This window comes from Miscanthus floridulus, chromosome 3 (assembly GCF_019320115.1).
Source record: "Miscanthus floridulus cultivar M001 chromosome 3, ASM1932011v1, whole genome shotgun sequence".
Classification (NCBI taxonomy): Eukaryota; Viridiplantae; Streptophyta; class Magnoliopsida; order Poales; family Poaceae; genus Miscanthus; species Miscanthus floridulus.
The window spans coordinates 151,818,490-151,872,105 of record NC_089582.1 but is presented as its reverse complement, the minus strand read 5'-3'; the positions used below and the strand labels follow the sequence as shown (position 1 = coordinate 151,872,105).

General features: G+C 46.2%; 6 protein-coding genes and 1 pseudogene across 12 annotated transcripts; 4 read left to right on the top strand and 3 right to left on the bottom strand.

Annotated features, from left to right (window-relative positions):
* Nucleotides 1–10,424: 10,424 nt before the first annotated feature.
* Nucleotides 10,425–14,187, bottom strand: LOC136547586 (rhodanese-like/PpiC domain-containing protein 12, chloroplastic). Of its 3 annotated transcripts, none has more exons than XM_066539549.1 (8): nt 13,852–14,187; nt 13,234–13,356; nt 12,984–13,075; nt 12,131–12,231; nt 11,935–12,045; nt 11,127–11,235; nt 10,801–10,882; nt 10,425–10,728 (listed from the first exon to the last, which is right to left on the bottom strand). In XM_066539549.1, exons 1-8 carry the CDS (start codon nt 14,099–14,101, stop codon nt 10,676–10,678), a joined length of 921 nt encoding a protein of 306 aa, XP_066395646.1. In that variant the 5' UTR covers nt 14,102–14,187; the 3' UTR covers nt 10,425–10,675. The 3 variants fall into 3 exon arrangements, with proteins under 3 accessions (XP_066395646.1, XP_066395648.1, XP_066395649.1); XM_066539551.1 differs by having other exon boundaries at nt 10,832–10,882; XM_066539552.1 differs by lacking the exon at nt 10,801–10,882.
* A 172-nt stretch (nt 14,188–14,359) lies between these two features.
* LOC136542853 (SNF1-related protein kinase regulatory subunit beta-1-like) lies at nt 14,360–23,031 on the top strand (annotated as a pseudogene).
* Nucleotides 23,032–26,312: 3,281 nt separating this feature from the next.
* On the top strand, nt 26,313–27,949 carry LOC136542855 (calmodulin-1). The gene is made up of 2 exons (XM_066535493.1): nt 26,313–26,489; nt 27,372–27,949. The coding sequence occupies exons 1-2, from the start codon at nt 26,414–26,416 to the stop codon at nt 27,743–27,745; spliced, it is 450 nt and encodes a 149-aa protein (XP_066391590.1). The 5' UTR covers nt 26,313–26,413; the 3' UTR covers nt 27,746–27,949.
* A 192-nt stretch (nt 27,950–28,141) lies between these two features.
* LOC136542854 (uncharacterized) lies at nt 28,142–30,663 on the top strand. The gene is made up of 4 exons (XM_066535491.1): nt 28,142–28,682; nt 28,868–28,966; nt 29,730–29,961; nt 30,088–30,663. Exons 1-4 carry the CDS (start codon nt 28,425–28,427, stop codon nt 30,420–30,422), a joined length of 924 nt encoding a protein of 307 aa, XP_066391588.1. The 5' UTR covers nt 28,142–28,424; the 3' UTR covers nt 30,423–30,663.
* Nucleotides 30,664–31,246: 583 nt separating this feature from the next.
* Nucleotides 31,247–36,271, top strand: LOC136542852 (uncharacterized). The gene is made up of 6 exons (XM_066535490.1): nt 31,247–31,437; nt 31,521–31,613; nt 31,794–31,892; nt 32,330–32,371; nt 35,610–35,841; nt 35,963–36,271. The coding sequence occupies exons 1-6, from the start codon at nt 31,321–31,323 to the stop codon at nt 36,112–36,114; spliced, it is 735 nt and encodes a 244-aa protein (XP_066391587.1). The 5' UTR covers nt 31,247–31,320; the 3' UTR covers nt 36,115–36,271.
* Nucleotides 36,272–36,409: 138 nt separating this feature from the next.
* On the bottom strand, nt 36,410–41,254 carry LOC136542850 (CBL-interacting protein kinase 31-like). Of its 5 annotated transcripts, none has more exons than XM_066535486.1 (16): nt 40,932–41,254; nt 40,723–40,858; nt 39,619–39,879; nt 39,406–39,468; nt 39,196–39,267; nt 38,871–38,978; nt 38,690–38,770; nt 38,478–38,531; nt 38,266–38,391; nt 38,050–38,139; nt 37,742–37,864; nt 37,533–37,643; nt 37,270–37,383; nt 37,022–37,078; nt 36,862–36,936; nt 36,410–36,793 (listed from the first exon to the last, which is right to left on the bottom strand). In XM_066535486.1, the coding sequence occupies exons 3-16, from the start codon at nt 39,805–39,807 to the stop codon at nt 36,710–36,712; spliced, it is 1,347 nt and encodes a 448-aa protein (XP_066391583.1). In that variant the 5' UTR covers nt 39,808–39,879; nt 40,723–40,858; nt 40,932–41,254; the 3' UTR covers nt 36,410–36,709. The 5 variants fall into 5 exon arrangements, with proteins under 5 accessions (XP_066391583.1, XP_066391584.1, XP_066391582.1 ...); XM_066535487.1 differs by having other exon boundaries at nt 41,028–41,254; XM_066535485.1 differs by having other exon boundaries at nt 40,723–41,254.
* A 7,327-nt stretch (nt 41,255–48,581) lies between these two features.
* Nucleotides 48,582–52,790, bottom strand: LOC136547585 (alpha-L-arabinofuranosidase 1-like). The gene is made up of 12 exons (XM_066539548.1): nt 52,584–52,790; nt 51,794–51,848; nt 51,463–51,681; nt 51,285–51,311; nt 50,933–51,077; nt 50,289–50,407; nt 50,136–50,207; nt 49,945–50,048; nt 49,734–49,787; nt 49,292–49,493; nt 49,046–49,189; nt 48,582–48,922 (listed from the first exon to the last, which is right to left on the bottom strand). The coding sequence occupies exons 3-12, from the start codon at nt 51,619–51,621 to the stop codon at nt 48,803–48,805; spliced, it is 1,146 nt and encodes a 381-aa protein (XP_066395645.1). The 5' UTR covers nt 51,622–51,681; nt 51,794–51,848; nt 52,584–52,790; the 3' UTR covers nt 48,582–48,802.
* Between the last annotated feature and the right edge of the window lie 826 nt (nt 52,791–53,616).

Here is a 53,616-nt window from a genome sequence, read left to right as displayed (position 1 = left end):
ACAACAACAACAACAACAAAGCCTTTAAGTCCCAAACAAGTTGGGGTAGGCTAGAGTTGAAATCCAGCAGAAGCCATCAAGGTTCTAGCATGTGAATAGCTATTTTCTAAGCACTCCTATCTAAGGCTAAGTCTTTGGGTATGTTCCATCATTTCAAGTCTCCTTTTATTGCCTCTACCCAAGTCAACTTCGGTCTTCCTCTGCCTCTCTTCATGTTACTATCCTGGCTTAGAATTCCACTATGTATCGGTGCCTCTGGAGGTCTCCGTTGGACATGTCCAAACCATCTCAACTGGTGTTGGACAAGCTTTTCTTTAATTGGTGCTACCCCTAATCTATCACGTATATCATTGTTCCGAACTCGATCCCTTCTTGTATGACCGTAAATCCAACGCAACATACGCATTTCCGCGACACTTATCTGTTGAATATGTCGTCTTTTCGTAGGCCAACATTCTGCACCATACAACATAGCAGGTCTAATCGTCATCCTATAAAACTTGCATTTTAGCTTCTGTGGTACCCTTTTGTCACATAGGACACCAGATGCTTAGTGCCACTTCATCCACCCTGCTTTGATTCTATGGCTAACATCTTCATCAATATCCCTATCTCTCTGTAGCATTGATCCTAAATATCGAAGGGTATCGTTCCTAGGCACTACTTGACCTTCCAAACTAATATCTTCCTCCTCTCGAGTAGTAATGCTGAAGTCACATCTCATATACTCAGTTTTAGTTCTACTGAGTCTAAAACCTTTGGACTCTAAAGTCTCCCGCCATAACTCTAGTTTCTGATTCACTCTTATCCGGCTTTTATCAACTAGACTACATCGTCCATGAAAAGCATACACTAAGGGATGTCCCCTTGTATGTCCCTTGTGACCTCATCCATCACTAAGGCAAACAGATAAGGGCTCAAAGCTAACCCTTGATGTAGTCCTATCCTAATTGGGAAGTCATCTGTGTCTCCATCACTTGTTCGAACACTAGTCACAACATTGTTGTACATGTCCTTAATGAGCCCAACGTACTTCGTTGGGACTTTATGTTTGTCCAATGCCCACCACATAACATTCTTTGGTATTTTATCATAAGCCTTCTCCAAGTCAATAAATACCATGTGTAGGTCCTGCTTCTTCAAGTTTCATTGATAGGGTCAAGAATCTGACACTGCTTCAGAACCACAAGAGCATACTAGGAATCAAATCAAATCGTAAAGAAATAGACGAATCCCATCTCAGGCGTCAAATCGAAGGAGAGGCGTGCATCATTGTCCCTCTTCTGCGTGTAGATGCAGGAGAGTTCGACATTGGATATAGGTATGGAGGTACCCCCATTGACTTGCCCTTCTCCACCTCCACGAGGCCTCCCTGTGCATGGAGCATGACCTACATTTGCGCTCCTCCATATCGGCCGCCTTCGCCTAAAGGGTGCTCCGCCGCAGTGGCCTAGATGACTCGGGTCTGTGGTTGACCCTACACTTCTTCTTCGTCGCCGTCGCCTCAGCGGGCGTCGTGGGCTCAATCTCCTTAGCGGCAGCGGCAGCAGGGATGGCCAGCACGACATCATCGGGGCTTGAGTTTAGGGATGGATCGTTCTCGTCCCCGTTGCCGTCCCCGTGTGTCGCTTCTTGGGGCGCCTCCTAGATATTTTGGCATGTTTAAAAGAACACACCATTTCATGTTTAGGATTCCAAATGACCTCTTGATCAATTTCTCAAACTCGAATGCACATGTTCCTTCAATCCCACTAGATTACGACCATGTTGCCATTTGAAAACCTGGTACCCTTGTATGGTATAGTACATGATACCCTTGTGTATTTGGATATCTAGAATAAACAAGACATACTTCCCTATAGTTTATATTTCCAAATTATAATACATTACACAAAAATTACATGAAAAAATAAACTAGAACATAATTGATACCTACCTTTAGGACTTAGGAGGGTGTGGGAGTTATTCCTTGTATCTAAGTAGAGTATCTAGTAAGACACGACTGTCAAGCATAGATCTGAGCTAACCAGTGACAACAAATGTGAACTGTATATCAAAGTCACAAACCACCATTATATTTTATGAAGCAAAACCATGATGACCATGTATTTAGGTTGTTCACTTAATGGAATATATGTGTGCCATCGATTGCACTGATGCAATCTTTGAAATGAGGCCAAAACCTAGCTTCTTGTACCTTAGGATGTATTGTACCAAAATGTGGATCTTTAGGCTTAACAATTTCGAAAACCAAGCCCATGACAGAATCAAATACCTCTTTAAATTTCCTACTGACAGTTTCTAATAAGTGACTCAATTTGTTCTTTAGTTGCCTAAATAGTTGCGGTGCGCCACATACCCACAAGAACATTGTTAAGGCTTCCTTGGTACATGTAGACATTCCTCTACTTGATTTCAGTCCATAATATTGTACCAAGGTGTATGAAGGTCTAGGAAAAGTGATCTTCTAATTCTAAACATGTTATAGCATTCAACTAAATTTTGTAGTTGGATCTCAACCCACTGGTTTCAGCCATAGAAATTTAAGGTTTCTTCCTACCATCGGATCCCATGCACTCCAAAATGATATATACCACCATGAAATCATCATCTTTTGTTCCAATATCATTGATCTATCTAGAAGCACTAGATGTACTCATAATATCTGTCACACAAAACAAATCCATGAATTAGATATTTTTTTCACATACAACACTTGGCAAACTATAAATAGCATGGTACTTGGCAAATTCAATAGTATGGTCTTACACAAAAACTTGGAAAATTAAATAGCCTAGTCTAACATAAGAACTTGGAAAATAAAATAGCAGCGTCCCACATAGGAACTTGGAAAATAAAATAGCATTATCTCTCTCATGTACTAAAGTATTACTTAAAAACACTAATTATTTTCAATGTCTTTTTGTGCCCTCCTCAACCAATAGAACCTTTCATTTGGCATCTTTGAACATCTCACGATACTTCTCTCTCATTAGAACATGTCACGATCTAGTTCAATGTTCGATTGTTCTACTATTCGATTCCTAGACAATCTAAAAACAATTGAGTAGTTTGAGTGAGATTCTTGATTATCTTCACCCAAAATCTAATTTTAAGCGGTTCCAAGCACCTTTGTCTGTAACTTGCCCAAGCTGATGGTCACCAAGCGGTGGAAATGTTTTCCATCGTATTCAGGATGTCAACTGCATCAATAATAGACTAAGATATGTTGAGATACAGTTCTCTAAGACTCTCCCCTCCCTATGGTTTCACTAGATGGTACAAGACATCTTGGATACCAACATGTTCTACGTCATAAGTTGATTTTAGAGAAAGTTCAGCACCACCGGTGGTTACTATGTATAACTACTTGTAGTGGGAAAATGCAGCTAATGCTTTCTACTCTCTAGAGCTTTGAAATATCTCGAGCTGTGGATAGCAAAATTAGCAAAATCACACATGCCTTTATCCATTGATGTGACAAAGCAAAATAAATTTTGCCCTTCTAGCAATAATGGACAGGTATGATACAACTTTCTCCATATTTTTTACCCCTTTTGCAAATTTCATCATCAGCATGTGAAGGAATTGGCTCAAATTCCAAGGCTAACTAGGATAACGAGAGCTCAAGTGCAGGAATATAGGATTGAGCCCACGACTGGGGGCATTTCTATATATATACTGATCTTTTCAAGTTATGTTGGCCGATGTACATTAGTACCAAATATTTGTTAAGTCTAAAATTGTGAGATCCATGTACAAAAAGCAAAAAAAACTTAATTCATGCAATGTAAACACTAAATGACTTGAACACCGTCTGTTAAATGTGCATAGCATAGGTCATGCTTTGGTGATTAATTGTTTATTTCCAAACATGTTTTGATGATTAATTGTTCATTTTCCAACCTATTTGTCTAACATGTGCGTTAGGTTAGCGTTTCCTAGGACGCTTTTAGTCATCTGTTTGGCTAGTTACAATGGGCACGGGCTCCACAAAGGTTGGTATACTCTATGGTTGGTGTGAAAGGCCCTAGTTTGATTTTGATAATTGAGTGACAACCTAGATGAACTAATATTTGTTTATGTTAAGATACATAAGTGATTAGTCCACAAGTACGCTAGTGTGGGTAACTTGAGCCATGGTGGAAGTGGTTTGAATTTGTTGCAAAGCTCAACTAGTTGTGATGAAGGAGCTCATTGCATATGAGACATGGCATGATGTCATGTGGCTAGGTAGAGAAGATCAAGAGACACGACTTTGCTACATTGGACCGAGTTGCAAGTGTGAAGGGCAAGTCAAAAGGCTTTAGAGCAATAGACCGCGTGGCAGTAAAGCTTGAGCAAGGACTTGGCACTGATGGACTGAAGCAACGATCAAGAGCAAGCAAAGTTGTGACCGATGAACCAATAAGGCCACATGATGACATGCATCGGATCATGTGGGTATGGTCTGACGGGCATAGGACTAAGAGCATAAGACCATAAGATCAACGACTAGTTTCTAACCCTAGCGCACGTGAGAGCATCGGACTAGGGGCATAGGACCATCTGGTGGGGGTGCATAGGACTATAAGCTATGTTGTATAGTTGTAACATATAATCCTATGCTGACGGTTGGACCATTCTCTGAGGGTCTGGTGCTATAGTTGTAACATATAATCCTATGCTAACGGTCGGACCATTCTCTGAGGGTTCGGTGCTCACACAGCGGGTCCAGTAAGGAGTGAAACATCCTAAATGGCTAGAGAGGGTGAATAGCCTATAAAAATTTTCTACAAACACACTAGAGCAAGTGGTTAGTAACCAAAATGGTGAAATACAATTTTGCTCTAGCTCTACAAGGATTGCAAGCCACCTATCCAACAATTCTAGTTGTTATGAATACTAGGCACAAACAATGGCTATGTCACTACTCACTAAGAGCTCTCAATAAGTCTACACTAAAGAGCTCCACTAGGTGATACTAAACTAGCAAGCAAGGCAAGCTCTCAAAACTAATTACACTAAAGAGCTTGACAACTAGTTTGCAAGGAATGTAAAAGAGTATGGTGATTATACTGCCGCATCGAGGAATGAACCAATCACAAGATGCAGACAATCCAATCACCGAAAGAAATCCAATCACACAAGAGACATAAGATTTTTCTCCTGAGGTTCACGTGCTTGTCGGCACGCTAGTCCCCATTGTGTGGACCAACACTTGATGGTTCAGCAGCTAAGAGGTGTTACACGAACCTTGTCCACACAATTGGACACTACAAGAACCTACCCACAAGTAAGGTAGCTCAATGACACGAGCAATTTACTAGAGTTGCCTTTGGCGCTCTGTTGGGGAAGGCACAAGACCCTCACAAGCAACCGATCGAGGCCGGAGACAATCACCAACTTCGCTCAATGATCCTTCAATCATTGGGTGAAAGGTCCTAATGGCTAGAGGGAGGGTGAATAGCCTATTAAAAATTTCTACAACAACACTAAGGCAAGTGATTAGTAAAAAGATGGCAAAGCAAATTTTACGCTAGCACTACACTTGTGTTGTAAGCCACCTACCCAATTCTAAAATCTATGATCTCTAGTATATCACAACAAGGCTAAGTTACTAATTTACACCTAGGTGAGAAAACTAGCAAGAGAACTACAACTAAGAGCTACACTAACTAGTTTCAATTACCACAAGCTCTACACAAGTAAAGGCACAATGTAATACAAGAGAGTGGTAGAGAGGTATACCACCATGGCAAGTGATCAATCAATGAATACCAATAAATACTAAGGAGACAATCAAGACACAATGATTTTTCCTCCGATGTTCACTTGCTTGCCGGCAGGCTAGTCCCCATTGTGGCAATTCACTTACTTGGAGATTTACGCGCTAATTAGCATCACACGCCAAACCTACAACTGGGTGACGCACAACCAACACAAGATGAGGATCACACAAGCCACGAGCAATCCACTAGAGTACCTTTTGGCTCTCCGCCGATGAAAGGTCAAGAATCCCTCACAATCACCACGACCAGAGCCGAAGATAAGCACCTTCCTCCGCTCTACGATCCTCGCTGCTCTAAGCCATCTAGGTGGCGGCAATTATCAAGAGTAACAAGCGAATCCCGCAGCAAAACACGGACACCAAGTGCCTCTAGATGCAATCACTCAAGCAATGCACTTGGATTCACTTCCAATCTCACAAAGATGATGAATTAATGATGGAGATGAGTAGGAGGGCTTTGGCTAAGCTCACAAGGTTGCTATATCAATGCAAATGGCCAAGAGAGTGAGCTTGAGCTGGCCATGGGACTTAAATAGAGAGCCCCCACGAATAGAGCCACTGGGCTCCTCACTGCAGCTTCCTTAGGGTGACCAAACACACAGGTTGGGTCGATCGGACGTAGGACCCTAGCATCCGGTCCATGGATATGCGCCACGTGTTCCTTCCTTTGATTCTCCATCGCATGATCCCAAGGTCCGATTCGCCTGCGCCAGCTCTCAAGTGACGACCGGACGCACAGGAGACAAGATCAGTCGCGCTGGTGCTAGTCCTGCTCACGCGTGCCCGTGCCATCACCCAACGACCAGACACGCTGATGGAATGACTAGACGCTCCATCATCGTGGAGTCTAGTCACTTCCAAAGAACATCTAGAGCCACAAAAACACGATCAAACGCGTTCGCTCGACCTCGATCGGAGGCACACTAGAGTCCGGTCCTCCTTTGCTTCTCACAAATGCTTGCATCAGCGTATGTCATAGCCTAACCAGACGCATGCCCTATGCGTTCGGTCACTTTCACTATTTAGCGTCCGGTCAAAGGACCGAGGGCGGCCTTCACTGCGCACCACTGACCGGACGCAGCTGCTGAGTCTGGTCGCTGCTAGAACAACGTCCGATCACCTCGAGACAGTCCCTTCTCAACTCCAACTTTGCCACCCTTGATAATATGTGCTAACCACCAAGTGTATCACCTTGTGCATGTGTGTTAGCATATTTTCACAAAAAATTTCAAGGGTGTTAACACTCACTAGAATCTAAATGCATATGCAATGAGTTAGAGCATCTAGTGGCACTTTGATAACTGTATTTTGATATGAGTTTCACCCCTCTTAATAGTATGACTATCGATCCTAAATGTGATCACACTTGCTAAGTGTCTCGATCACCAAACCAAAAAGCTCCTATCAAGTTTCACCTTTGCCTTGAGCTTTTTGTTTTTCTCTTTCTTCTTTTCTAAGACGAGCACTTGATCATCACCATGGTCACACCATCATCATGATCTTCACCACTTGCTCCATTATTTGGAATGTGCTACCTATCTCATGATCACTTTGATAAACTAGGTTAGCACTTAGGGGTTCATCAATTCACCAAAACCAAACTAGAGCTTTCACCGGGCCATCTAGGTGTCGGCAAACACCAAGAGTAACAAGCTCACAACCAGCCCAAATCACCCAACTAGTGCCATAAGATGATGCAACTCAATGCAATGCACTAGAGGCTCTCCAATCTCACTTAAGATGATGAAATCAAGTGAACAAGTGAGTGGAGTGTGTTGCTCAGCTTTCAAAGGGTGTGCACAAGTGTATGAGGTGCCAAGAGAGTGGCTAAGGCTGGCCACACCCTCTATTTATAGCCACACAAGCAAATAGAGCCGTTGTACCCCTTGGAGCTATCTGCGCGAGGGCACCGGACACGGCGGTGGCACACCACCCCTAGGGTGGCGGTGCCCCAACAGTCACTTCCCAACTTGGTCACCAGACATGGTATGGCGGTGGCACCACCATAGTCTATAGGGGTGGCGATGACCATCCCAGCCAAGTCACTGAAACCGGTCCTCTAGAAAAATAGGGCGGTGCACCGCCATCACCATGGCGGTGACCTCCCTCGATGTGCCCGTCTCTGGAGGAAAACGGCAGTGGCATTGGACACCCAATGGCGGTGACCAGGCGGTGCACCACCGCACCCGAGGCGGTGTACACCAGCATGTCCTGTGACCACCCCAAACCAGCCGCTCTAGGCCCTTCTCTACCGAGCCCAGGTGGGCACCGCCCTAGGGGTGGTGGTGCCACCTAGGCACCTCCACTAGCTCACCGAGTTGCAAACTTTTGCGCGATTTGATCCACATCAACTCAAGCTACTCCCCACAAGCGATGCTAATTCTCAAAGTGTTTTCTCAAAACATATTAGAGTCAAGTTAGCATTTCTCAAAACATTTTTCATAAATATTTCCACTTGCTCTTCGATGTGCACTAGGCCTAAATACAATGCATGAAGTCCAACACCTAGTGGCACTAGATGACCGAATTGTCTAGTTAAGAACCCCTCTTATTAGTACGGTCATCTACCCTAAATGTGATCACACTCTCTATATTGTCTTGATCACTAAAACGCTGGCTATGGTTTACCACCGAACGCTGGCTGTGTCCGGTCGAGGAAAACCAGGTTTTGACCCTTACTGTACTCGACCGGACGCTGAGGTTCCAGCGTCCGGTCAGTTTTAACCGGAGCATCCGGTCAGCGTCATAGCCGTTGAAATCTGACGAACAACATTTGAAGCTGGTGACACGTGGCGTCCATCGGGTGACCGGACGCTGAGGGCCAGCGTCTGGTCAGAGCGCATTTTGCCCAGTAAAGGGGTATAACGACTCTATTTGATTGGGGCTCTATTTATAGCCCCATGGCCGGCTCAAGGGAGCTCTCTTGCACATTTTCATTGACATAGCAACCTTGTGAGCCTAGCCAAAATACTCCCATTCATCTACATCATTGATTCATTATCGTAGTGAGATTGAGAGTGATCCAAGTGCATTGCTTGAGTGATTGCATCTAGAGGCACTTAGTGATCGTGTTTCGCTGCGGATTTTGCTTGTTACTCTTGGTGGTTGCCGCCACCTAGACGGCTTGGAGCAGCGAGGATCGTCGAGCGAAGGTGGTGATTGTCTCCGGCTCCGATCGTGGTGATTGTGAGGGGTTCTTGACCTTTCCCCGGCGGAGCGCTAAAAGGTACTCTAGTGGATTGCTCGTGGCTTGTGTGATCCTCATCTTGTGTTGGTTGTGCGGCACCCTATTGAGGGTTTGGCGTGTGAAGCCAATTAGCGCGTGAACCTCCAAGTGAGTGAATCGCCACAACGAGGACTAGCTTGCCGGCAAGCAAGTGAACCTCGGTAAAATCATTGTGTTCATCATTGATTCCGAGGTGATTGGTCATCATTGTTATTCATCTTCGTGATTAATTGGTTCATTCATCTACACGGCGGTATAACCCTCTTGATCACTCTCTTTACTTTACCGCAAACTAGTTGACAAGCTCTTTAGTGTAGCTAGTTGTGAGAGCTTGCATGCTTGGTTGGTGTGGCTCTTTAGTTAGCCTTTGAGAGCACACTAACATAGGGTAGTGTCATTGCTCTTGTGTGAATTGACACTATCTAAACTAGAATTGTGGTAGGTGGCTTGCATTTTGAGTAGGCTAGCGCAACACTCGCTTCGCCTCATAATTGTCTAACCATTTGGTTAAGTGTTGTTGTAGAAATTTTTATTAGGCTATTCACCCCCCCTCTAGCCATTAGGACCTTTCAGAGGGGTGTTATGCTCGCCCCATGATAGGCGCGAAGAGTAACTCTAGTAGAGTTAGGTGTGAAGAGCGCCAAGTGGTCCGACTAGATCGAAGTGCTAGAGCTCTTGGGTGAGCACTCCCTTTGGTGGAGATAGTGAGCTTGTGGGCTCACCACTAGCAAGAGAATCGGCGGTAACCTTGGGCTTGCCTTAACGGGGATTAAGTGGTTGGCAAACCACCGAATTTCGGGATAAAAATCACTGTGTCATCATCTTCCCGTTGGTTTGTAATTCCCTAACACAAGCTTGTTTACTTGTTCATATATTGTGCCGGTGTGGTTGCTCTTGTGCTAGCTATCTTGTGTAGCTAAGTAGTCGAGCTCTCTAGTTTAGCTTGTGTAGCATTGCTAGTGAGTAGTGCTAGTGTGCTAGTGTTGCTTAGGCTTTGTGCGCTTTGCTTACTAGTATGTGTAGAAACTCCCCGTGTACTTGTTGACTAGTTGCATAGGTTTTGACCTTGCTAACTAGAATTGTGTAGGTGAGCTCCCACTAGTTCGGCACTTTAGTTACTTAGTTAGGATCTTTGTAAGGTGATAGTGAATATAGATAGAGGGGTATAGTTTTGGTTAGACCGATTAATTTATTTTTTATATTTGTTTCGGTTAACCAGCACAATTAGTTCTAAAAAGAACTATTCATCCCCTCTAGTCCGTCGTCTCGACCTGACATGGTGCTCAAGCCAGCCTTGACCCCTGTCGTTGTGAAGTCATTCGCCTATGCCCAACAAAGGGAGCGAGGGAGAGAGTACTTCAATTTGCAGTCCTCGGTGACAACTGACAAGTTAAGAACATCCAGAATCTCAGAATGTCACAACAGAAATTTCCTGATGAAACGGTTCATTCAATAAAGCAAATTCTCATGTATCTTTTTTTTTATACAAAAATAGCTGTATACATTTCCTCCGTAGGGATCCCAAAACTTCTGATACACAGTATGAGAAAGAAAATTGAGCTCTGAATTCAGGCATTGATCAACGACCGAACTATTGCCTATGATATATGAGAAGTTCCCAGCCATGGTTAACGGTCACAATGAGGATCCTCTAATACGTTGGGATGGAGGAGTCGGCTTTAACCGCATAGGCATGAATTCCACCTGCGACATTGTAAACTTTTTTGAAACCCTGCAAAATGATGGAAAATGAGGATTGAAAAGCACAATATTATTCACATATCGAATAAAAGAGTACGAGCACCCTTTTGCAGGAGTGTGAGTATACCAATTACCTGTGACTGCAACCATTTAGCCACCTGCATCGAGCGCATGCCATGGTGGCACTGAGAAAAAAAAAACAGATGACAAAGGGTCATTAAGTGGCATTATGCACCGCTGCTAATATAATCAATTTACCATCTCAACTTTCTTGAAAGTAGAAAGTACCAATTTTTTTTTCTTTCGAAGTTTAAAGAGGTGCAGTACTTGTGCTTCAAGCATGGAAATCTATATACTCCTATTCACTAGGTCATTACCATTAACTCAACACGAGAATACTGTCAGCAAGTTTCATGGAAAAGAATTTACCAGAACATAAGTGTCCTTTTGAGGATTAAACTCGTCTGTCATAACTGGTCCCCAGGTCCCAAATTGGCGGAGCGGTAGAACTTTGAAGCCTGGAAGTGAAGCTTTCACCCTGCCATGCAGGTAGTAGAAATTTAACATCAATCCAGTAGAAAATAATTAAATAAATAAAAGAATGAAACTGAACCTCATCACAATATCATTCCTGAAAATGCAAGAGAACTAAAAGTAATATACTAGCTGAATGAAATAATTGTATGTCCCGATTCGTGTGCTACAAGTATGTGAGGCACACTCTAAAATTTGTGCAGTTAGGATCTTCCAACTTCCAAGTATGAGGGGGTTGGTCCATATGAGATAAAGCTGCAATTAATGCTTACTTGTTTTAACAGCTTTAGCCTGATGACTTACAGATTTACTTTTGGAAACCACATAAAGTTACTGCAATTATTTAATAATTTAACATTTATGATCCAGTTCATTATTTGTGAGATCACGACAATGTATGGACATTACTCTCGATTCTCAAATGAGGACAAGTCCCAACTTTATCCATTCTGGTTAACACATAACCTACACCTTACAAAAAACCAATGTCATTGCAAAAGTTACTGATCTTTTTACCAGAACGCAATATCAGCAAAGTATTTGCATCCTCATTCATAAATGCAGATCTTACATTCTAAGGACAAAAGGCCACACATGTCTCACACACGAAGTTGGGGGCACTTGTCATGAATGCCATGTTAGTTTGATTATTGTGTGGAGACAAAATAAAAGGGAAAGAAAGTATAATGGTGAAATATCTTACACTTCATCAGGCTCCCGAACATCAATCAATTGAGCCTCTTCGAGAAAACTAGGGTCTTGCATTTTTGTGTGAAGCTCTTCTGGGTCAATGTCTTGCAGTACGCATTGATCCCTGGCATTTAGTAAGGAAGGTATCAGTTTCTGTTCATGCACACCTAATTACCAACACATAGTATTTCAATGTTAGTACCATGTACCTCTCAGCAAGAACTTGCAATAGATGCCATCCAAATTTTGTCTTACATCGTACAACTTTGTTCAAAGGAGCACTAAATGCTGCCTCCTCAAATTCTGGTACCTGCCCAATGCAAGTTTGAAAGTTCAAACTACAACTAGACAAACAGTACGAAAGTATATAAATGGATGAAAACCTAGACAGATAATTCAGTGGCTTTAGGTGCATATGCAGGTGACAGCCTTCAGTAAGCAGATAGTACAAATGTCTCCAACAAGAAGAAATAATTTGCGGTGAGGCTCTGAAAATTATGTGATAATTATGAGAGGTGACAGCCTTCAGTAAGCAGATAGTACAAATGTCTCCAACAAGAAGAAATAATTTGCGGTGAGACTCTGAAAATTATGTGATAATTATGAGAACCAATCCTACTACCTCGCATACCAGGGTTTCCACAATTGAAGAACAAAAAGCGTTGGGCGTACTGATCAAATTATTGAACCAGTGCTGGATATCACTTTTCCCCCCGGGGCAAGTTGCCTTAAATTTCTAATGCTTTGATAGTCAAGAGTAGAGACTATTTTGGCATGTGGAAGAATGAAGTGGCTGTACCAAAACAATAATATTTTCTTGTCTATCAATTGGTTGCCAACTCTAACATGTTGCAAGGAAAGAGTAAATCCTTATTACACTACATAAGTCAATTGAATGTCACAGTAGCCCAACGCAATGTACTCTAAAGCATAATTCTTTTTAGTTTACTGAATAGATTTCACCGACACTGCCCAGGTAAAGGAGGTAATAAATATATGTAAAGGCTACAAGAATACTGTCTTAGTCTACTACTATGCTAGAAAAACAAGTTAATGCTGTACCATCTGTCCCCTTCGAACCCACCCGAGCATACCACCATTTTCTTTGGATGGACATAAGGAGTGCTCCACAGCCAAATCACTCAAGTCTGCTCCTGAAATGTTCAATAATGCCATTTCCATTGTAATTGCATATGTTCCCAATTAACCCAAATTATGTACGTAAGCTGAGCACGTTAAATATCACGGTCCAAACAAGATTAGAAGGTCATCCAAAAGTACATACAAAGGTAGTTTGAGAATCAGATGGTACCTCCTGCAATGATACTCTTTTCGAGATCAACCAGAAGCCTGACATCCTTTTCACCAACAAGCAAGTGCTGAACTAGCAATTCTTTCCCCTCTCTTTGGACGCTGCCGGCGGCAGTGCAGAGAACTGAGCAGCAAAGACTTGTTTGAGTTTCTCAATTCAACCTTGTGAGTAGTAACATTCCAAATGCAAATGACTGCAACCAGTAGCCACGTTACATGATGGAAAGTGCAAAACATTCATTTCCACCAGGTGGCCTTCAGCCTTCAATATAAGATAAGTAGCAAAATCCTGTCAAACTACACAACTAAAAATGCTAGTACCAAATTGTCTGCGATTTTCTGAGCATGCAACTACTAGAATGTGCTAGGACCAATGAATTAATTTGCAAAACTAGCTGCACGCAATCACTCGAGAACAAGCCCCAGAAGCAACGCTATACACACTATGGAATCTAATGAGTATGATACTAAACGCAATACAGGAAGCTCAACAGCTCGCCATAAACAGCACCCCTAAACTACGCGAGAACACGGCGGAGATGAAATCCTCTACAAGACTACAACCATTCGACCACTGGCTCGAGAAACACACCCCCACCGTCAAAAATCACACACTCACCGCGTGTGGTCGGCCTGGAGGGGCCACCGGTTCCCCCGGGACGCATGGGCGCAGGCGCGGCCCACCTGGCGGAGAGAGAGGCCGGCTGAGTCGCCCTCGCCGACGGCGGTGCGGACGCCAGAGGCGCGAGGGCGGCGAGCGGGGAGGCGCACGCAAGCCTCGCGAGCGAGAGCGACGCCGCAGGAGCGGAGGAGGGAGATGGGGACGGGCGCGGGAGCTGCGCCGCTGCGCGGGCGCGAAGACCAAGCATGGCTGCCCTGCCCTGCCGAGGAAGGGGAGGGAGAGATTCCTTTGTTGGGAGCAGGATGCTCTACCTCTCGCCTCGTGCTGCTGCTTCTCCCTGAAGATTGAAGAAGGAGCCGGGGCCGGGCTTTGTCAGACGATGGGCCGAGCCTTTCAGCCGCTCCTTCCTACGTGGACCGAAAGATTTTATGAGCTGAGAAGAAATAAAAAGTGAGCCCACGAACTTTGGCGTGCACGCGGTCGGCACTCCCGGCGGAGTCGCGTGATGCATGCCTCGGAGCGTGGGTCCCGCAGATGCACGCACACGCACGGCACGGCGCAAGAGAAGCACGCACGCATCCCGCGGCAGGCAGGCGTGCCTCCGCGGGGATCCCCAGGCCAGGCCAGAGATGGGCAACGCGAGCGGCCGGGCGGAAGACCTCGCGGACGCCGACATGGACGACGGCAACCACGTGCGCCGCGCCTCCGCCTCCTCCTCCGCGGGCTACGTCCGCGGCGGCGGCTCGTCGTCGTCCCCGCCGACGAGCCCGCCGAGGCCGCATTCGCCGCGGATGTTCGTGCCCCAGGTCAGATCGCCGGCCTTCTCATGATTCATCACATATGAAATGCTATGGTTACGCCTCGCCTCCTCGAATTCGAATTATTTGGCTCGGCCGGCCGGCGTTCCTCATCGCCACGACGCACGTGTACGTAGTTGATCGCTTGGGATTTGTGTCCGTTCTGGTCCGGGCGTTTGGCCTGGAATGTTTTTGGTTTTGTTGCGAGCTCGTTTAATTTGGCTGATGGCTGCGCTAGTTCATGGTGCGAGGATTGTTTGTGTTTTGACGAGCTCAGAACATGCATGATGATGCGCCAAGGCATTAACTAACTAGAATGTTCAGCCTTATGTCTCTGACACTCTAATGTTGCCTGAAGATAATAATCTCTGTATAACCAGTTTTTTTCCCACTGTACAAGCGGGGTTTTCTTTTGCTCTGAGCTATGATAACATGGGTTTACTACTAGTGTATCGTCATCACTCCCTTAGTTTTATTTAACGTAGTTATTAATCACCCTGTTCGCTTATGTTGAAATTTGGCTTATGCTGATACTTATGCTGAAATATTATGGGAGAAAAACATTGTTCCATAGCTCATGCGAACAGGTGATTATGTTTTTAGATTTTCATAGTAGACAATGGCTGTATCCAAGAATGTAGGCCCTTTTAGTGTTTTCTTACCAAGGGATCAAATATTTGGCAGGGGGAAAAAAGACTTTTCATAGGGACAACAATATGTATGAGATGGTGTACGTCCTCCTATTATTATTGTGTTGTTATGAAAATTAAGGCTACTGATATGATACTTTTTACACGTGTATTGTAACCTCTTGATTGGCTAAAATCTAGTTTTTATTGATGTTAACAATGTTGCAGAGTGTATGTATACACGTGGACATTGATTTTTGTGTTATTCGGATTTTGGTGGAACAATGCAGCTTTGCCCATTCATTAGCAAATTTTATTATACTTCTATGATTCATTTGTAGCATTCTACTATCTCATAACATGCAGGATTCTCTGATCTATATATCATTTTTTTTCCTCTGGTAAAATTGTTGGAGTATGTGTGTATTAAGGCCCATATATGGCCCATGTATGACTCCCATATAGCTACCCTTCCAGGGTTAGCCCAAGAGTAAGGAATTACAATTCTATCATGGTATCAGCTTAGGTTTTCCCTTTCCTCCCTCTCCCAGCCGCCAGGCAGGCAGCCGCCGCCGGCAGCCGCTGCCGCCATGGCCGGTGGCCCACCACCTCCTCCCCCTCCCTCCTACTTCCACTGCTTCCCCCTCTTCCTTCCACCTGGGCGCAAATCGCGAGCCGCGCGCGCCCCGGAGACCCAGCCGCCGCCGTCGCTTCTCTTCTCGCCGTCGTGGCCCTTCCCGGCGCGGATGCGGGCGGCGCGGCTGCGGACGGGGCGGATGCGGGCCTCCCCGACGCGGATGCGGGCGGCGCGGATGCTCGCGCGGCTGCGGGCTTCCACGACGACGCCGCACGCGCGCGCGCGGACTTCCAGGCTCCTTTTCCCGCCCCGCCTCCTCTGCCATTTCACGCAGCGCCTCCACCGGACTCCGCCCTCGCAGCGGCTCTCGTCACCGCCCGGGCCGCTGCCGCGGAGGGCCAGGCACGCCTGCGCGCGGCGGCCCAAGCCTGGGAGCGGGAGCGCGATGCGGCCGATGTTCTGGCCCGTCAGATCGCCGAGGCGGAGCAACTCCTCGTCCATCCGTTGTACCACGACACCACTGCCACCTCGTCTGCTTCACGTCCGTCCCCTACAGTGGCCCTCTGGCCTAACTCGGCTAATCCCCTCGTCGCGCAGCTGCACTACCAAGCCGGTGGTGTCCAGAACATCCGGAGCCTGGTTCCTATCGTCCTCGACCCTGAGTCGCCCTCCTACGCCCGCTGGCGGGACCTGGTCCTTCTCATCCTCTGCCGCTACGCCCTCGATGACCACGTCCTCACCGACGCCCCGCCTGCGGCTCGAACCCCTTCATGGTTGCGTCTCGACAGCATCGTCCTCTCGTGGATCCTGGGGACCATCTCCCTCGACCTTCACGACCTCGTCCGCAGCACCCCTGAGAGCACCGCCCGCCAGGCCTGGCTGGCGCTCGAGGGCCAGTTCCTAGGCAACGCCGAAGCCCGGGCCCTGCGTCTCAACGCAAGCTTCCGCACCTTCGTCCAGGGCGACCTCTCCGTTGGCGAGTACTGCCGGAAGATGAAGACCATGGCAGACTCCCTCGGTGACCTTGGCTGGGCCGTGGAGGACCGAATCTTGGTCCTCAACGTCCTTCGTGGCCTCAACGAGCGGTACAGCCACCTCCGCACCTGGATCACCCGGCAGCGGCCCTTTCCCACCTTCCTCCAGGTCCGTGACGACCTTGTCATGGAGGAGCTCACTCAGGGCATCACGCCTGGGTCACTACCCACGCCGGGGTCCTCGTCTCCCTTGACTGCTCTTGCCGCCACTCCTCCGCCACGTCCTTCCGCTCCACCAGCGTTGTCCCTTCTTGGTCCTCCTCCTCCCGGGCCGAGCGGGGGTGGGGGGGGGCGTGGCGGCCGTCGTCGACACGGGGGGGGGGGGGGGGGCGTGGTGCGGGCCCTGGCCGTGGGAGTACTCCGATGGCTCCACGGGGTACACCCTGGCCCTTCTTCAACAACCCTTGGTCAGGGCGCATCTCCATGTGGCCCTTCTAGGCTCCCGGGGGCGAGCCTGGTCCATCGGCGGCCATGCTCACCGGCGCCGTCCTAGTCGCCCCGTTCTCGTCGCCGTGGGCTCCACCTACCTGTACCACGCCAGGGCCTATCGGTTGGGACCCGATGGCTTTGGCCCACTCTTTTGGCACCATGACCCTGACTCCTCCAGTCGGCCCAGACTGGATCACCGACTCGGGTGCTACCTTCCACACCACCCTCAACCCTGGTATACTCTCTTCTGTTCATCCTCCTCCTTCCTTCCACCCTTCGTCCATCATGGTCGCCAATGGTTCGTGTCTTCCTATCACTTCCGTGGGTGCCGCTCACACTCATGGCTCTTTTTGTCTTTCGGATGTCCTTGTTGCTCCCTCTATGGTTCACAACCTCCTTTCTATTCGTCGTTTTACAGCTGACAATTCATGTTCTGTTGAATTTGACTCATCTGGTCTTACTGTGAAGGATTTGGCTTCCCGGCGTCCTCTTCTCCGATGTGACAGCACGGGGCCCCTTTACACCCTTTGGTTTCCTGCGTCTGCTTCTTCCGCTTCGCCCTCCGCTTCGTCAGCTGCTTTTGCCGCCACCACTTCATCCACTACATGGCACCGGCATCTTGGGCATCCTGGCCGTAATGCTTTGACCCAGCTTAGTCATAGTTCCGACATACCATGTACTCGGGCTCACGATGAGCACTTGTGTCAGGCATGCCAACTGGGCCGTCATGTTTGTCTTCCTTTCCCTACCTCCTCTTCCCATGCGACCCATATTTTTGATCTTGTACATTGCGACCTATGGACGTCACCTGTTATGAGCATTTCTGGCTATAAATACTATCTTGTCGTGCTTGATGATTTCTCTCATTATTCTTGGACTTTTCCCTTGCGTGCTAAGTCTGATGCATTCCCCACGCTTCTCCACTTTTTCGCCTGGGTGTCTACTTAGTTCGGCCTCACCATCAGGGCCGTTCAGTGTGACAATGGGCGTGAGTTCGATAACTCCAACTCTCGTGCTTTCTTCCTCTCTCACGGTGTGCAGTTACGCATGTCATGTCCCTATACCTCCTCCCAGAACGGTAAGGCTGAGCGCATGATTCGCACCACGAACGACACCATGCGCACCCTTCTGTTCTAGGCTTCGCTTCCTGCTCACTTCTGGGCTGAGAGTTTGCACACCTCCACCTACCTCCTTAACCGCCTACCTTCCGTTGCCTGTCCAGCTCCCACTCCACACCATGCTCTCTTCGGTACCCCCCTCGTTACGATCACCTTCGTGTCTTCGGGTGTGCATGTTACCCTAACACCACTGCCACTGCTCCCCACAAGCTGGCTCCCCGTTCGACTCAGTGTGTCTTCCTCGGGTACTCCCCAGATCACAAGGGGTACCGTTGCTTTGACCTCACCTCTCGTCGGATCCTCATCTCTCGCCACGTGGTGTTTGACGAGTCCGTCTTCCCTTTCTCCACCACCTCCCCACCCCCCTCCACCACCGACCTTGACCTCTTCTCCCTATTTCCCACTGACACGGTGGACCAGCCACCATTGTCGTTGTGTCCTGCAGGTACTACTCCACCGTGCCCTTCGCCGGCTCCGTGCTCCGGCTCGACGCCCTCTGGTGCGGCCCCTGACCCTGCGCCCAGCGCGGGTCCGGCGACGCTGGACTCCGGTGCTGCTCCTGGCCCTACGCCCTGCGCGGGTCCGGAGACCTCGGCTTCAGCACCTGCTGCGCGTTTCGCACAGCCGGTGCGTGTCTACCACCGCCGAGTGCGTCCGGCTCCGCTGCATCCGAAGCCGGCCCCGCCACCACCGTCGCCGCCTCGGTCACCACCGGTGGTCTCTTCTCCGCCGTCGACACCTACGCCGCCACCTCCGCCCCCGGTTGCCCGTGTCGCGCAGTCGGTGTACCACCCGCCTCTCCTGCACCGACACCCGCGTCATGTTCACCCTATGGTGACGCGGCACGCGGCTGGTACCCTGCGGCCCCTGGCTCTCGCAGCGATGCCAGGCGAGTCGCAGGTCTCTCCTGTACCCTCTTCCGTTCGCGCTGCCTTGTTAGATCCGCACTGGCGTCGCGCGATGGAGGAGGAGTACGCGGCACTCCTCGCCAACCAGACATGGGATCTGGTGCCCCGTCCGCCTGGCTCCAACGTTGTTACCGGCAAGTGGATCTAGACACACAAGCGATGGGCTGATGGTTCCCTTGATCGGTACAAGGCTCGCTGGGTTCTCCGGGGTTTCACTCAACGCCCTGGCGTCGACTACGATGAGACGTTCAGTCCAGTGGTGAAGCCGACTACCATCCGCATGGTTCTCTCACTGGCTCTCTCTCGCTCCTGGCACGTGCACTAGCTCGACGTCAAGAATGCCTTTCTGCATGGTACTCTGACTGAGACAGTCTACTGCAGCCAGCCTGCGGGCTTCGTTGACTCTTCTCGTCTTGATATGATCTGCCGGCTCAACAAGTCCCTCTATGGCCTCAAGCAGGCCCCTCGGGCTTGGTACTCTCGGTTTGCTGCTTACCTGCTGACATTGGGATTCGTGGAGGCAAAGTCAGATACTTCTCTGTTTATCTATCACCACGGCGCTGAGACTGCCTATCTGCTGCTCTATGTTGATGACATTGTGCTCACAGCCTCCAGTCCATCACTCCTCCGGCGTATCATCACCTCTCTTCAACAGGAGTTCGCTATGAAGGATCTTAGTGTGCTCCATCACTTCCTCGGCGTCACAGTTCAGCCTCGTCCCATCGGTCTCCTTCTTCACCAGCGACAGTACACTCTTGATATCCTGGAGCGAGCTGGGATGACTGACTGTAAGCCCTGCTCCACTCCAGTTGACACTCAGGCCAAGCTGTCAGAGGCAGCGGGCAACCCAGTACCAAACCCCACTGCGTACCGGAGCCTTGCAGGAGCACTTCAGTACCTCACCTTCATCAGGCCAGACATCACCTATGCAGTTCAGCAGATATGCCTCCACATGCATGATCCCCGAGAGCCCCACCTCACTGCTCTCAAGCGCCTCCTCCGCTACCTCCGAGGCACTGTCGACTACGGCCTGCTACTCCACCGGTCTCACTCCACCGATCTCGTCGTCTACACTGACGCCGACTGGGCCGGGTGTCCAGACACTCGACGCTCCACTTCCGGCTATGCTGTTTTTCTGGGCGGCAACCTGGTGTCCTGGTCGTCCAAGCGCCAGCCGGTGGTCTCCCGTTCCAGTGCCGAGGCGGAGTACCGCGCTGTCGCTAACGGCGTGGCGGAGGCCTCCTGGCTCCGCCAACTTCTTGCCGAGCTCCACAGTCCCCTCTCCCGGAGCACGCTTGTTTACTGCGACAACGTCAGTGCGGTGTACCTCTCCACCAACCCTGTTCAGCACCAGCGGACTAAGCATGTGGAGATCGACCTTCACTTTGTCCACGATCGGGTCGCCATCGGCGATGTTCGGGTCCTCCATGTCCCGACCGCCTCCCAGTTTGCTGACATCTTCACCAAGGGCCTCCCGTCCTCCACATTCTCCGAGTTTTGCTCCAGCCTCAACATCACCGGTGGCTAGTTGCGTCTGTGGAGGAGCTCGTGTGTGTTCTTCTTTTCATGTCCAGTCTGCAACTCCGCTGTGACGGTAGTTCAAACTGCGGGGGGTGTTGGAGTATGTGTGTATTAAGGCCCATATATGGCCCATGTATGACTCCCATATAGCTACCCTTCCAGGGTTAGCCCAAGAGTAAGGAATTACAATTCTATCAAAAATTAATTGGAGTATTTGATACATTTCAGAGTCCTGTAACTCCGTTGCAAAGAGCTGCAGAAGTACCTCCTCCAATGTTCAACCAGATATTGATGAATCAACAACAGGAGGATTCTGATGGCCCACCTCAAAAGAAAATTCCCACGTTGCTTACGTGGACTCTTGGGGGGAGAAATATCTATGTAGAAGGATCATGGGACAAGTGGACGTCAAAGTACAGTCAGACAGAAATATATATGTCTTCCATTTTATCCTATGCCTCTGAAACTTATCAATAGAAGAGAGTTTATTCTGACTGTTAACATGTACATACATGACAGGAAACCTGTTGAGAAATCCGGAAAAGATCACACCATTCTGCTGATGCTTTCATCTGGAGTTCACCGTTATAGATTCATTGTAGATGGGGAAAGAAGATTTATACCCGATCTTCCCTGCGAAACCGACAATATGGGTCAGATTGTGAACCTAGTAGATGTCCATGTAAGTATTCTCCCTTTCACACTGAATATCTGGCTCCACTTACTATGTGTTTGAATTTGAGCTTTACTGAACTCAACATGCTGCTATTAGTGTTTCTGTGTTTATATAGGTTAAACATATACTTAACCACAAGAATCAGGCAGAATGCATATGGAAATGTACCATTTACACATGATATAATAGCCGGTCAAGTCCGTTTGTCTGAATGTTATATTCTAACAGCCTGTTCGGTTGGATGGTTCGTATCGTTGCTGGTTCGTGAAGAAGTACTGCTGGCTGGTTTGTGTGAGAGAAAAATACTGTTCTGGCTGGAAATTTACGATCATTTACTACAAGCGTTGATTATTACAGACCAATTAACTGAACATTAAACTAATTGCTCACTGGAGTTTCGCTGGAGAGAAACCCAAATTAAACGAAATCACAATTTAGACTTTTAGATTGTTACACGGAAAGAACCGAGCCCTTGTTTAGTTACCCCAAAATCCAAACTTTGGCACTGCAAAAAGAAGATTTCCTGTCACATCAAACTTGCGGTATATGCATGGAGTACTAAATGTTGACGAAATCAAAAACTAATTGCACAGTTTGGTTGTACTTTGCAAGACGAACGTTTTGAGTCTAATTAGTCAACGATTGGACAATTATTACCAAATACAAACGAAATGCTACAGTGCACTACAGTGATCTACGATTCCGGCGGCGCCAACTTCGGCCGGCAACTAAACGGGGCCCGAAAAGATATAACTGTAGAAAGATCATCTGTAAAGCATGATTTCAGTTTTACCAAGTCGACTGCTCACTGCATGCACCTTCCTTTGTGTAGACTCGGCTGGCTGTTGTAATCTTACTCTTGTTTGATTCTTCAAAAAAAAAAAAAATCTTACTCCTTTTTGCATCATGCAGGACTTCATTCCTGAAAGTGTGGAAAGTGTCTCTGAGCTCATGGCTCCTCCCTCCCCGGACTCCAGCTACGGTTTCCATGTTCCTGGCGAAAAGGAGTTCGCCAAGGAGCCTCCTCAGCTGCCGGCCCAGCTCTACCTCGGCGTGCTGAATTCTCGGAGCTCGGAAGAAGGCTGCGCGAGGCCGAGGCACGTCGTCCTCGACCATCTCTACATCGAGAAGGGCTGGGGCGCACAGCCGCTGGTGGCCCTCGGCTACACCCACAGGTTCCGCTCCAAGTACGTGACCTGCGTCCTGTACAAGGCCATCGAGCGGTAACCTGACCGCGGGATGTGCTGCCGACAAGCTCATCTCTGAGCCGGCCGGCAACTATAGCTAGCGTTGATGAACTTGGCAGTTCATTCAGGTTTAGAAGTCTCTCCTGCATAATTCGTTCATCTGATGAACTAAAGAGGTGGGTGCAAATCCATGTGAATCTTTTTTTTTAGCTATTAGCTTAGCAATTCTGATTCTTCAAACTTTCTTGGGTTAATTAGATCTATGCCATTATAACTTCTTCGTTTCTGAAGAACGTCATTACTATTCGTCTATTTTGAAGCATGCCATTACAATTCTTCGTTTCTCACAAATATGCCACATAATACGTATGGACATGGCCTGGGCATAGATGCAGCGTATACGAAGACGTATATTTCATCACCCCTGTCACCGACACGCGGGCCCCACATGTCATCTTCTTCTTCCTCCTCTCCCTCTCCATCCCGACGCGGCCACGGCCATGGCGAGCAGCAGCACGTCGAGCAGCGTCGCAAGCGAGCAAGCAGGCGAGCAGCAACAGCAGCATGTCGAGCAGCGCCGCAGGCGAGCAAGCGGGCGAGCAGCAGCGCGTTGGACTGGGCTGGGGGCGGGGAAGGGGCCGTGCCTGGTGGAGCTCGCGGGGACGGGGATGGGACCGCGCCTGCTGGAGCTCGCGGGCATGGGGATGGGGTCGCGCCTGCTGGATCTCGCGGGGGCGGGGTCGCTGCAGCACACAGGGACAGGGCCACGCTTGCCGGAGCCGGGAACCGGGAGCCCGTGGTCGACCTGCACCGGATCCGGTGGAGCCCACGGGCGCACCGACCATGGAGGCACTTGTGAAGCTTGACCTGCGTCGGATTCATGGAGGAGGAGGTGTGCCGGGCGCCAGCCATGGAGGTACTCGTGAAGCCCAACCGGCGCCGTATCCATGGAGGAGGAGGTCCGCCGGACGCCGGCCATGGAGGAGGAGGCGCCCGCCGCCGGGGAAGGCCAGCAGCACGCCGAGCAGCGGCGCGCGGGGTCACGACAGCGGCTCGTCGGCTCGCCCGCAAGCCCGCAGCCGCTGCCGCCGGCAACGCCCGCCGTGGCCGCGTCGGGATGGAGAGAGAGAGACGAGGAGAGGAAGAAGAAGATGACATGTGGGACCCGCGTGTCAGTGACAGGGGAGATGAAGTATACGTCTTCGTATATGTCTGCAGCTAGGCCCAGGCTGTGTCCATACGTATTCAGTGGCATTTTTGTACGAAACGAAAAAGCTATAATGACATAGATCCAATTAACCCAACTTTCTTTGGGATAATGATAATTTTGACGGCTTGTTGCCGGGACAGTAGGATGTCAGTCTCAGGCCTGCTTATTGACATGTGCAAATGGTGGAGATTTTACTGCTGTGGTCTGGCATTTTCTAAGCTTAGAGCTCAAGAAGATTCCAGGGGCAGTTGGGCCGGATCTCAGAAATTGATTGAATATCGAAAGCCCACGAGCACTAGACGTGCCACAATCCGAATAGCTACAAATCGAAGGGTTCCTTTGAGAACTGATTGGAATTTTGGCGCTCTGCGTCGCAACCGCGTGGAGGCTATACACGCCATTTCCCTCGTTTGAAAAAAGCCAAGTACCCTCCATAATCCAGATTCCTTAGCTTTAGGGCCCCACGTGTTCGCATCGTCCGGCAAAAGTCGCTGACCTCACCTTAACGGAGTTGTTCCAAATTTACCAAAATGACCAAATTTCTTATATCTCCTTGATAATACTAGCTTCTACTGTGGAATTTAATCATTTATTGTTTAAAAATCCTAAATTTCATTGGTGATTCGTGTTCAAGCAGCTGTTACCAAAACGACCAAGTTTCTTACATCTTCGTGATAATAGTTGCCTCTATTCTGAAATTCAATTATTGTTTAATAAAAAATCCTAAATTTCTACGATGATTCGTGTTCAAGCAGCCATCGCAGGTGAAGTATAATAATCTATAAAGAGAGTTGGCGGACTAGCACGCTTATATCCTACTCATGAGAAATGATGTACTCCGTATATCTTAGGGCTTGTTTGGATGCCAAAATTTTTGGCAAAGTGCTACTGTAGCATTTTCGTTGTTATTTGGTAAATAGTGTCCAATCATAATCTAATTAGGCTTAAAAGATTCGTCTCGTAGATTTCGTCTAAACTGTGTAATTAGTTTTATTTTTTATTTATATTTAATACTTCATGCATGCGTCTAAAGATTCGATGTGACGGGGAATCTTGAAAATTTTTGCAAAATGGGGTGAAACTAAACTGGCCCTTAACATCTGTGAAGGTGCCCATGCAAACTAACTAGCACTTGAATGCTGTGAAAAAAAACACTTATTTCTTCCATCCACAAAAAGAATGCAACTTTGTGCATGTCAAACAAACCAAATTATAGTATTAACATTTAGTCTCAAACTAGATTTACTATGAAAATATAATTTATAATTAATTTAATGTTACCTATCTTGTATAATAAATGTTAGTACTTTCTAAATGATTTTAGTTAAGCTTTAAAACGTTTGACTCATGAAAAATAAAAATCACATCTTTTTATGGACGAAGGGAGTATTTACCATCTTCTTCAAGACACATGGAGTATTTCTTTGCATTAGTGGTTTGGGGTAGAAGTACTAGGTATAAAACAATATATGCTATCATTGTTGTACTAAACTTTTGCAAAAGCAGAGAGAGAGAGAGAGATTTCTATTTGAACTTGATGTCTAGCGTCCAAGATTTTTTGTTGACACTTACAGGTTATAGAAAAAGAGATGTGCTTGCCCCGTTGAATTTTAGGGGAAACAAAGAAAAAGTTTGGATTCAAATCTCTATGGATTGAGTTATTGTAGCATCCTTGGTTCACACTTGTGTAGGAAAAGACATAAAAATCTTTCCTTTGGATTTGTTTCCGTAGGAAAACCACATAAAAAGACACATCTACTCAAACTTCAGTGTTTCTTGATTCCTATGTCTTTTATGCAGTTCATCCAAACATCCATTTCTGCCAAATTTGCATGATTTTCATTCCTCTCTTTACATATTATACGTTTCTATCCGTGCATTTTTTTTTTCAATTTTACGCTCCAAAGAGGACCTTACCTAAAGAGTCTCTGAATGCTCAAACTTGGGTCATTAAAACATGAACACAATCAACATAATAATATTTTGAATTTACAATATTTATAAATATATATTATATTAAGTAAAAAGAGTTATATGCTACTTTTTATAATGATATAGCAATATCATTCTTGTGGCATTAATTATTATATACTCCTACTAGAAAGATATTTTCATAATAAAATATCAAGTCGTTTGCCATAGACTTTTTTCTACGTGTATATATGGATTGTTCTGTTTGAATTTCATCGGAGCACTCCTTTTTGCCATAGTAAAAAAGGACATTGGATTTTGTGTAGGTTTGATTTGAGTTGGGAAGGGAAAAAGAATAGCCCAGGGGTAGTTTGGGGAAAAAAATATTTGGATGTTGGCGAATGTGACGGCCACGTCTAGTGGAAGCGCGTATAAATCGGGGAAGGAAAATTCCAGCGGACGCCACGCCACTGAGCGCTCCAAGCCCTTCTTCCTCCCCCGTCCCCGATCCACTCCCCGCTTCCCGCTCCGATCGATCTGATCCCTCCCCACCACTGCGCCCATGGCGGACCAGCTCACCGACGACCAGATCGCCGAGTTCAAGGAGGCCTTCAGCCTCTTCGACAAGGACGGGGATGGTAAGGTTCCCTCTCCTCATCCCATCTCTATCTCTCCGTGTTCCTTCGGATCTGATCTCCCGGAGATGTTCGACATGCGCGGCTGCCTGAGTAGTGGCATTGTTTAGACGGGGTAGATCCGATCGATCCCGGATCTGGACTGAGTCCGCTGCGGGGCTCGATCGCGTCGCTGTCTTGTGCATTTCTCCCTGCTAGTGGCGGCATCGGCGATGTGGGCCTAAGGCTTATCTGCTGCTTTGACCATTTCGTCACTGACAATCATGTCGTTCTCTGTTTGTATGTGAATCCTGCGAGATGGCCAGGTGATTTTTTTTTTTCTGGGAGCAGTTTATCCTTTGACCCAGTCTTTGGGCATGGCCGCGTGGGCTGTGTAGTATGAAGAGGTTGCAGGAGGCTGATTGCTACCGAACCTTTTTCAATTTATTAGGCTTTTCGTCCTCCAGGTTGACCGAAGTTTGGAGTGGGTTAAAAAATTGTGTTCAGTTTGTGCAAGTAATTTTCCTAGTAATTATGTGATCCAGCTCAACTTCGAACCTGTTTTTTTTCTATGTGCGTGTGTCAAACTGTCAATACCTTGTTCCACAGTCCATACTGTGCAGTAGTTGACCCAAAAAAGGAAATCTTGGACCGGACTTATGTTAGGAAAACGATAATGCTTAGCACCCTGATTGGCTCAATTCCTGTCGCAACTCATGTTGGGTCAAAAGCTGATGATTTACCACTTAGAAACTGCCCTGCTTTCCACATAGCAGTCAAACTTTTTTGCCTAATATTGCCCCTTTTGACATCTTGATTCCCCCCCTAATTTGCCGAACTATTTCTCTCTTCAATAACTATTTACCTAGTTATAATTACAGAAATGGTTGTGCGTATCTTGTGCAGGTTGCATCACGACCAAGGAGCTGGGAACTGTCATGCGTTCACTGGGGCAAAACCCTACAGAGGCTGAGCTCCAGGACATGATCAACGAGGTCGATGCTGATGGCAATGGCACCATTGACTTTCCAGAGTTTCTCAACCTTATGGCTCGCAAGATGAAGGACACCGACTCTGAGGAAGAGCTCAAGGAGGCCTTCCGTGTGTTTGATAAGGACCAGAACGGCTTCATCTCTGCTGCCGAGCTTCGCCATGTCATGACAAATCTTGGTGAGAAGCTAACTGATGAGGAGGTGGATGAGATGATCCGTGAGGCTGATGTCGATGGTGATGGCCAGATCAACTACGAGGAGTTTGTCAAGGTCATGATGGCCAAGTGAGCCACAGAACCATAATCTGAAGGCAGAAAAGATTGTGCATTGCATATTACTATATTAGTCAAGATGCAACTCTTATTTCATCGACTTCCAGTGAAACATTCTGCTAGTTGTAGTTGCTGAAAGGCAATGCAGTTCCTGCTTTGTTCTTCCCTCCAGTGTGTTTTCAGAACTGTTGTTTCATGTGAACCTGTAATGATTGTGCTCCCTGCTGTGTCTTGATTGCAGTTGAAACCATATGTTATATTCAACCTCCCCACAGTTCCACCCCCACACCCCCACTCACACACACATCGACTTCTGCTTCACTCTGTTAGTATCAATGGATGGCCCCTTGTTTTTAATGCAATGATCTTTAGTTACTGAGGCAGATGCTCCTTGTGCTTAGTGCAAATTTATTCCAAACTGCTGTTTGTATTGTTGGTTTAATGCATGATGTGGACTGTTTAAGATGCTTCTTGTGCTAAGTGAAATGCAGTCTCAGCCTTTTCTGTTATTGGGTGAAAGCTGACATGGATCCTTGGAGTGGTAGCCTGGTAGGTGGTAGGTACCAGCTACCAGTACCACATGTCCTCCAGGTCTTCTTAAGTTCTCAAGTTTCTTGTTTTTGTCGAAACGTACGCTGTGCTTGGGAGAGTTGAGCTCATGGAGCAGAACAAGAGAGCCAAGGTGCTGTGCTTGCATGGCTTCCGTACGAGCGGGAGTTTTTTTAAGAAGCAGATCAGCAAATGGCACCCTTCCATATTTCAGCAGTTTGAGATGGTTCTGCGCTGGATTCAGTGATCTGGTCTATTTGGTTTGCTTCCTTCTTTTTCTTGAGCATTTTTCTTTACTGTTTTTTTTTCAGGTCTTCCCTGATGGCTTCTTCCCAGCTGGTGGAAAGTCATTGATAGAGGGAATATTTCTGCTGCCGCACTTTGAGTGGTTCCAGTTCAATAATGTTAGTGCTTTGCATGGAACCAAACTGAAATCAGCTCGTCTCATGCCATTCTGATACCAGAGTTATATTTTAGCGACAGTTTGATCACCATCTATGCCTTAGCTATTCATGCCAGAGATGACCACTCCTTTATTTCTGTTCCTGTGTGCCAAAACACTTCATTGCTTGCATGTTTTTCCACACAGGAATTCACTGAATACACAAATCTGGACGAGTGCATTTCATATCTATGTGATTACATGGTGAAAAATAGACCTTTTGATGGCCTGCTCGGATTCTCCCAGGTAAAAATGGAAACCAGAAGTTACTTTTACCGATCACCTGAGAGTTGAATGTCCTATCTTGAATGTATTTCTGAGATTCTCTAGTGTACATGCAAACTGGAATTGTGGTCCAAGCTTACATATGAAATGATGCAATGGAGTGAACTACACCTTTTGAGCTGCTGTGAAGTTTAATTAATATCTTAATTTTTGTCCAAGGTGCACTTCTGATAGGATTTATAACTTATACGTAACAAGACATCTATGAGGCCCAAGCACTTGCATAGGAAAAAACAGTAGAAACAGGTTGGATTGTGACCTTTAATTATTAATCAGATCTGTTTTACTGAATGATGCGGGCGCTGTCAGTCTCAACCTGTGTTTTTTCTTATGTTGAACATAAAGTGAAGTCTACAGCTTATGTATCTATTCCTTTTTCCAGGGCGCAATACTTTCGGCCCTTTTGATAGGATACCAAGCACATACAATTTTTACTCCTAATTCCTAAATTCTGTAATACTTGTGTACTAAATTATAGAGAGAGCACAAAGTAGCATGAAACAGAAAACACTGAATTTCTAAAACTTTACCATGTAATAAAGCTCTTATTTTTAAATAGGATAACTTGCAAAAGTAAAAGAAATTCTTATAAGGTAACAATAACTTGGTACTGGTAGTTGCAAGTTTTGAATACTACAGAAATGTCAGCCCTCTTCTGACAGAATATCGAAATTGCAAATTTGACCATTTTAGTTAACTGTTATAACTAAGCTGAGCAATTTAGGGCAAGGTGCTGAGGGATCATCCGCCAATTAAGTTCATGGTCTCAATATCTGGGTGCAAGTTCAGGGACCCAAGCATCTGTGATGTCGTCTACAAAGACCTGATCAAGGTGAAATCAGTGCATTTTATTGGAGAAAAGGACTGGCTCAAGGTACATTCCGAGGAGCTGGCTTCTGTCTTTGATGAGCCTCTCATCATAAGGCATCCTCAGGGCCACACCGTCCCTAGGCTTGGTTCGCACTCTTCCCAAATCTTCTGTTCGATTTATCTACATGGAATCAGCATAAGCTGCTTCTTTTCTGTCGACCGTGTTTATGCATAGTGCTTTCTCGCTGATTATCTGATATATTCTTTCGCAGATGACGAATCTGTGAAACAGCTTTCTGAATGGAGCTCATCATGCGTCCTAGAAGACCTTAAGAGTGCAGATGTCATGAGGCATTCAGGAAAACCATCTGATAAGGAGGCTACTGGTGTGAAATTCGCAGAAAACCTGGTGAAAGCTTTAGTAGTGCGTGGAACTTGTTTGATCGCGTGTGTATTGCATTGGCAAAACAATAAATCGTTATCTTGTAGTTGTAGCCTACAGCTGAAACAAATGGCTCCAGACATCCAGTTAAGCCTTTGCCCCAGTCCTACTTGTTGGGCGTGGTCGCATGGGCTGTGTAGCATGACTGTCGTCTGTCAGACTTGACTCGAAGCTTAACAGTCAGCTTTTGGAATGGAGGTCACTGAAGTACAGGCACTAGGTGGTGGTGTTTTGGTGGTGAACAACAAGATGTTGGTGTTTTTGTTTTCTTTGTGTTGGTCTTTTCTCACCTTCTTACTTGGTACCTCTGGGTTCATGACCCAAGCATGTAACTGGCACTTGGCGTCCGCCATTTTTTCCGGCTTTGTCAGCATCAATGGAAAATTATTCAGGAGGGGACTATCGTAACCCCCCCCCCCCCCCCCCCCCCCCCCCCCCCCCGGTTTACTTGAAAAAAATGATGGCTTTAATCTGAAGGCGGAGAAGATTGTGCATTGCAACTCTTATTTCGTTGACTTCCAGTGAAACATTCTGCTAGTTGTAATTGCTGAAAGGCAATGCAGTTCCTGCTTTTTTCTTCCCTCCATTGTGTTTTCAGAACCGTTGTTTCATGTGAACCTGTAATGGTTGCCCTCCCTGCCGTGTCTTGATTGCAGTGGAAACCATTCCCCCTCCCCCCCCACCCACACACATCAACTTCTGCTCTGTTAGTATCAATGGATGGCCCGTTGTTTTTAATGCGATGATCTGTAGTTACCGTGGCAGATGTAAATTTATTCCAAACTGCTGAATCGTATTGTTGGTTTAAGATGCATGATGTGGACTATTCAAGATGCTCTTTGTGCTAAGTGAATGCAGTCTCGTCCTTTTTGTTGCTGGTTGGGTTGCAACTATTTGTTGTTGGGTGAAAGCGACATGCAGCCTTGGAGTGGTAGGTACCAGCTACCACACGTCCAAGCCTTCTTAAGGTCTCAAGTTTCTTCACATGCCCTCTAGGTCTTCTTAAGGTCTCAAGTTTCTTGTGTTTGTCAAAACTTACTCTGTGCTTGGGAGAGTTGAGCTCATGGAGCAGGACAAGAGAACCAAGGTGCTGTGCCTGCATGGCTTCCGTACAAGCGGGAGTTTTCTGAAGAAGCAGATCAGCAAATGGCACCCTTCCATATTTCAGCAGTTTGAGATGGTTCTGTGCTGGATTCAATGATCTGATCTAATTGGTTTCCTTCTTTGTTTTGTTCTTGAACATTTTTCTTTTCTGTTTTTCAGGTATTCCCTGATGGCATATTCCCAGCTGGTGGAAAGTCAGAGATAGAGGGTATATTTCCGCCGCCGTACTTCGAGTGGTTCCAGTTCAATAAGGTTAGTGCTTTAGTTGGAACCGAACTGAAATCAGCTCTTCTCATGGCAAGTTATATTTCAGCTACAGTTTGATCACCATCTATGCCTTAGCTATTCATGCCAGTTGCCAGATATGACCACTCCTTTATTTTTGTTCCTGTGTGCCGAAACACTTCAGTGCTTGCATGTTTTTCCACACAGGAATTCACTGAATACACAAATCTGGACGAGTGCATTTCATATCTATGTGATTACATGGTGAAAAATGGGCCTTTTGATGGCCTGCTCGGATTCTCACAGGTAAAAATGGAAACGAGAAGTTACTTTTACTGAGCACCTGAGAGTTGAATGTCCTATCTTTTTTGGACTTTGAGTTTATTCCTGATTTTCCTTATTGTATGATAATATCTGCATGCAAACTAGAATTGTGGTCCAAGCTTACATATGAAATGATGAAATGTTATGAACTACCCCTTTTGAGCTGCTGTAAAGTTTAATTGATCTCTTAATTTCTCTGTTCAAGGTGCACTTCTGATAGGATTATAACTTAGAACATCTATAAGGCCCAAGCACTTGCATAGGAAAGGCAGTAGAAACGGATTGGATCTTGACCTCTATTTTTTAATCTGATTTGCCTTACTGAATGATCGGGCACTGTCAGTCTTTCAACCTGTGCTTTTTCCTGTGTTGAGCATAAAGTGGAGTCTTGGAGCTTATGTATCCATTCCTCTTTCCAGGGCGCAACACTTTCGGCCCTTTTGATAGGCTACCAAGCACAGGTAATTTTTACTCCTAAACTCTGTAATACTTGTGAACTAAATTATACAGATAGCATAAAGTAGCAACAAACAGAACACCTTTTACTATGTAATAAAGCCCTTACTTTTAAACAGGATAACTTGCAAAAGAAAAAAAGAAATTCTTATAAGGTAACAGTAACTTGGAAGTTGCGAGTTTTGAACAGAGTAAAATGCACCCTGTGTCCTCAAACTTTTGGGGCATTCCCATCTCGGTCCTCCAACTAAAAAAAGCGACCATCTGGGTCTTTAATCAACTACCTTCGCACACCAACAATCCAAAGCCCGCCACGCTAGCGCCAGCATTTGACGTGGCCATGCCACAGTGGCACCTGGATGCTATGGCCGTGCCACAATGGCAGGTGGTGGGCCTGCAACGCATTTGTCGCGGTCTAGGCACGGGACGACCATCGCCGACGCGCCTGCCGCGGTCGCGGCGCTCCTTCACGGGCTCTCCGTGAACCACAGTCGCGTCGTCGTCATGTACGACATCATCAATGCCCTCGCCGCCGAGGAGGGAGACGTGGTCGCCGCCGAGAGCAAGGAGATAGACGGCGTCACGGAGAAACCGCAGGAGAAGTCGGCGAGGAGGAGGACGTGGCCACCGCCAACTACTGTATTTGTTTCGTTCCTTATTTGCATGTGCAGTATAGTTGGCCAAACGGGCCGCCCGGCACGGCACTAGCACGGGCCCGGCCAGGCACGGCACTATGCGGCACGGTAGACTAGCCGTGTCGTGCCTGTTAGTGCCGCCGTGCCGAGGTGCCAGCCCAGGCACGGCACTATCATGTCTTAGCCGTGCCGTGCCGTGTCACCGGGCACGGCGGCCCAGTAGTGCCCGTGCCGGTACTGGCACTATAAGTGATCAAACACCTCAAACCGATCAAAATATCAGGAACAAGTTCATCATCTCAAACACCTCAAACTGATCAGAATATCAAACACCTCAAACACTTCATCATCTCAATCTTAAGTTACAAGTTCAGAGAACTTATCAACGACTCAAAGTTACATGTTCACAGAACTTATGAAAGACTCAAAGTCACAAAATCACACAAACACAGGCAGAGAACAAGGGTTAGGGTTAGGGATCCAGCCATCGCCACTCGTCGGCGCCCCGGTCCCTCAACGGCTTCAGACAAAACAGAGCAAGGGTTAGTAGAGATTGGGGGTTAAGGTTAGGGATTGAGCAAGGGTTAGGTCGACGGCGACTTACCTTCAAAGCCGGAGCACTAGAGTCGCCGGCGAGGTCGACGAGGCACGGATCCGATGAGCACAGACGACGAGGGACGGATCCGGCGAGGTCGACGACGAATTCGGCGAGGAAACCGACAGATCCGGCGTGGAAACCGACGGACCCGGCCAGGAAACCGACGGATCCGGCGTGGTCGATGATGGATCCGGCGAGGACGAAGCGAGATCAAGGGTTAGGGTTAGGGATTGAGCAAGGGTTAGGGTTAGGGATTGTGCCAGTGCCGGCCAGCGGTGGCTCCAGAGGCCACCGGAGAGCGAGAAGAAGAGAGGAAGTCGGAGGTGAGAGAGGAGAGCGAGTCGCCGACGCGGCGACGCCGGCTCGCCGAGAGAGGAGAGCGAGGCGAGAGAGACAGAGAATGAGAGCAAATGAATTAGGGCAACGGAGATACGGCCAGCCGGCCGGGACGGGCGGTTTTATACCCCTGATTCCAACGGCCGGATCTAACGGTTAGATGGGAGCGAGGTCGGGGATCCAACAGCCACCTGCGGCCGAGCCGTGCCGCTGCCGGGTCGGCCCATATAGCGTGCCGTGCCCGGGCCGGCACTACGGGCCAGAATGGCGGCCCAGGCACGACACTAAGGCCGTCGGGCCGGGCCGTTCCTGGGCCATGCTAATTAGTGCCGTGCTTGGGCCAGCCCATAGTGCCCGGGCCAAATGGCCAACTATAATGTGCAGGAGTGGCTACTCCATCTCAAGGACGGGGTCTATGGCATCGCGTCGCTGATGGCGCCCATGGTCGGCGCCTTCTTCCTGCTGCTCAACTCGAGCGACTTCTTCCTGTACCCGAGCACGGCCGTGATCTGCACGTGCACATGTGCCATATGTCGGTGGCCGTCTCCACGATGAGCGAGCTGTTCAGGATCAAGAACTTCGACGTCCTATTGCCAACCGCTTCCATGCCTGCGACAAACTCAGCGTTCAAGATCGACGGAGCACCATTGCCACTACTGCTTCTGCTGCTGCTCTGCGCCGCCTCGCTCCATTGCTCGCCGGCCTTCGGATGCGCGCTGTCCGCTAGGACGCTTTGGGCTGGCGGGGTCTCCGTTGCGGCCGAGGCAGACGTGGTGGCGTCGGTGGGAAAGAACGACAACAATGATGACCTGTTGAATGGGGAGTGGACGTGGGCCGACGGCGTTGGCGACGGCTACTCGCTCTACAGCTCCGCGGCGATCTGGCGCCGGGGACGGAGGCGTGCCCTGCGGTCATGAAGTAGTTCTCGAGCGGGAGCTGCATCACCGCGCCGCACTTGAAGTGGAGCGACAGCTCCGGCACCGCCGCCACCACCGCGTCCGCCACGGGCGGGAACAACGTTGGGTCGAGGTACGTGAACGTGGTGCCGGAGTAGGACAACTTGGGGAGGCGGAGCTGCGCGGGCACGGACGGCGTGCCGCGGCCGAAGCCCGCGGGGCCCGACGGCAGCTGGTGCACGAACATGAGGCTGCACCCGAGGACGAAGCCGGGGATGGCCCGGCCTGGGCATTATGTCTGGCGACAGCGCCAGCGCCGCCTGGAGCGCGAGGCCGGCGTCGCGGCCGTGGTGCTGGTTCGGGAGCCACGGAGATGGACGACGCCCGGGGCCTGGTTCGACGTGGAGGGCCGCCGTGGCGAGGAACACGAACGCCTGGAGGAGGAGGACGAGATCACGAGATGCCCCGCTGTAGGCCCACCACCTGCCTCTGTGGCGTGGCCACAGCATCCAAGTGCCACCGTGGCATGGCCACATCAGATGCTGGTGTTGACATGGCGGGTTTTGGACGATTGGTGTGCGACGGCAGTAGATTAAGGACCTAGGTGGTCGCTTTTTTAGTTCGAGGACACAGATGGGAACGCCCCAAAAGTTTGAAGACCCGACGTGCATTTTACTCTTTTGAATACTATAGAAACACCAGCCCTCTTCTGACAGAATATCAAAATTGTAAGTTTAACCATTTTAGTTAATTGTTGTAACTATGCTGAGCAATTTAGGGCAAGGTGCTGAGTGATCATCCACCGATTAAGTTCATGGTCTCAATATCTGGGAGCAAGTTTAGGGACCCAAGCATCTGTGATGTCGCTTACAAAGACCCGATCAAGGTGAAATCAGTGCACTTCATTGGAGAAAAGGACTGGCTCAAGGTACCTTCCGAGGAGTTGGCTTCTGCCTTTGATGAGCCTCTCATCATAAGGCATCCTCAGGGCCACACTGTCCCTAGGCTTGGTTCGCACTCTTCCCAAATCTTTCTGTTCGATTTGTCTCCATGGAATCAGCATATAAAAGCTGTTCACCAGTGTTTATGCATAGTGCTTTCTCACTGATTATCTGATATGTTCTTCCGCAGACGATGTGTCTATGAAACAGCTTTCTGAATGGAGCTCATGCATCCTGGAAGACCTCAAGAGTGCAAATGTTCCCGAGGCCTTAGATTCAGGCAAACCATCTGACAAGGAGTCTACTGGTGCGGAATTTGGAGAAAACCTGGTGAAAGCTTGAGGCATGCCCACTTTCATGGCATGGTTGCATTTGAAACTTGTACCGTTTTTACTATGATCTGAGTAGTGCGTGGAACTTGTTTGATCGCATGTGTATTGCATTGGCAAAATAATAAATCGTTATCTAGAGCTACAACTGAAACAAATGGATTCAGACATCCAATGCATTACATTCGTTCGCAAGGTATTGTTGGATGCAACATTGACTGAGATTGATACCACAGGCTGTAATGGCGCTCCATTTCTTCCTGAAGTTTCACCAACTAACAAACATTCTATCTAGAAAGATTTGGAGAAAATTGAACCAATGAATATGAATAGCTCAACACCATATTCAGTGTTTCACTGCAACCACTCAACCAGCCTTCTGATCTATGTTTCATCTACCACTTCATTCATTCCAGACCATCATTGGCAGGTCTTGGGCGCTGAAAACCTTCTGCTGCATTTGTCTAGCGAAGCCTATATGTACACTGGGCACTAAACTTATCTTTTGGAGTTGGAACAAACAAGAGCTATGTACAGGCAAAACTAACACTATATTCCTCATCTCGGCCCCCCACTAAGTTCTGTAAGCCTGAAAGCCTGCAACTGTTTCATGGCGAGGAGCTTCTGTCTTCGATTTCATCATCACACGCCCAAACGACGTCCTTCAGCTCCGTGGACAGAGTTTTGTAGAACTGTGAATGGTAGATGTTAGTTTAGATACTGAATTGATTATTTGAACTATTTTGAGTAAGATTAGTACATTTTGAAACTCCAGTGTATCTCCCTTTGCCTTCTTGAGCTCAACCACATGAAGCGATGGAGCCACTTGGAAAACCTAAACATGCCACAGGATAATATCTCAATTAATAATTCTCTTTTATTTCCAAAGTTTTTTCTTATCGCTGGGTGTTCTCCCTTACCTCAGTCTCAACATTAAGATTTCCTTTTCTTCCTGCTGTTGGGTTTTCCAGTAACATCTAAAAGAACAATGGGGGAGAAAAAAAATTATGTGTTGTTGGTAGGGGGTGATAAAGATTACTGTATTTATTGATACTCAAATTTGCTTCAAGCTTTGCAGGATTAGTTCAAGAGTGCTATTGTGATAATAGGAACATCTTTTTTTTGAAGAAAATGATAATAGGAATAGAGGCAAGGATTGTCATCATACCTTGTAATTTTTCTTTTGGACATCAAACCCAAGTGGCTTAGAAGCTTCTTCTATTCTACTGATGATTTCTTTCGGAGGACACTGTGATGTGAATCGTGTTTCTCGCTTGTACTTCTGTCAGAGATTAGTAAAATTGAGCTCATCAGCACAATTACACATTTCAGACTGTTTTGTAGAAAATGTGTTTAGTAAAACACATTATATAGGCGATATAAACTGATTCATGATACACACTTCTGCAACTGAAACTGAAATATCCTTACCTTATCAGATTCAAAAAAATTATCCAGATTCAACCCTTTGTTCATTGAAATCAATTCAAATGCATTCATCGAGGCTGGTTGCCCTTCAATTTCCTCAATCACATGATGTTCCTGAAAAATGTACGGCGCCGTCAACTTAATAATATTATTTCAACCACAAAAGGCTTATACTTTAAAGTGATAAAAGCTGGTTTAATCAATTAATTCACCTCTGAGTCTCCAAAGGCAGCATCAACATCATCTAGACTAGCTTGAAATGTTTTATCGAAAACAGGTTGCTTGTAACCTTTTTTAAACCATGGATCTTTTTGTACTTGAGGAATTGTAATCCGCTGTTAAAGTAACAATAAAAAACCAAGTAAGATAGAATTCCACAAGCAACACAGGCACTGACAAGCAGTGGTGATCTAATAGTGAAAATGTTCATCTTGAAAATCATCCAGTACTGACTTCAAGCTGTCACTTGTGCTTCATGAAAATTGTTCTTTTCCACATTCATATTTAAGTAGTGACTTACAGTGGAAGGATTAGGATCCAGAATTCTGTTGATCAGCCTCTTTGCTCCAGCAGAAAACCAAGATGGACATGTAAACTGAGCTTCTGATATCTGCAACAGAGATAAAAATAAAAGAAAATGTATCCTAAAATGTCAGTTTTCAGGGTCCCCCCCCCCCTTTTTTTTGGGGGGGGGGGGGGGGGGGGGGTCAAAGAAGTAGTAGTTTCATGTATAAACCTTTTTATAAAGGGATGCGATGTTGTCATCCTCGAAAGGCAGACATCCTGCGAGCAGCACAAAAAGGATCACCCCACAAGACCAAAGGTCAGCAAGGGCACCATCATAGCCTTTGTCATCAATAACCTACATATTGGATATCAGTCTGTATTAGGCAAACTTATTTCTGGTTAAAACAAAAAAAGAAGAAGAGATGTACAAAAAAATATCACCTCTGGAGCAACATAGTTAGGTGTTCCACATGTAGTATGCAGCAATCCATCATTCTGCTAGCATTGAATTAGTTAAAGATTGTGGTGTAAATTAGTGAAATGCAGTTGTTGTTGTTGTTGTTGCTGTTGCTGCAGTGAAACCAAAAGAAAGAAAGAAAGAAACAGAAAGAAATAAAACACAATAATTTATGTAGTATCTTGTCTGATAGTACCTTCACTTGGTCTGATAAAGCACTTAACCCGAAATCTGAAATCTTGAGGTTTCCAGCAACATCAAGTAACAGATTCTCTAGCTGCATATGAGAAATATCAACATTTAAGTTTCATACTATTTCCTTGATCATAACTGATGATACAAACAAAGAGCAGAATCAAGGATGAACAATACTGCACCTTCAAGTCTCTGTGGTATACACCCCTACTGTGGCAATAGTCTACAGCATTGATCAACTGCTGAAAGTATCTACGTGCTTCCTCCTCCTTCAATCTTCCACTTGTGGCCTGATTGTGAATTTGGACAGTGAATCACAAACTGTCATGTAGAGAAAAGAAGCAAACGTGCTGTATATATAAAGCTTGGAATGTTAAATGTCTCTTCATGCAAAGTTTAGGCTGGAAAAGCAGCTAGCAACTAGCATGCTATATAAATTATCATTGATGAGAAAAGAATAAGGTCAAAAGACAGAGGAAGCATTGGCAATGATACAACAGTGCTTACAATGATATCATGGAGCTCTCCACCCATAACAAACTCCAGCACAATGTAAATCCTTGTTTTACTTCCCATCACCTGTTATAAAAAAGGAACAAAAACAATGCAAATAAATGGTTATGAACTGTAGACCTGGATGTGCATCCCATTCCAATGCAAGAAACGTAATACTGAAAAAATAATATATTTTTACATTTAAAGTTTAAGCTTTATTACCTCATACAGGCGAACAACATTGGGATGCTGTACTAACTTCATTGTACAGATTTCCCTCCTAATCTGCCATACAGTTGAGAGGGTGGGATCAGTAATTATCTTTTTTCTCACTAGATATATATCGCAAACAGAAGGGAATTCACTGTAAATAACTTTTTTTGAATCGTGCAGTGAAAATCTATGGAAATAGAATGCAGAGTCTTAACACTTCACCTGTTCAGCTAGTTTGTTCTTGTGAACCTTTGCCTTGTCAAGAATTTTGATAGCAACATGATCCCCGTTCTCCATGTTCTTGGCGATCCGGACCTTTGCAAATGTTCCTTCCCCAATGGTGCGTCCGAGCTCATACTTGCCAACGCGGCGCTTTGCTTTGAGCGAAGCAGCCCTCTTAGCCCTGTACATCCTGCTGCTCTAAAGCCAGTCTTTGCCAGGCGCCTTGAAACTAGCTAGCTACTTCTCAAAGGCCTGCTGCACCTGAAAGACGAGCAAAGATTGAGATGTGCAGAAAGCATAGTAATTTGGCATTCAGAATTGACAGGCATAGCATATATACAATAACTGTGGTACTGCATTGCAAAGGGAAATCTGTACAGAACTGAATATGAACATAGCAGATAGAGGTATACAATAATCCGAAAGGTGAAAGTCTTTGTCAGTACAGAATACAACACGAACTGCATCAGAAATACATTTACAAGTAAATGAAATGAATAAACCAAAAGTAGGCGCGGGCAACTGATTACACAGAGAGAGCACATAGGCTAGGAAGAAATTCGATGAATTGGATCTATCTCGATCTGATCTCAATATAATCCAGTTGTCTCCAGCAGGCATATCAAGCAGGCTAGGCTATTTTCACTTCTCAGGCATCGTGGCCGGGTGAATAACACGTACATGAAACTGAATCTCGGTCTCGCGGTGAATACAAAACCAAACACAAGTCTGAGCTGGTCAGAATTCCGCGGCAGCAAGGCTAGAAAAAGGGTCAAAATAAAAAAGAAAGAAAGCACGAGAAAATGAAATCGCTGTACCCCAGGAGGTCTCATCCTCCAGCAGCACAGCAGGAACCAAGAAACACGCACGCACAGGCACAGCACAGGTATGTACTGCGACGAAGAAGCAGAAGGGAGAAGAAATCAAGAAACTCGCATGAAAAGGACGTCGGTCCTACCGCCATACCTGCTCCTGCTTCTGAAGGGGACAGCCGAATGACGACGACGATGTAGCAAGCAGGCTAGGGGCCGGCCGGTGGAACTAATCGAAATCCACTACAGGCTAAATTAAAGTGGAATGCTCACGTCGATCGATCAGGTGTACCTTGGGTTGGGTTGCGGCCGGGGAAGAAGCGAGCGATCGAGCGGCCGGCGTCGTCGTCGTCGTCGTCAGGGACGAAGCGCGTGCAGAGAGAAGAGGGCCGGCCGGGAGAGATATGGAGGACATGCGGTTTGGAGGTCTGCAAGAGACGAGCGTTACGAGTCGGAAACTACGAGGAAGGAAGGATGAAGAGAGGTTGACGGCTTGGTTGCGTTGTGGCGAGCCGGCGACAAAGCATGCCATGCCCACGCGAGGCAGGCAAGGCAACCACACGAGCACACCGCGGAGGAGCCGAGGAAACCACATACAAGTCGGTCGATCGATGCTGGTTAACGGAGTGCTCCTATCCTATCAACTACTATCATGGTACGGTTGGTGCTCCGAATTTTGCCATGGATCGGATTCGGATGCTCATGCTCCTTTCTCCATCTCACGCACCTTGGACAACTTCATTCCCTTTTAGGTGCCTGTCTACTTCCTTTTTTTTTTGTCTGTGGGCGCCGGCAGGCCTGTCCTGTGGTGCCATTGCCATCCATCAGATGATTACTATATACACGGTGACTTTTTATTTGTGTCCACGGTAATTTGATTCTATCATCTCCTTGTCAAGACTTGCTTATCCATCAGTCACTTTCGTTAACTAATTGTTACATCTCAAATCAACGGTATATCCGATGATAGATCACACTCACTCAATCTGAGAGTTCATGCATGGACCCAGATGAAAATGTAAGAAGACAGCTTAGAGATCCACCACGGTTACATTTCACTCTTTTAATTTCTTTTGATGAAACGCCAGACTAGCTAGCTTTATTATTATTGTTGTTGTTATTACGCGGCTGGAATAATGGATGGTGGACATGCAGTACGTGATTAGCATGCTGGAGCCGGAACATTCAAAATTGATATGGACTGCTGGCCTGGCTGCCATTGACATTGCCATATACTATTATGCAATGCAAAACACGATCGTGCCTAGCTAGCCTAGACCCAATCGGCAATTGAACTAGTATTCAATCAGTTTCTCTTCATTGGTCAGAGGACGAATTCTCTCTTTTTTTCTCCCCTCCCTCCCTGCTCTGATCATTTTTGTTGTTTGTTTGAGACGGACGCAATCAGAGACGCTTGGCAGTTAGGACTGATATTAGGAGCGCAATGCAAGCTAAGCGTAATCAGCAGAATAATATACAAGAGGTACCATTGCATTGTGCTGTTGCAAACGACGATATATATTTTTTTTCACATGATGCTAATTAACTTTACAGTATTTATTTGCATATGGCCACCGCTTGGTGCTGGAGGGGTGTAGGAGTATATGCTAGGCACGAATGAGGATCTCATGCGCTAGTCCTAAGTACAAAGAATATAATATACCCTCATCTAGCTCTGGCAGGTACATCCAAATTGCTGCTCATATATACATTCTCTATGGAATGCATTGCATCTCTTATATATTGAACCGGCCGTTCGTCCGTACCAAGCATGGAACAACCTTAGGGGCCTTTTGGTTCAGATCTTGAGAAACTTGTCTAACCCAAGCAACAACCTCTAGTGTTCTGTTATTGAACACGACACAGGCCTGGTGTCGTTACGACTATGAGATAGACATGGTCTGTTGCTCTTGTGAGAAAAGAAGGCTTTAGAAGCGATAGAGAGAAAAAAAAACTTTATTTATTTTAGTATTAAAAAAAGATAAATACGAATACAACCGAACGCACACTTTAATTAGTCTGTGTATCATATAAATCTATGGGCATGCATTGCATACGACAACCTGCTAGGAAGCTTCCTCTCCTGAAGTGCAGGTGATGCCTACATCCGAGCGCAGGGCAGGCAGCACGTCAAACAAAACGAGGACCAGGTGTCGTTACGACTACGAAATAAACATGTTCTGTTGCTCTTGTGAGAAAGGAAGATTTTAGAAACGATAGAAAAAAAAACTTCATTTATTTTTGTATTGGAAAAATTAAAATTAAAATATAACTGAGCATGCCTTTAATTAATTGGTCTATGTATCATATATAAATCTATAGACTTGCATTGCATAAAATGACCTGCACCACCTGCTAGGAAGCTTCCTCTCCTAACGTGGATGGTGCGTACATCTGAGCACTCAAGGCAACGAACAAAATGAGAACCCACCAAACCACGTCAGCATTATATTGTTGGCCGGACTCGGGATTGCAAGGGCAGCATTGTTGCCTTGTCAACACAAGGTAGGTCTCGTCGCCGCACCATCGGACCAGTCTCCTCTAACTTAAGTCTAACTTAATTAAATTAGATTTTAGGTTACCATTCAACGACTCGTGTTCCTCTAACTTAAGTTAGATGAACCGATTCTCACTGGCAGCATAACACCGCTAAGAATCCATTTGGAATACAGAAAATTCACAGAAATTATACATGAATTTTGCATGAATCAGTTTATTTTCACAGACAAATTAAAAAGTACAGAAAACAGAAAAAAAAAATCCCGCATGCAGAGAGGGCTTAGAAATGAGTCTTGTGTACGATTCAAGTTCCGCGAGATATACAACACAAAGCTAAGACGATTGCACCCTTTTTAAAATAAATAAATTTGTTTTTTTAGTGACGTACCGATTCAGTTGTTTATGTAATGTAAGTGAATGCTGTACGTGACTGGCATGCTTGCTGGCTCGCTCTTCTTTAAAAACGCCATGGACAGGCACCAGTTGTCATTTATTTAGAAAAACAAATAGTTAGTCAAGTTTTTTTTTTTAAGTTTTCAGCTCATCATCACAAACTAAAAGAAATGAGAAAGTTGTCTGATGCAAGCAATAATCTTATGCGTCAGATTTTGATTGACTGTGGTTTGGATGAAGCAAAGGTGACAAAACTAGGCAACTTTCGTAGGGGTAGGGCAAACATGTTTTACGTAACTCGATCGAGTAGCTCTTGGACGAGGACATTGCCACCAACAACGCGGTGGATGCGGTGTTTAGGTCCTGATTAGATCATGTTTGCTTTGGAGGAAAAAAGAAGAAGTTAATGGGGCAATCCCTGTCACGTCTGAACTGTATCACATTGAGATGTTCATAAGAAATCACGACAATGTGATGTATTGATCCTAGATGTCCACGTGAGAACGCTTATTTTTTAGATAATGAAAATTGTTCCGACTTCAACCTCACCAAAGACATGACAATGATTATATATGAAGGCACGGACACGGGCCAGGTGTCGTTACACCTACGAGATAGACATGTTCTGTTGCTCTTGTGAGAAAGGAAGGTTTTAGAAGCGATAGAAAAAAAATATTTATTTTAGTATTAGAAAAATATAGATACGAGAATACAACTGAGCATACCCTTAATTAATTGGTATATGTATTAATACAATGAGCTTACATTGCATACGGCTACCTGCACCACCTGCTAGGAAGCTTCCTTTCCTAACGCGCAGGTGGTGCGGGCGTACATTGGCACGCAGGACAAGCAACACGTCAAATAAAACGAGGACCCCACCAAACCACATTAGCATTGTTGGCAAGGCACTCGGGACTACAAGGCAAACATTGTTGCCTTGTTGGGACAAGCCATCTCGTCGCCGCATCACCGAACCAGTCTCCCCTAACTTAAGACTTAACTTATTTAAATTAAATTTTAGTCCAACCATTCAACAATTCAAATTTCTCTAACTTAAGTTAGATGAACCGACTCTCACCACATCCAGTAGCAAACCAATGCCGCTACAAATCTCTTTGGAATGCAAAAAATTTACAAAAATTATAATGAATTTTTACATGAATCAAAAAAAATGTAGAAAACAGGAAAAAAATATGCATTCAAAGAGGGCTTAGAGATGAGTCTTGTGTAACGGCGATTCAAGTCCGGTGACATACACAAAGTTAGGACGACCACACCCTTTTTAAAATAAATAAATAAATAAATTTGTTTTGTGTAGTATCACGTACTAGATACAATAATTGTTGTTTATGTACTCCCTCTATCTCTTTTTAAGTGTCACTATGGTATTTATGTCAGTCAAAGTTTGACCAAATTTATAGAAAATATTGGTAATATTTATATCTCCAAATAATTTTATTATAAAAATAGATCGAACGACCTATCTAATCATACTAACTATATACCATAAATACTAATATTTTTTTAATATATTTGATCAAAATAAGTATGTTTAACTTAATGAGAACGACATTTTTAAAATAAAAGACGTTGGGAGTAAGTGGACGTTGGACGTGACTGGCATGCATGCTGGCTCGCTCTTCTTTAAAAACGCCATGGACCAGTTGGCATTTATTTAGAAAAAAATAGCTAGCCAGGCTTTTTTAAAAGTTTTCAGGTCATCATCACAAACAAAGAGAAATGAAAAGGTTTTCTGATCCAGGTAATAATCTCGGACGTTCGATTTTGATCGACCTTGGTTGGATGAGGCGACGGTGACTGGACCACGCAACTTTTGTAGGGCTCCAATAAAACATGTTTTAATTACGTAGCTCGGTCGATCGAGTATAGCTTTTGGACGAGGACATTGCCACCGACAACGGCATGGAGACTGTCTTGAAAAAAAAAGAAGGCAATGTGGCAATCATATCGCTGTCACGTCTGGACTGCATCACATCGTGATGTTCATAAGAAATCACGGCAGTGTCACGTATTAACCCTAGATGCCTACATGACAGCGCTTATTTTTTAGATATAAATGGAAATTGTTCTTGTTTCAATATCACCAAAGACATGCCATTGCTGATATATGGAGGCACGGAGATGATGCATGCACAGGCCCTGTTTAACAGAGTTCCCCAGAGCTGATTCTTCTCCGTTGAATCCAGTATGAGCTCTTTCAAACAGTTTATCAGAGAAAAGTGATTCTCTGCTTATTATGTGGAGTGATTTCTTAAAATGAACTAAGAGGCTGAGAGCTAAAAAAATAGCTTCTTCTGATTTTGTGAAGTGATTCTCCATCGTGATTTTGAGAGTTTATGCTAAAGAATCAAATAGAACCACTTTCAGCCACAGAATCACTTTTACGAGAGAATCGGCTTCCATAGAAAATTAGAATTAGATGGGGCTCTACCAAACATGCCCATAGATGAGACACGATACATTCGCAAAAAAAAAAAAAGATGAGATAAGACACAACACACAGGCCAGGTGCCATTATGACTATGAGATAGACATGCTCTTTTTTTTTTGCGGAAAGAGATAGACATGTTCTGTCGCTCTTGTGACAAAGGAAGGTTTTTAGAAGTGATAGAAAAAAAATATTTATTTAATATTAGAAAAAATAAATATGAAAACAACTGGGCAGGCCGCCTTTAATTAATTACCAGACATATGCCCATGCGTTGCACCAGGGTCATAATTTTTTTGTCTCCTCAGTATTTTTTTGGACCGGCACCGGGTGACATTTATTTAGAAAAACAATAGTTTGCCAAGTTTTCATGACTTCGCTTTCAGTGGCTTGACCCTTGACGTGGCCTTGGGCTCTTCGTTGGTGTAGTCGAAAAAGACGTAGTAGGTGGAGTGATCGTGGATGATCATTGTGACGCCTTTGAGTCCTCATTCATGGGCACTAGGCAAGGCTTGCATCTTTGGGGTGGATTGCTTGTCCAATGTTGTGCCTCCCTAACCCCTCGTGGCGTCGTTGTAGCCTCTCCACCCCTATAACTCTAGGGTATCTCTGGACGAAAACCTAGCTTCGGTTCTCTGGGGCTGGTGATGGCAGCGGCATCGACTTCACGCCTAACTTTTAGGCGTTGCCGCAGAGGGTCATGTTAGACTTAACCACAACTCTTCTGCAGGGTCTTTTTGTTTGCACTTCCTATATGGGTGGCTATTTGCAGGATGGTTCTACTGCCAGTGTCTTTGCTCTGACGTCCTCCGGGATCCTTGATTAAATCATCTCACCATAGGCCCAGTTAGCGAGACCATGGTCTACTCTCTTGATTTAATCTTCTGGTTCTCTAACCATCGGTCCTCCCCTCCTTGAGGTTTCCTCCCCTCAAGGGGTGTTAGCAGACGACGATTGGATCCGAATGTGCTCGATGATGTATATCACGGCTGTCGTTTGTCAAATCTCGACTCAGTGCCTAATAGTCACATGTGGAATAGAGATCTTCAGAGCATTGCCACTTGGTGCATTGTTTGGTGAGCAACGACGACCTGACAACCTCCATCGTTGGAGTTTATACCTTGACTCAATAGCCGATTCCTTCTTGTGTTGTGTATGTTATTCGTTGGTGGTTTTTTTTATAGTTACCTTGATATTGTTGTTCCTGCAATAAGAATATAGTCAAAGCAGGCAGTGATGTTCACTTGCGTGTAAAACATATGGCTGAGCATAGGTTATTCGATAGTACTACATCCGTTCCAAATTATGTCTCTTTGACTTTTTTGATATATTAAATTTGCTATGTATCTAAACATAATATATACTGTCTAGATACATAATAAATTGGATGTATCAAAACGGTCAAAGCGACTTATAATTTGAAAAGGTGCCAAGGAGTCAGGATTTTTACTGCCAGCGCGTGTGTACCTCCCATTTGTGAAATACATGCATGTATTGAAAACAGCGCGACCTGCCATTCGAACAAAACAAACAGGAGGGAATGCCACGGCCTGTACAGGAAGCTTCCTGGGCAGGTGGCAGCTGGTCACCATCGCCCTGTTCGCTTGGACTTGTTTGGCTTATAAGTCATACTTTTTCAGCTAACGAACAGTATTTTTCTCTCACATCAAATCAGTCAACGGTACTTTCAGCCATGGCTTATCAGCCAAACAAGCCCAAACGAACAGACTGCATGTCGTCGAGTGGCGTGACGACACCATCAGCCTTTGCCACCTCACCTTGCTGCTTGTCCATCTCCGGGTTGTTCGTTTATATATCTTTAAGAGTTAAATGCACCAGAGGTCTATTAACTTACGAAAATATTTCAGTTATGTCCATAACTTCTAAAGTGGTTTTTTGGATCCATAAATTTTATATGTCGTATCACTTAGATCCATATCTCTTCATGTTGGCTTCTTATGCTGATGAGGCCTGCTGACTTGCTCACTTGTCCATCTACAACAACTCTTTCTGCTAAAAAAAATCTAAAGCAGCTCTTGAGAATGCATTTCGTCAAACAACTTGTGGGCGAGCGCCACTGCCTCGGCGCCGAACATCGGATGCACACCAGATCACCGTGCCTGCGAGCAGGGCGTTGGCCATGAAGGTGCCAGGCGAGGCTAGCGCGGTGGCGTGCCAGGTGCGCCATGAGGAGCGAGATGTCATGGCCGCAGCAGCAGCTCGCCAGCGTGCCCGCAGCGGCGGCAATGGCGCCTACTCGTGCGCCTGCAGTCTGTTTGACAAAATGCATTGGCAAATGGCTGCTTCATCGAGCCTATTCATCGTGCCATATCAGCATGAGAAGCGAACGTAGAGAGGTATAGACCTAAGTGATACGGCATACAAAGTTTATAGATCTAAAAAGCCACTTTGAAAGTTGATGAACCTAACTGAAATCTCGTTACAAGTTAATGGGCCTCTTGCGCATTCAACTCTATTTTTAATAAAGCGGCGAGCTTGTCACGCGATCTGGCAAGAACAAGAAATAAACAGAAAAAAGGTGCATTTAACTCTATTTTTAATAAAGCGGCGAGCTTGGCACGCGATCTGGCAAGAACAAGAAATAAACAGAAAAATAGAGCCGAGTCTCTCGGGTGAGAGCCGAGTACCCTAACCAGCTAGACTACAACGGATTCTGCTCTGCTCAGGTTGTTTTCCCCACTGAGCTTGTTCTCTGCAGCAATCGATTTCACAACTGATCCACTACGAATCAAGTGATCATGCAACAGGATACAAGCTACTCTGTAATCCTCCATTCAACGTTGCTTAACAGTAATAGCACAGGATCGGGTGAAAAATAAGTGATCTTCTACGAATGGTGCCCATTGGTATATATCTTAATGCCAATCACACTTATTTCTTGCAAATACAGTACACGTCTACGACACCAACTTGAGCAGCACAGATCCATATCTGAAGAATACAACTAGTACTAGCATCTATCTGTTCTTTCCTCCTCTTTGTTCATTTTGCCTCTTCAGTTGACAGTTCAAATGATGTCATGCTTGTTCGGCTCCAGCAGCAGGTCAAACGAGGTGATGGAGTACGGCCCCACGGACGCGCCCATCTGCTGCCCCGCGTTCACCATTGGGCTCAACACTGGCGCCACCTGCACAGCTCATTTCACCAAACAGTCTTTGCGTTGTACTTGCTAGGGTTTACTTCCACAGCTATCTGTAACCATTCATTGCTTGCAGTGATTTTGTTTTTTCAGTCACTGACTGATACTAACCTTCTCTGGCTGCTGGAAGGAGTTCTCGTCAAGCGGGCTGCTGGATGTTAGAACCGTCTGCTTCGATCCAGACTTCTTGATGCCGGTGGGTAGTTGCGCGACAGATATGTTGAGATCCACAGCTTGGTTGCCGAAGTTGACCACCTGCAAATGGATTGCCACCATGCTTGTTAGTTCTCTTCTTTTTACAGCATCAGTATTTGCTGGAGCTGATTGATCATGCGTGGAAAGAACAAGATTAGTAACCTTTATCCTAAGGTAAGTGCTCCTGTCTTTAGCATTCTGCCAAGTGATGGCAGACGCAACCAGCTGATCAAAGTTGGAGATCTGAATTGCTGTAGGATGAAGGGTGGCGCCACTAGATTCCTTGAAGAAGTGTAGCATCCAATAGTTGGGACACCCATAGTGCTGCCACGAGTTGAAGACAATGGCATCTGGGTTCCACCTAATTTCACACATTCTCTTTTCAAATTATGTGGATTGTTGAAAGTCATAGCAGAAGGAAACAATCATGAAGTTAAAATGATAACAGGATAAAAAGGCTGAATAGTTCTTATATTTGCACACAGGCCGAAATCAGCTGAATAATAGAATGCTGGATTCTGTTCATATTCAGTGGAAACTGGAAAGATAGTAGTATTGTGCCATGTCACTTAGCCACTCCCTTAAGGTGTTGAGTCCTTAACTGCGATCATTGTCATTTACAAAAAGGGGTGCACAGCTTGCCATCTCAACCACATCACTACAGTAGAACAGAGACAGTTATATCTGCAATATGATTTCTTAATCGAAAATTTAGTATCATTCATTAATTTTGGCAGCCACCAGCAACACAAATCTGAGAAATGGTTATATGGCAGAACTCTAAAATGAGGAAGCAAGGGTATAGTACAGCTAGCCTCTTCCTTTCCAATCCAATGAGAAATGCAGCTTCTGCCAGTGCTGTTACCAGTGTTCCTTTGCCAGCATCGTTCCCAGTCACAGCGTACTCACTAACAATTGCCTAAACAGTCAAAGTGTTTCCCGTCATTTCAATGTGTAAGTTTCGGCATAAATCATTGCAGATATACAGAGAGCATCAGAACAAAACCTTCGGCGCTCCACGTTGTGTGTTGTCAAACATACTAGCTTTTGAAAACATATTACTCAAAGAGGTGTAGCCCTGAGGCAGAAGATTATGTTTTTGTCAACCATGACGAAAAATTTGCTCAAGCAAGCAAGGAACATAGCATTGAGACATTACATGAACATCATAAAGATCGGCAGGGTTGGATGGAGAAATAGTTGGCCTATCACAACTTGATATAATGTTGATGTCTGGGTAGGCAGATTTAACTGCAGAATAAAACTTTTGGTAGTTTCCTGTAAAATGAAAAACAAAAGAGCATGAGCGTTTCCTGTTTTATGCGTACAGAACATAAAGAGCACACTGAATTATCTCCTTAAACATCAAACGCAAATGACTAAAAAGTAGAACCTAAACTGGATATGCATAAAAAGAATTGATATACAAATATGCCAAATTGGTCGGAGTTGTATGTTCTGGGAGGGTCTAACGCCCCCCCCCCCCCCCCCCCCCCACCCACCCCACCCCTTCTCCTCTTCGTATATATTTTTTTCTTCTTAATGAAATGACACGCAACTCTCCTGCGTTGTCCAAGAAAAAAAAAACAAATATGCCAAATCATGTGAGTTCGTGTGTAATGCACTACAACTATAAATTAGCTGGTCTACCATTTAAGTGTAGGAGTGCCATAAATAAATGAAGTTCAAATTTGTTTGTTTCCTTCCTTCGAAAATGCAACCTTCTGAACTCTGTCGCTTTGTAAATTAGCTCTTGTTGAGAAACTAGAAATAAAGAGCACACAGCTGAACTGAATTACCAACCTCTGTAGTACAGCATCCAGCATTCTTGATTTCCTATTGAAACATAATCAAGCTTAAATGGTTCTGGGTGTCCCATTGCTGCACGAACTGAACCCCAAGTTGTCTTGGGTCCTCCCCTAGCAAACTCTATGCCATTAACAACATCCTGAAATCGTACAAGCATAAACAAATTGCAGGAAATGACAACAGAATACTGTAAACATTACATGATAATATATGCATCCATTGATGCTAACATTAACAGCAGAAAACATTATGTGATGGTATGAGCAGCAAGTTTTTGTAGACCATCGGAGCTTGTCAAGGAAACAGTCAAGGACACTGCATCTGATGACCTAATATGCAGGCTCACCTTATAAACCTTTCCTTTTTCAATGTTCTGGGAAAGAGAAATGAAACAGATCAGACAGAGCAAGGTAGAAAACAGTCATGGAATTTCTTAGGACAGGAAAACAACACGTCAGCTCCAAATCCTCCAATGTGTATAGTTGTTCCAAAAACAAAATCATGTATACATGGAAATATCATACCATGCCCCAGTAACCAGGATTATAGACCCCAACACCTCCTGATGGGCAGGCATTAGTTTTTTTAGAAGCACAAAGAACTTCCATCTGAAGTGCAACCGGGTTACGTTCAAAGCATGATGTCCGATCAGTTCCAAGTTCCAACAATGACACTTGATTCATCCCCAATGATCAGCCATGGATCAATATTGGAAGGTGTATTAGGCCCACCGGCCTCGAATCCTGGAGATAACTTTGTGAGAGTTTACACGAATTAAGCAAAACAAAGGGAGAAGTGGAGAATTAAGTAACAGGTACAGGTATACAAGCAAGTAAGAGCTGCTTTTTTCAGTACCTCTGTTGCTTACAAGCTCTGCCCACAACCCACCAGCTCCAGCATGGTTGATCTCCTACAGGTACAACCAAAAACTTATCTGAATTACCATCTTTTCTCAGGATAACCATCAGAGCATAAAAATAAAAATAAAAATTTGTTTCAGAATTTGAACTGTTGATGTGCCACCAGATGATGGCTGCTTCTAACTGATAAGACAATTGTAGCCTGACTCACACCTCAAAAAAGATACCAAACATCTTATCAGGGATCTTCCTAGCATTCTGCGGCGAGGCATCCACACTCAGCTGACCATTTGGGTTCTGCCCCTCCGCACACCAAGAAGACAATGCCCAGCACAGGGCGCACACAACAACTAGTGCATGGAGCAAGGAAGCGCCATTGGCTCTCTGCACGCTCATTGTGTGAGCTACGAGCGAAGCCACAGCTCAAACACAAAGAGGCATCAAATATATATGTACACACACGACGTTACGGAACTAACAATTTGCACAAAAAGGAGTTGCACGAGTGGAAGCAAAGCTAGCCAAGAAGAAGAAGATGATGACGCGAAAGGAAGATAGGAACGGACAGGGACGTCGTCAGCATTCTGTTTCAAGCTTTACTTCTCCGTTCACTACCGCACCACATCGCGGGGAAGCAACAACGTGCAATCATTTTTCAATTCCTCGATCAATCGCACGAATAGAAATATACGTTCAAAAAAAAAAAAAACTATGACCACCACACCAATGTCGCGGTGAAGCAAAGCTGCGATTTTTTTCCCACTACTAGGGTTGCGGTGGCTCACCAATGTCGTGGAGTCAGGAGAAGACGGCGCCAGTGGGGGTCGGCCACGAGGTATCCAGGGCTCCGCCGTCCCCACATGGAGGTCGCTGTAGTGCGGCGGCCGGCGGCCGGCGGCCGCCCCCGACCCCGCGCCCGCCGCGGCGTCACTCGCTTCACGTCTCGGGTTGGTGGCGCTCGTTCCGCAACTGCTAGCCTGCTACTGTGCCGGGTGCCGGGTTGCCATCGAAAGATCACGACGTTAGAAAAATAGCATCGAAACACATCCGTTACCTAAAATACCACTGAAAGTATGGACTATTACCTTCGAATAGCATTATGTCACGGTGGCCGTTTTTGCCGTGAATTCCTCCGTTGAGGCATATTTGTTCCCCAAAACAGAGCACACACGCCGGCGTACGGGCACAGCCCGATTCGCCCTGGAGAGGGCATAGCGGCCGTGAGTGACCAGCCGGCGGCCTTCGCGGTGGCCGGCCGCACCTATCGATGTCAGTGGTGTGGCCTGATATGGCTCATAGGAGCATGGCCCCGTGCCCGCGCGGCATGCAACACGGGAGACGGCGGCGGCATGCAGCAATGGCGAACCCGATGACTACAAGGTCGGCGCGGGTACACGTCAGGTGCGTGGGGTGCTAGAGGGGCAGTTATGGGGCATGGCTTGTGCGGGGGTGAGTAAGAGTGATGGGGCGGCTCACTATGCGGAAAAAACAAGCGTCTACGCCCCGCGTATGGAGGCGGCCCGCGAAGCAGCGCTGTCGGCGGAGTTTCGGCCGAAGGAGGTGCACGCGGTGGTGGTGGACGCGACAGTGTAGCTGGCTTGGTGGAGGCGCCTCCGATTGGAGCTGTCCGCGGAAGTGCCCCACGCGGCGACCATGGCGAGCAGCAGGAACAATGCACCTGACGGCGACAGGATCCAGCGTCCCAGAGCGGATTTGCCCAGTTCAGGTGAGCCGCGGTCGGAAGAAGTCCGGATGGACGTGGTGGTACGCTAGGGCGAGACGCTGATGGTCTGCACCCATGGGAACAGCGACGGTGGA

Bases quoted from the DNA above. Each gene is read 5' to 3' on its own strand.
- LOC136542852 (XM_066535490.1), top strand. From the start codon at position 31,321: ATGGAGCAGGACAAGAGAACCAAGGTGCTGTGCCTGCATGGCTTCCGT. The intron at 31,438-31,520 runs GTTCTGTGCTGG...TCTGTTTTTCAG, and splicing joins TATTTCAGCAGTTTGAGATG to GTATTCCCTGATGGCATATT. The intron at 32,372-35,609 runs GTAATTTTTACT...TGAGCAATTTAG, and splicing joins TGATAGGCTACCAAGCACAG to GGCAAGGTGCTGAGTGATCA.
- LOC136542855 (XM_066535493.1), top strand. From the start codon at position 26,414: ATGGCGGACCAGCTCACCGACGACCAGATCGCCGAGTTCAAGGAGGCC. The intron at 26,490-27,371 runs GTAAGGTTCCCT...TATCTTGTGCAG, and splicing joins CTTCGACAAGGACGGGGATG to GTTGCATCACGACCAAGGAG.
- LOC136542850 (XM_066535485.1), bottom strand. From the start codon at position 39,807: ATGTACAGGGCTAAGAGGGCTGCTTCGCTCAAAGCAAAGCGCCGCGTT. The intron at 39,268-39,405 runs GTAATAAAGCTT...TTTTTATAACAG, and splicing joins ATGTTGTTCGCCTGTATGAG to GTGATGGGAAGTAAAACAAG. The intron at 37,865-38,049 runs GTAAGTCACTAC...TTACTTTAACAG, and splicing joins TGGATCCTAATCCTTCCACT to CGGATTACAATTCCTCAAGT.
- LOC136547585 (XM_066539548.1), bottom strand. From the start codon at position 51,621: ATGAATCAAGTGTCATTGTTGGAACTTGGAACTGATCGGACATCATGC. The intron at 51,312-51,462 runs GTATGATATTTC...TCTCTTTCCCAG, and splicing joins ATCCTGGTTACTGGGGCATG to AACATTGAAAAAGGAAAGGT. The intron at 50,408-50,932 runs GTTGGTAATTCA...TTCATTTTACAG, and splicing joins CTGGATGCTGTACTACAGAG to GAAACTACCAAAAGTTTTAT.
- LOC136542854 (XM_066535491.1), top strand. From the start codon at position 28,425: ATGGCTTCCGTACGAGCGGGAGTTTTTTTAAGAAGCAGATCAGCAAAT. The intron at 28,683-28,867 runs GTTAGTGCTTTG...TTTTCCACACAG, and splicing joins AGTGGTTCCAGTTCAATAAT to GAATTCACTGAATACACAAA. The intron at 29,962-30,087 runs GTTCGCACTCTT...ATTCTTTCGCAG, and splicing joins CCACACCGTCCCTAGGCTTG to ATGACGAATCTGTGAAACAG.
- LOC136547586 (XM_066539549.1), bottom strand. From the start codon at position 14,101: ATGCTTGGTCTTCGCGCCCGCGCAGCGGCGCAGCTCCCGCGCCCGTCC. The intron at 11,236-11,934 runs GTAAGATATTTC...CCTGCATGGCAG, and splicing joins GTTCGGGAGCCTGATGAAGT to GGTGAAAGCTTCACTTCCAG. The intron at 10,883-11,126 runs GTAAATTCTTTT...TTTTTTTCTCAG, and splicing joins AAAAGGACACTTATGTTCTG to TGCCACCATGGCATGCGCTC.